This window comes from Salvia hispanica, unplaced genomic scaffold, assembly GCF_023119035.1.
Source record: "Salvia hispanica cultivar TCC Black 2014 unplaced genomic scaffold, UniMelb_Shisp_WGS_1.0 HiC_scaffold_32, whole genome shotgun sequence".
Lineage (NCBI taxonomy): Eukaryota > Viridiplantae > Streptophyta > Magnoliopsida > Lamiales > Lamiaceae > Salvia > Salvia hispanica.
This window is the reverse complement of record NW_025952047.1, coordinates 11,801-72,824: the sequence shown is the minus strand read 5'-3', so window position 1 is coordinate 72,824 and position 61,024 is coordinate 11,801. Positions and strand designations below refer to the sequence as shown.

The window sequence follows — 61,024 nt, the reverse complement described above, 5'->3', positions numbered from 1 at the left end:
TACCTTAAAGTGAACGACGCCCACAACCGGTCTACTAAAACAAAGACTTAGACTTTGTTAAGTTACTTATACATTTAAACATGTTAATAAACATCCATTAAATGTAAAACATAACAACATTATAACAAAAATAATCTGTTTATTCCTTTGGAAAATAAAATAAGAGTTTCAACAGTATTCAATCACTCGAAAGGTGATTTCTAGTATACAAACTCTAACAATCTCCCACTTATACTCAAAACAGCTTTCGAGTATACAAAAAAATGTGCACTACGTCTAGTCTCCCACTTATACTGAAAGCGAGTTGAGGTCTCGAGCGAGTCGAACTCCCATCCTTTCTACATGGCGCTCGAACGGTTTTACCGCCAATGCCTTAGTAAAAGGATCTGCCAGGTTGTTCTCTGACGCAATCTTGACCACTTGTATGTCTCCTCTCTGCACTATATCTCTGATGATATGATATTTCCTTTCAATGTGTTTGCTCGCTTTGTGAGCTCTTGGTTCCTTCGAATTAGCCACAGCACCAGAATTGTCACAATAAATGGTAATGCTCTTGGGCAGATTCGTAACCACACCTAAGTCCATAAGGAAGTTCTTGAGCCATACAGCCTCTTTTGCAGCCTCCGAAGCGGCCACATATTCGGCTTCCATGGTAGAGTCCACAATGCATTTCTGCTTTACACTCTTCCAAATCACAGCTCCACCTCCTAAGGTGAACACATAACCTGAAGTAGATTTTCTCGAGTCTTGATCAGCTTGAAAGTCTGAATCAGTATACCCTATAGGACATAGCTCGCCTGCTTTGTAAACTAGAACATAGTCCTTAGTCCGTTTAAGGTACTTGAGTATGTTCTTTACTGCAGTCCAATGCCCTTGGCCAAGGTTTGATTGATATCTTGCTACCATGCCAACAGCAAAGCAAATATCAGGTCTTGTACAAAGCATAGCATACATGAGGCTACCAACTGCCGAAGCATATGGTATCCTTCTCATCTCAGCTATCTCAGTTGTCGTCTTAGGCGACATCTCTTGAGATAAATGAATGCCATGTCTAAAAGGCAAGAAACCTTTCTTGGCATCTTGCATGCTAAATCGGCTAAGTACAGTGTCGATGTAGGGTTCTTGGGATAAGCACAACATCCTTTTCTCACGATCCCTAAGGACCTTGATACCTAGGATGTGTCCCGCATCTCCCATATCCTTCATCTCGAACTGGTTTGATAACCAAGTTCGTACTGATGACAACATCTTTTTATTGTTTCCAATTAGAAGAATGTCATCTACATATAAAACTAAGAACACCACATTCCCTTTTTCTACCTTCTTGTACACGCAGCTCTCGTTAGGGCATTTATCGAATCCAAACTTATGAACAGTTTGATCGGAGCACTGATTCCATGATCTAGATGCTTGCTTGAGGCCATAAATGGCTCTCTTAAGCTTCCAAACCATGTGCTCTTTGCCCTTAACGGCATAACCCTCGGGTTGTTCCATGTAGATGGTCTCCTCAAGACTACCGTTCAAGAACGCAGTCTTAACGTCCATCTGCCACACATCCCAATCCATGTAAGCTGCTATAGACAAAAGAATCCGGATCGATTTGAGCATGGCCACTGGGGAGAAGGACTCATCGTAATCGACACCTTCCTTTTGGGTGTACTCCTTAGCCACTAGTCTTGCTTTAAAGACTTTAACTCGTCCATCGGGTCCACGTTTACGCTTATATATCCACTTGCTCCCAATGGCAGTACAACCTTCGGGTAGGATGGACAAATCGTAGACGTCTTTGTCTATCATAGATTGTAGTTCCGAGTCCATTGCTTTTACCCATTCGCAATGATCGGCATCCGCCTGCGCCTCTGCAAAGTTCCAGGGGTCTAGTACATTGCTATCCGAGGAGTGATCCATAGATTCTCCCAAACCAATGTACCTTTTGGGCTCATGAGAGACCCTCCCACTGCGGCGCGACACTACAACATTAGGTGTATGAGTTGAAGGTTCGGGAATAGGTTGTACGTTTGGTACTTGTTCTTGGTTAATGGAACTTGTGACTGAAGTGAGCTCTTCAAGAGCTACCTCACTGCTGGGTTTATGATTCATAACAAAGTCTTCCTCTAAGAATGTCGCGTGAGTACTCACAATGACTTTCTTGTCTCGGAGACTATAGAATTCGTAAGCTTTCGAACCTTTGGGGTACCCTATAAACAAACATACCTCTGTCCTTGAGCCCAGCTTAGTTGGATCCTTTTCCAAAACATGAGTTGGACACCCCCATATCTTAAGATGCTCTAGATTGGGCTGCGCCCATTCCACAACTCATATGGAGTAGCAGGAACATATTTTGACGGTAAATTATCTAATATATGCCTCGCAGAAAGCAAGGCATATCCCCAAAAAGAAATATGAAGTCGTGCATAACTCATCATCGATCGGACCATGTTTAATAAGGTCCTATTCCTTCTTTCAGCTATGCCATTCTGCTGGGGTGTGCCCGGCGCAGTCCGTTTGAGATTCCATTCCCTCTACCGATAAGTGGTCCAAAAACTCGACACTTAGGTATTCGCCTCCGCGATCAGATCGCAGGCTTTTGATACGTTTTCCATGATGCGTCTCCGCATAAGCCTTAAACTCTTTGAACTTGTCAAAAGATTAAAACTTAAAGCGCATCAAATAAACATATCCAACTTTCGAGTAATCATCAATAAAAGTGATGAAATAACGAAAGCCGCCTCTTGCCTCGGTTGACATTAGTCCACACACATCAGTATGAACGAGTTCTAGTGCTTCCTTGGCCCTATTACCTTTCACCCTAAAAGGTCTCTTAGTCATCTTGCCTTCCAAGCAGGATTCACACGTAGAAAAAGTCTCTGTGTCTAGACCTCTTAAGAGGTCTTGGTCCACAAGAGTTTGAATCCTTCTTTGGTTGGCATGACCAAGTCTTAGGTGCCATAAGTACGTTTCGTTCATTGAACTTGAAGGTTGTTTTCTTTTCTTTGAAACTTTCGATGCATTATTGAGTTCTAATTTGCGATTATTAAATTGTGTAGATATGATTGTGTACAGATTGTTTTCCATGATACCACGACAAATATAAGAACCATCTTTCTTAATAACACAACTGTCATTGAAAGAAATCGAATATCCATCAAAAACCAATTTAGAAACTGAAATTAAATTTCTTCTAAAAGAAGGTATCAACAAAACATTCTTCAAAACCAAAAATCTATCACTACTAAAACGCAAATCAACGTCTCCCACTGCAACGGCCGCCACTTTAGTAGCGTCGCCCAGCTGGACTTCAATCTCACCATCATATAGCCGTCTTGTCACCTGCATTAAGTCAGGATCAAAACAAATATGATCAGTTGCTCCAGTGTCAATAACCCAAGTATGAGATGAAGTCGAAGCTAAACAAGATTCAACAACAAAAGCTTGGTGCATACCTGTAGCCTTGCCCTTTTTAGGGCAGTCTGGCTTCCAATGCCCCTTCTCTCCACGCTTGAAACACTTTCCGGTTTGCTTCTTTCCCGACCTCCTCTTTTTCTTTCCCTTAGCCTCCTTAGGTGCGATCTGGTTTGTCACTTTCTTCTTTCCTGCGCCAGGCCTAGGGCCAGAGGAACGATGTGACGTACTAACCATCGCAGCCTTAGCTTGGTTCATGAGATCCTCTGCTGACTGAAGTTCAGTCAACAGCTCAGCCAAGGTGTAATTCCTTTTGTTCATCTCAAAGTTGAGCTTGAACTGCTGGAAGCTAGGGGGCAGACTCTGAAGGATGATAGTAACTTGGGACTCGGCATCAATGACGCCTCCCAAAACCTCAATTTGATTGAGGTGGCTCATCATCTCAAGGACATGGTCCCTTACAGACGAGCCTTCCTTCATAGTCTTGCACATGATACTCCGAAAGGCCTGAGACTTAGCCGTTTGATTCTGAGTACCAAAGAGATTTGTGAGATTTTCCATGATCTCGGTGGCAGTTGCCATGGCGGCATGCTGATGTCTAAGCACGGTTGACATGGAGGCCAACATATAACACTTAGCCATCTCATTCGCCTTATGCCACCGTCTATGGGAATCCCGCACTGCCTGCGCGGCGTTAGCCGCCGGCACACGTGGTCGAGGTGTTGTGAGCACAAACTTGTACTCATCAGCAGTGAGAACGATGTCCAAATTTTGTTTCCATTCTATGTAATTTTGGCCCTCGAGTTTGTTTTCCTTAAGTATTGCAGAAAGAGGATTGAGTGACATGTTGACGATTTAGTTTGCACTGCAAAACAGAATATTTACTATTTGTTATAAACTTATGTGATCAAATTGAGTAGATTAACCATAAAACTTTTCAAATTCTCACAACTGTAAAATTAAAATTTTGTACCCTCAAGCAGAGGTCAATACGCATTAAAATTTTAAAATTTTTACTGGTCACAACACCGACGAATAGTCCAGAGACCGCAGCACGGCATGGCCGCCAAATGTTGCCTAAGCACGACCATCAGATTTAGCATTACAGAATCTCGTTTCTACAACACACTCCCATAACAATGCTCATGCGTTGATAACAAGACCAAGCTATCTCCTAAATTCTGTTTGAACTTCTGAAACTTGTAATTTCTTAGGATTATTGTCCCCACAGCATGGGTGGCGATAATATTGGAAATCACTTTCTAGTTCACACTATTTATATTTGAGAAGTCCACCTATATGAACTCGCTATTTCTTAGGATTATTGTCCCCACAGCATGGGTGGCGATAAGATTCAGAAATTAGCTTCATAAGTTGCAGACCAATCGATTGAGACCATATACAAACTTAGTTCGTAATTATCGATTAGATATTTTAGTTATGGTTTTTCATTAATTATCCTTAGCTTTAGTGCAGATTAAAGGCCTAATTAAATTCTGTTGGTATTAAATTGACTGGATAATTAAATCTTTTATCAATCTCTTTATATCTTATTAAAGGATAATATATTAATTACTAAAGTTTAGATAAACTTAAATTAATTCCTTATCAAGATTAGGAAGAGAATAATATATTATTATTTAATGATATCCTACATATCTATCCTTATTAGGATTCTAGATATATATAATATAATTTAGGAAACTATTTAATTATTCTCATCTATATCATCTAGGATATAAAATATTCATAGATATAGAAAATAATCAAAATATTCCTAAAATCTAGAGAAATCTTCCCAAAATATTTTATTTCAATTAAATAATAATATTTTAATGATATCTTTTAATTTAGGAATTAAATAATCATTAAAATTATATTTCATCGTTATCCCGTCGCACGAGGTTTGCACGTACGACGAACGTCGAAATATTCCGAAGACAATCCGCCGGGACGGCGATTTCGCCGCCCAGCCTGCTCCGGCAGCCCGCGCGACGCGCGGCTGCTTCCAGTTCTCCCACTACGGCGCTTAACGCGCCGCCTATCTCCCTCTGTCGCCGTCGCCGATCGCGCGGCATGCACCGCGCTCCCCCGGCGTCGATTCTCCTCCGACGGCGCTGCATCCCAAGCCAGCGTCGATCGCGCAAGGCGGCGAAGCTCTCGGCTTAGCGTCGCTCATCCCGGATTCCGATTAGGGTTAGGCTAGGGTTAGGGTTTTAACGCGGCGGAGAGACAGCCGCTGCTCTCGGACGAGCAGCGAGCTCCGCCCCTCACCGCCGCCGTCGATCGCCGTTCGAACTTGGAGAGACCTGCGCGGTCTCGCCGGCGGCGCGGACGAGCCCTCGCTCGTTTTCGCGTCGCCGGGTGATCACGCCCTAGCTCCCACTCGATTGGTGCCCGTGCTCGGAGACTGCCGGAGCTGGTGGTCATGCCGGCGGCACACACGAGGCCTCTCTCGTTCGTGTGTCTCCGGTCGATCACCCTCCAATCTCCCACTCGCTCGACAACCCTGTTTTGGATCGCATGTCGCGCGAGCGCCGACGAATCGCACGTCTCGTGCGTTCCAATAATTTGAGTTCTTTGTTTCGATAGTTCTTGAGTTCATCATGCATAAAATATAACAACTAAAAACAAGAACATGCTTCGAACACAAATACGCATGCATACATGAATTTCTACGGTTTAGCCATTATACCTTGATGATTCTCCAAAGAATCGAAGATGGTTCGCGACTTCTCCACGTGAAGACTTTTAGTACAAAACCACAAATCTTCTGTCTGGTTCCCGGACTGTAAACTGATATCAGGGTGGGCTGATCTCACCAGATTACTAGGACTTAAATAAAGAAGACAGGAGAAATCCTTTTGCGAATTGGTGAAGAATTCGAAAAACTCCTCAGCTGGTGAGGGGAGGAATTTTCGAAAATTTGAGGGAAAAATAAGTGTTGTTTTTGTCTCCTTTATTCTCCTATTTATAATAAGTCACATATTGGGCCCAGACAGGTATCTATGGAAGGCTTTGGATATGGGCTCCTCCAATTAGCTTTTTACTAATTAAATTAAACCTAATTTAATATAAGCTTAAAATTGGAATATTACGAGCAGCCACTACAGAAGTAATACTGCACTCCCCATCCAAATCCGAAATTACAAGTACTTCGGGTTTCCAAAAATTAATATTTATTTCCCGCACTTAAGATAGAAACATCCATTAATTAATTATTGTCTGTTATGGACTTAATTAATTAATATCTTATTTATTCCAAGAGAGGACTCAGCAAGAAAATCTTATTTATTATTCATAGAGTAATTAAACTCCAACTAGCTAGGTTCCGAATAATAAAACCTTATTTCAAGCTTCTCTTGAGTATGTCATCAAACGAGACTCACCTCGCGCACGATTCAATATAATAGCAATCCTAGCACCGCTAGATATTAATCACCACTACCCAATATACCAGGCTTATTGGGTTGCGAAAAACCCGCACCATTTGGTAAGTCAAAGTAGTGCATAATCAATACCATATGCTCAATTCTAACGTACATTGATTAATAAATAATATACGAGACCTTTTCTTTCAGTAGATAGCATAAAGACTGTCTCGCTGTTAGATCCTTCCAGTGCTATACCACACCAACGTCATCTTATTTCAGTAAGGCTTAGAAATAATCGGACTGACATTGCAACCTTTCACGATAGGTAGTCTAAGCCTATCTAGGTTGTGAAATTATACTTTTTCTTTGTTTAGAACTGACCGTGTTACCTTAAAGTGAACGACGCCCACAACCGGTCTACTAAAACAAAGACTTAGACTTTGTTAAGTTACTTATACATTTAAACATGTTAATAAACATCCATTAAATGTAAAACATAACAACATTATAACAAAAATAATTTGTTTATTCCTTTGGAAAATAAAATAAGAGTTTCAACAGTATTCAATCACTCGAAAGGTGATTTCTAGTATACAAACTCTAACACAGAAAACCAAAATGATGCCTCAATAATGCCATCAACATATTCCTTATCATCGTCCAACAATCCTAAAGCAAAACAGGCATCTCGGAATGTATCATACTGAACAACATTCACCCAAATCCTAATGACTTCATACGATGTAGCTCCTCTAACAATGTTCAATAAACATCTCAAATAATAGATATCACTAGAACCAGGAGGAACATAAAACAACCTCCCAATGGAGAAACGTTGCTTTCTAGGTTGCCAATGATATGTTTTCCAAACAAATTTGGTAGGAAATTCACCATAAGTGAGATCACGACCCTCGGAATAAATCTTATTTGCATCCATCCAACCCAAAAACTTACTCTAATGAATTGTATTCTGGTTCAAAACATTATCCAATCGGTCTCTCTCATCAAATAAAATGCTCTGCTCATTAGGAAGGTGAAAACTTAGTCTTTCAACAGACGGATCCTTATACTGAACCTCAAATCCCAAAATTCTCTAAGCAGATTCACATGACGAAATATATCTGCAATCATAGTACAAACTAATTTCATCCTGTACTTTATTAGAAACCATTTGGGCCAGACTGGAAAAAAGATGTAGTCACGCGATCATGACCTTTATTTATGTACTTAAACAAATACTTGATGGATCGCGATTGATTGCACCACTCGACATTTACGTGGCCACCATATTTCATAAGTAGTGCACGATTGTGTGGAACAATGTATCTATTATCCAAGGGAACCCCATCTTTCATAATAACATGACCACTGTCTCTACGTCCGTAAACAGGATAACCTTCATCATCAAACGTTGTAGCAACTACAAATTTTTTCGGAAAGTATTTTGAACATCTTCCATTCCGCATGCAAGGAGAAGATTTTCGAACAACACCACATGGACCATGCACCATATAATTTTGCACATTCTTAAAATAGCCCGGATCAGATACTGGATCATGAATCTTAGCAGAAATAATCTTATCAATACGTTGGGCCCGAGGTTGTTTATCCTCATTGCTTAAAAAAAGCAAAATGTGTGAATGAGGCAAACCACGCTTCTGAAACTCAATTGTATACACCACTGCAAAAAATTTACACAAAACATTTATCAAAATACTAAACTATAAACTTAAAATATAGACCTAAAAAATATTCAATAAATGTTATCAAACATGCTTTCATATCTCTGAAATTTTTTTGGTTTTAAGATCTCTAACAAAACTATCCAACTTTACTTTAAAAATCTTACACACAATATCAGGACGATCATCTGATTTTAAGCCCCTGGCTGAAAGAAATCTAACAATCTCTGGCCACTTTGGATTACTCGTAAAGGTGATAAACAAAGATGGGTAACCAACCCATCTACATATGGCCATGACATCTTGGTAATTCTGGATCATATATCTTGCACCACCTACAAAACTGGATGGCAAAATGATTCGTTTGCCATGCATAGAACCATCTGTATCACCTCGAAGTACAGCCTCTGCCAAACCACTATACATTTCAGCACGCAATTTTTTCTGCTGTGTTCTGACAAACAATAAGCGTCCAGTCTCAACCATGGTATAAGCATCAACAACAAATTGTTGGAATAATCGCCGACCGTACAAAATAACAGAACACTCATCCAGCCTATCATGCAATCGGTATGAAAAAAAACTCTTTTGGGCTAACTCTCTTTCTATTGCCCGAAGAAGTGCCAGATCCTGATAAACCAATCTTTTCACTATATTGATCCTCGCCGTAAGCAAAAAGCAAAGGATAATGTAGTGCAAGATAAGAAGGATGCAATTCATCAATACGCTGCAATCGACCAGATCTATTTTCAACAATAATATCCCTATCACCCAAGGCTTCATCAAAATCACCAACCACAAGAACAGCAATCTCAGAAACAGTAGGTAGGTTATAAGTCATACCATCCCTACCTCTCTTGCCAAGCAACCTTAAACTCACATTCAGGAGATTTTCTTGATTAAGTTTTTCCTTTACCATTCGGAATGTTTTGACTAAAACATTTTCTTCATCCAACATTTTTTGCAGATCAAACACTATTTCCGTATGAAGATTATTGACCACACTATTCCCCCTGAAAAATTATATTCAAATCAAAACAAATTTTAAAAAATTTAAACAATATAATCTATACAAATTAGGTCCCAAAAAAATTAACAATGCATCACCGACTTTATTCTATTGTTTATCTCATTTTCCGTATCATAAATGTACAGCTGAGCAAACTTCGGGTCGCAGCCAACTTCTGGCAGTAAACTACCCATTAAATGGTAATTTTGCCCATGCAAACGAAATACAGGTGGAGAATTACCAGTATTCACGCTATTATCAACCTTACCACCCAATGACGTAAATCCAAACATCGAATTATATGACCGAATATTTTTCAAATAGTGAGAACTCTTTGAGTTATTAGAGAACATCAAAAGAGACAACACTTGAGGCGGAGGTAACATATTAGGAATCTTGATGTTCCCATTCATACAACAACCTGAATATCTTGGATTATGCACATTACTTGGTTTGCCAATACGTTCCTCAAACCCAAAAAAAGCACCACAAACACCATCATCAATGTCTCAATATTCTACAAAATAAAAAATCTTCTTTTAATAAAATAGAAATATATTAAAAATTAGAACTAAAGAGAATTTAAAAATAATTTTCAAAAATAAACCATCAGCGATAAATATTAAATATTTTTTTTCAGGAGTTACAAATTTAATACCTCCGTCATGATTTACAACAGACAAACAAATGATACTTTCAGATCCCGTGAGCAAAGAAGCTTGATCAACCTCAATACCACTCATAGCTATAGAACTTTGAATAGATTCACCAACATTGGCTACAAATAATGAGAGCAAAAAAAATGATTAGCTACGTTATAACAACGTAGTGTAAATAATTAAATTTATGATGGACTAAACTAACATAATATTTTAAAAAATAAAGAAAAAGACTAATTTCCACAAATATAATAAGACAACTAAAATATAGAACCCTGTAGATAACAAATAATACCATTCAATAATGGCAAAAAATTCGTAAATAAATGTTAAAATATTGAAAAAATAATTTTACAATTTTAATCCTGATAATGATACGAATAACACTAAGGACCCGTTTGATAAGCTAGTAATGTCTAGATATAGATATTTATATGGACATTCCAAGTGTTTGATATCATATTTAAGTTACCATCTCGGCCCTTGTTTTATCTCCATGGCCCATCCGAGCCCGCAGATTTGCCCTCAAAATATAGTGATATGTATCTCACAAATTTGGTTGGATAGCATATCTCCCTCATTTTGTTTACCTAGAAAAGAAAAAATTTCTCTTTCGTACCCTTGCGTCAATATTCAACCTATACTCCAAGAAATTTTACGTCAATTCTTCCTCCAAGTAAAATCTGTATCAACTCTTCCTCCAAGTAATTCTGTGTCAAAATAATGAACAAGCAAATCCAAAATCAATTGCCAAAATTTCCATTCGGTGCTCATTCATCACCAAATCTTTCTCTCTTTTTTTTATAATAGTGAAATTCTCTGTAACTTATTCAATTTGTTGCCTTCTTGTGATGATATTATTTTTATAATAGTGAAATTATCTGTGAGTTATTTTGGAACAATTTTTTTCTCATGGGTTTTTGAAGAGTTCTGTTTGTGGTTTATAAACCCAATTGTGTTGTGTTTAAGAGTTTCTCACAAGTGAAGTGAACTCATTATCTTCCTCCCACAGTTGTGTTGTGCACTACTCTATTTCTTTGTGCAAATATTAAGCATTACTTATTCAATAATTTTGTTATCTCGTTTGTTTTTGTATTCACCAACAATCTATTGTGCGTAATTCAGGAATATGATGATTGCCATTTAAAAACTTATCATAGTAAATTTTTGTAATTTTGTATAGATCTACCTTATATGTTTGAGAAGTTAAATCATTTAAAAGAGAATTTCTGTCCAATATATAGGCGGATTATGGAAATAAGATTTAATTAGGTCAATGCTCACATGCGAGGACAATTTAGAAAATAATTGAATTTAACTAGGAAAAATTTGTCCTTGCATATTTATTTCTGATTTCATAACTTTCCTATCAAACAAAGTGGGCTTATTAGAAAAAAATTAAATAGGATATCAAACGTGTGTTATTAAAATCATATCTTTCCCTAACTTGGTCCTAAATCTTGGTCACTAACTAATCTAGGCATATCTATAGTTGGACAAAATTGATGTCCAAATAATTCAAAAAAAAAAAAAACTTAGGCAACCGATTGCAACACAACACATTTCAAAAATCTTTATCCCAATCTAAATTAAATAACAACCCAATTATTAATAGAGAAAAGCCCAAAACAAATAAAAAGGCCTGAGTAAAGGCCAAATGTGATTCCTAACATTTGGCTATTTTATCAATTTGATCCTTAATATTATCATTTTGATTATTTAGTCCCTCACAAATAAACTCAGACCCGAATCGGTCCTCACTTAACAAAACCGTCAAAAAATAGACGGTGATTGCAATTTGACTATATTAAATTATTAATGGTAATTAATTATACCTAATTATAATTCTTAATTCCTATTAAATTACAAATTATTTATTTCATTTTGCAACTGATACTATCTTTTTTTTTCCAATTTTGCTAATAGGAAAAGAATTATAATTAGGTATAATTAATTACCATTAGTAATTAAATATAGTCAAATTGCGGTCATTGTCTATTTTTTGACGGTTCTGTTAAGTGAGGACCGATTCGAGTCCGAGTTTATTTGTGATGGACCAAATAATCAAAAAGATAATGTTAAGGACCAAATTGATAAAACGACCATATGTTAGAGACCACGTTTGGCCTTTACTCTAAAAACCCTTAGATAGTAGATTTCTCTACACGTTCTCACAAGTTAGACAAAATTTATGCAGCAATTACGCAGATTAGATTCCAATTTTGAACGGTATTGAGGTTTCTGAGGAAGAAAAGAAGAAGGGTGATGTGGTTTTAGCTCAATCTTAGCTGAAACTCACAATATCACCGATCGGCACCGATCAAACAATGCGCAACAGATCAACTTCACACGAAATAGAACTCACAATAACGATGATAGGAATAGAAGAGGATTTTGATTGAATATAAGAAGTAACAATACAATGGAAAAGAGAATTGAACGAGAGAACTGCTTCGGATCTACGATCCTTGGCCTATGACAATCACACAAATAACATGCCTAGAAAGGTGATGACCCGATCCTTTTATAGTTGCCAACGTGTTTCTCGCCACCTCACGCGTCCATGCTATTCACGTGCACTTAGCCACCTCATCATAACCGCCTTGCCAGCTCATTCCAACCGTCTGCCACCTCACACCACCAACCGCCTTGCCAGCTCATCACCACCAACGGCCTTATTCCATCCTTGCCTCGTTTATTAAGTACTCAACTTCTTACTCTTACGTTGCATGCCGTGTTAGCTTTGGTATACTGAAAAGCATGTTTCGAGCAAGTTTCGCTCGAATAGAATCTTGCTTGTATACGTAAAACTCTACAATTCACTTTTAACCCGATTCAGTATTATTCGAGCAGTTTCGCACGAATAGAATCAGTATCTTTGCAAGTGTAAATGTGGATCTCAAATGGCTAGACAATGACAATGGGTTATGCCCAAAGAGAATTATCTTCTCGCTATCGTTGTGCCAGGATTTATTCGATCATATTGTCTATTAGAACTTACATAAATTAGAATGTATGTATTATGATTGTCAAGACAGCCTTCTATAAATAGAAGTCTTGAGGAAATCATCTACTAGAACATTCTAATGGATATGTAATTAAGGGCAAGAAACGCATGATTGGAAGCTAATATAGACCTTCGTGGTCTTAGGCTAGCATCTAAATTGGTTTAAGAGAAACTAAATACATTCTTAGCATCTAAGTCCTTTTAAGATTGCTAGAAAGAATGTTGAGATTCTCTTAGGAATTCTATATCCACACATTGCTTGGAACATTTTAGCATTAGAAATTCCATGAAAAGGTTTATACCTTTTCAAGATGGAATTGTCTTGCCTCTAGTCAAGTGTCGTTTGACGCTTGGTGAGATCAAGGATAATGAGACTAGTTACGGAGATAGTTGTCTCATGTATGCTATAATGTGTACTAAGTTTGATATTAGTTGTGCTTATGCATGAAAAGTATATATCATATTAACCATGGCAAAGGACTTTGATTGAGGTAAAGAGTATACCATAGTGCTTGAGAAAGACTAATTGCTATATTCTAGTTTACCAGTCATTCATGTAATGTCCTTGGGGTTACACTGACTTAGTTTTATGACTAATCAGTGATCGAGTAAGTCATCCTCTGAAAATGTGTTTACCTTAGGAGTATCTTCCTAATAGCTTTAATCGTAAGTTTGAGTATGCCTATGAGTATTACGTTTGGTTGTGATTACTCTAGTGAAGGCTAACTCAAGGGACACACGAGCTAATAAAGCTAAGCAATCAAATAGAGAGATGAAATTAATTAAAAGATCAAGTACTCAGCAAAGACATTATGGTGGAAAAGATATGATCAGAGAACAACCAAGCAGATTATTCACATAAAATGCCTTTGTGGCAGCATGTTCAAACATGATGTGAAATGAATGGTGGTTCGATGTATCTAGTACCAATACCTGCTTTGTGTATAAGTGGGAGAGTTTTTGGCAGTGGGTATACTTGAAAGCATGTTTTGAGTATAAGTGGGAGATTGGTAGGTTTGGTATACTGAAAAGCATGTTTCGAGCAAGTTTCGCTCGAATAGAATCTTGCTTGTATACGTAAAACTCTACAATTCACTTTTAACCCGATTCCGTATTATTCGAGCAGTTTCGCACGAATAGAATCAGTATATTATTACATTGTGTTTGCTTGTGCATTTATAAGATGTTTTATAAACATTTAAATGTATAAGAAGCAAACAAAGTCTAAGTCTTTTGCTTAGTAGACTGGTTGTGGGCGTCGTCCATTTTAAGGTAACACAGTCGGTTCTATGCAATGCTTTGCAAAAGAAAAAGAAGAATTTCACAACCCAGATAGGCTTAGATTACCTATCGTGAAAGGTTGCAATGTCAGTCCGATTATTTCTAAGCCTTATTGAAATAAGATGACGTTGGTGTGGTATAGCACTGAATGGATCTAACAGCAAGACGTGTCTTTATGCTATCTACTGAAATACTAAGTTTTGATAAATACTATTTCTTAATCTACATACGTTAGAATTGAGCATACGGTATTGATTATGCACTACTTTGACTTACCAAATGGTGCGGGTTTTTTGCAACCCAATAATCCTGATATATTGGGTAGTGGTGATTCATATCTAGCGGTGCTAGGATTGCTATTATGTTGAATCGTGCGCGAGGTGAGTCTCGTTTGATAATGTCCCCAAGAGGAGCTTGAACAAGGTTTTATTATTCGGAAAACTGGCCAGTTGGAGTTTTATTACTCTATGAATAATAAATAAGTGTTTTTGCTAAGTCCACTCTTGGAATTAATAAGATTTTAATTAATTAAGTCCATACCAGACATTAATTAATTAATGAATATTTATATCTTAAGCGCGGAAAATAAATAATATAAATAATGGAAACCCGGATTACTTGTAATTTTGGATTTGGATGGGGAGTGCAATATTACTTCAGTAGTGGCTGCTCGTAATATTCCAATATAAGCTTTTATTAAATTGTGGGTTCAATTTAATTAGTAAAAAGCTAATTGGGCGAGCCCATATCCAAAACCTTCCATAGATCCCTGTCTGGGCCCAAAAGGAACTTGCACCACACCGCATGCAAAGAAAGCTGCAGGTTATAGCTTCCTCAGATTCCTCATCTAGCTGTTCCTCCATACCTTCCTCTATACCCTCTGTTTCACCACCCTTCATGTGCATCACATACGATCTACGTTTGCTACAATGATGATTCGGAGTGAACTTCTCCTTACACCAGAAACACTCTCCCTTAGCCCTCTTTTCATCCATCTCTTCAGGAGTAAGATTATGATGATTCCTAGCTCCCCCGAACCTATTGTTATCTCTATTTCCACCAGAGTTTCCACCTCCACTCGGTTTATAGTTAGTGGAAGTCACCACCAACGGTTTAGAATTAGAGTAATAGCTGCTAGAATTCTGATTATTACTATAAACCCTAAACCCTAAACCCTAAACCCTAGAATTCTGATTATTACTATAATTCCCTTTAGAATTGCCTCCTAGAGCCTTAACTGTTATCTCTTGCAACTTAGCTAGCGAAAAAGCTTCAGCTAAGCATTTCGGTTTAAACATGCGTACAGGCATTTGAAGCTCATCAAGTAATCCAGATAGAAAGAAGCTAAGCGCTTGATCCTCACGAATTCCAGTTCTAGGATAAATTTCATCAAATTGATCCATATAAGATTGGAGAGTACCTGTTTGTTTCAGATTTCGAAGATCAGCTAGTGGATCTTCGTATGCGTGCGCTCCAAACCTCGCTCCTAGCGCCGCAGCATAGCAATTCCAATCCGCATACGCCGCATCTCCTTGTAGGCTAGCAAAACCACGGTGCCATTGCAATGCTTTCCCTTCGAAGTGAATAGCAGCTACTCGCACCCGATCCTTGATCGGTACCTTCGCCACTTCAAAGAAGAACTCCGATCTCATTACCCAGCCTTCAAAGCCTTCTTCGTCGAATTTAGGAAATTCGTATCGTGTTGATCTCCCTAAATCCTCCTTCGCTTCACCTGGATCCACCACCTTCGATTTTCCACTACCTTCTCCTACTTCCTTTTTCAGCGTATTTTGCTGATTTTGTATGTTGATCGCAGCAATAGCTTGCATAATTCCTTCCAATTGTTAGAAAATAAAAAATATATTAGCTTGGAGATCAAGAAATGTATTAGCTTGGAGGAGAAGAAACATATTAGCTTAGAGGCTAAGAAATACATTAGCTTGGTGCCCAAGAATACTTGGAGCACAAGTTTTGTAATACCCTATATAAGGGTGCCATATTATTGAAGAAATCAATCAAGCCATACACAAATATTCTAGTCTATGCCATTTAACATAGCATCAGAGCCAACGATTCTGAGAGCTCAGAAACCAAATCATCATCGTTCATAAACCTTTCCCGAACCTTTCAGCCAAAACTTTAAAAAAAAAAAAAAACCATCTCAGATCCGGAAAAAGAAATCACCGGCGGCCATAACACATCCGAAGCAGATGAGTTTGCACGCCTCTTTTCAAATTTTATGCGCAACAGCTTTGCGAATAACCAACCCCAACCAAACCAATTGATTGAAGCCAACAAACCAGAAAACACCACACCATACAGAGTTGATTCTCATCCTCTGATAGTAGGGATGAAACTCAACGGAGAAAATTATCCGGTATGGTCGGTCCTTATGAGAAACTCCATCAGTGGACGCGGGATGATATCCCACATCACCGGAGTTCCACCCCCACCGGCGAGGACAGATCCGATGTTTGCACAGTGGCAGCAAGCCGATCACTGTGTATTCACTTGGTTAGTCCAAAACCTCGAGACAAAGCTGATCAGCCGAGTCACGCAACAGCCGACGGCGAAGCACATATGGGATAGCTTAGCCGTGACATACGCAAGTGGCGGAGATGCAATCCAAATCTACGATTTGTATCGTAGAGCGAGCACCCTGAAACAAGGAAACGACACATTAGAGGATGTGTGGAATTCTCTAAATGAGATATGGACTGCAGTTGATCTCAAAAAGCCGAATAGGATGGAGTATCCGCCAGACATTGATCGACACAATGAAGACACCCAAAACATGAGGTTATACCAATTCCTCACTACCATAAGTGAGAAATATGAACATACAAAGATGGAGATTTTGAAGACAAAACCACTTCCCTCGCCCAATCAGGCATACAACATGGTGAAACGGGAAGACATTCGAACCAGCGTCCTTCGCGCCTCGGAGGATAAAACACAGGGAGATGGAATTGGAGTAGGGTTGTTCACGGCGAGAGACCGAGGGAGGCCAAACTCCAACTCCTCACGCGGCGGCGGCGGATGGAACCAGAGGCGATACAACGAACGACAAACAGAGGAGGATAAATCAAAACTCGTCTGTTCGAATTGTGGAAAGAAAAAGCACACCTGGTAGGATACTCGGAGTGGTGGGAGTCCAAACAAAAACCGTCGAATCGCCCTCCATGGAGTAAAGGAGGACACGCCGCAGCGGCCGTCGGAGGAGAAGGGCCTGCAGTGGTCGCCACTGTCGAGGGCAACCGCGAAATCCCGGCTACTTACGCCCGAGGCAACGAGCCACCGGCTGTCGGAGGAACTAAGGTGGCCGGAGCCGCCCAATTTGCAGCCGGCGCCGTCAAGATGGGAGAAGAAGGGGAGAATACGAAGGCGGCGGGAGGTAACAGTGGGCTTGGGTTAGGGTTTCATCCCTTTATACCCAGCCCCACAACTTCCCTAAATGCCATTTTTTACCCCATTTTAATAATATTCCACAATCTACCCCTAAATTGTCTAGAAACTATAGGGAAACCCGGAAAATCTTAGAAAATTCAACAAATGCCCCAATTGAGTGCAAAAATCATTTTCAAGTCTTGGAAAATTTCAGGACTACATGTGTTGCATCTGCAGAGTTCGAAAAAAATGATAGGTGGATTTTTGATTGCGGGGCAACTGATACCATGACGTACGATGAATCGGATATAATTGAACCACATAAACCACACCTGTCGCATATCGAAACTGCTAGTGGGGAATTTACTCTGGTTAAGGGGGCAGGGACTGTAAAAATTTCTCCCACGTTAGAATTATCGAACTGTTTGCATGTTCCCTCACTATCTCACAAGCTTCTGTCAATTAGTCATGTGACCCGAGAATTGAATTGCACGTTACTAATGCAACCCAATTTTTGCCTATTATAGGATATCAGGACCGGAGAGATTATTGGGTGTGGCACTGAAAACAACGAGCTATACTACGTGGATGAGATAGCTCAAAAGGGGATGCCATGCTGACTCACGGGACTGCTGATAGGGAAGCTTGGCTTTGGCACCGACGCTTAGGACATCCATCCACGGGTTATTTACAAATGTTATTTCCTAATATTGTTTTAAAATCTAGCATGTACTGTGAGACTTGTGTTTTTCCTAAGAACCATCGGAACACTTATCATTTGAGTAATTCTCGTACTGAAACTTTATTTGCCTTAGTACATTCTGATGTATGGGGGCCCGCACCAGTAACTGGGGGGCAAGGTTTTAAATATTTTCTCCTATTCGTTGATGACTGTACTCCTATGACGTGGGTGTACTTTATGAAACAAAAATCTGAAGTCTTCGAACACTTTATCCATTTTTATAATCTTGTCCAAACCCAAATTCAGAAACCCATTCAAATCCTTCGTTCAGATAATGGGGGGGGGGGGGGGAATTTGTCAACTCAAAAATGAAGCAGTTTGCCTTAGAAAAAGGAATGATACACCAAACAACTTGTGCTCATACCCCCGAACAGAACGGAGTAGCTGAAAGGAAAAACTTCATCCTACTAGAAATGACCCGAGCCATCCTCATCGAGTCACAAGTACCAAAAAAATTCTAGCCAGAAGCCCTTGCCACTTCCGCTTACCTTTTGAATAGATTACCCACTCACATACTAAAATTCCAAACACCCTTCGATGCCCTAGCCCTGCATACCAATGTTCCACAACACCTATCCTTAGAACCTCGCGTCTTTGGTTGTTCAGTCTTTGTTCATATACCAAAACATGAGCGAACAAAATTATCCCCGTGTGCCATTAAATGTGTCTTTGTAGGCTATGGAGTGAACCAAAAGGGGTACCGTTGTTTTGATCCAAAGTCTAATCGCATGTATACCACGATGAATTGTGACTTCCTTGAGTCTGAGTATTTCTATACCCAACTTAGCGGTCAGGGGAGAGTGAAAATGATATTAGGAGTAATATTAGTGACCCACTAAGCTGGGTGTCAATGCCAAGTGTATCAAAAGCGGACCTACCAGAAGAAGCAGTACGCAGTTCCGCTGAACAAGTCTCTGATGTAGTGCAGTCCGAAGCTACAAGTGACACATCTCCTAATATCCCTCCGCTTCTGATATCTGATGTAAGTGCTCCTTCCCCTGTGGATATAGTTATGGTACCTAACTCAAATGATGAAAGTCAGGAAACCAGTCCTAAAGAAGAAGGATGTGAAACGGCAGTTGAGATAGAAGGAATCGATCCCGATACTGGGGGATATATATTGCCTTCAAGGATGAATCGAGGGGTCCCACCCAAAAGATACACTCCGGAGAGAATCAACCGAAAAGCCCGATATTCTGTCGTAAACTTAGTGAAAGGCCATCTAACAAAAATGGCTCAGGCTTTTGAGGAAGCACTATAATGAAGAAGAGATTCCACACACAGCAGATGAGGCCATGAAACACAAGCATTGGAAGGAAGCTATGAAAAAGGAGATTGATGCGCTGGTTCGAAACCAAACATGGGAAAAGTGTGTGCTACCCGAAGGGAAGAAGCTAGTTGGGTGTAGATGGTCTTCACTCTCAAACGAAGACCAGATGGATCAATTGAGCGGTACAAGGCTCGACTCGTGGAAAAAGGATATACTCAAACATATGGAGTTGACTACTCAGAGACATTCTCCCTAGTAGCCAAGATGGATACTTTTGGGGTACTTCTATCGATTGCAGCCAACCGAGACTGGCCATTATATCAGTTTGACGTTACAAATGCATTCCTTCATGGTGAACTGAAGAAGGAAATATACATGGAGGCACCGCCTGGTTTCTCAGGTGACTTCAAGACGGGAGAAGGATGTAGATTGAAGAAAACTGTGTACGGACTAAAGCAATCTCCGAGAGTCTGGTTCGGAATTTTTCCGATGCAATGAAAAGTTATGGGTATAGGCAGAGTAATTCAAATCACACCTTGTTTTTGAAGAAAATTGAAGAGAAACCTACTTGCCTAATAGTGTACGTCGATGACATGATTATTACAGGAGATGATGAGGAGGAAATCAAGCAGTTGAAGGAGAATCTCTTCAAAGAATTTGAGATGAAAGACTTGGGTGACTTGAAATATTTTTGGGAATAGAGGTTCTTCGATCTCCACGAGGGATATTTCTGAGGCAAAAGAAGTGTATTTTGGACATCCTAGCATAGACAGGACTACTCGAGTGTAAGCCAGCTGATACACCAATCATGTTGAATCATGGGTTGCAAATACGAGATGGAGTTGAGCCGGGAGACCGTGGGCGATACCAACGCCTAGTTGGGAAACTTATCTACCTTTCTCATACTAGACCTGATATTGCCTACGCCGTAGGAGTCGTAAGTCAATTATGCATCAACCTCAGGCAGAACATTTGGAAGCTGCGCTGCGAATAGTCCGATATTTGAAGGGAACAGTTGGACATGGAGTAGTGTTCAAGAAGAATGGAAATCTAGAAGTCCATGGATACACTGATGCTGACTGGGCAGGCAATCCAGTGGACAGAAGATCGACCTCGGGATATTTCACATTCGTTGGGGGAAACCTGGTGACATGGAAAAGCAAGAAAAGAGTGGTTGCGCTGTCAAGTGCAGAAGCAGAATTTAGAGGGATTAAAAGTGGGTTGACTGAGATTTTGTGGTTGAAAAAATTATTGACAGAGATTGATTTCCCTCCCGGAAAATGCCAACTATATTGTGATAACAAGGCGGCAATAAGTATCTCAGAAAATCCAGTACAACACGACAGAACAAAAGCATGTGGAGGTAGATAGACACTTCATCAAGGAGAAGATTGAGACTGGCATTGTCGAGTTGCCATTTGTATGGTCTGAAGATCAGTTGGCCGATATATTGACAAAAGCTGTTAACTCAAGAAGCTTTTAAGATGTTCTCGGCAAATTGAGTATCGGCGACCCCACTACTCAATTTGAGGGGGAGTGTTAGAAAATAGATAATATATTAGCTTGGAGATCAAGAAATGTATTAGCTTGGAGGAGAAGAAACATATTAGCTTAGAGGCTAAGAAATACATTAGCTTGGTGCCCAAGAATACTTGGAGCACAAGTTTTGTAATACCCTATATAAGGGTGTCATATTATTGAAGAAATCAATCAAGCCATATACAAATATTCTAGTCTATGCCATTTAACACCAATTTCCCTTCTAACTTCCCATCCTGCCTCCTCGCGAACTGATCCATCATTTCATGCATCCGTTTCTCCATCGCCTCCATCATCGACTTCCTCTCCGACTCCGCACCTCGCGTCGCCGAATTCATGTCCGGAGATCGAAAGCTCTGAATACCACTTGATGTGGTTTTAGCTCAATCTTAGCTGAAACTCACAATCTCACCGATCGGCACCGATCAAACAATGCGCAATAGATCAAATTCACACAAAATAGAACTCACAATAACGAATGATAGGAATAGAAGAGGATTTTGATTGAATATAAGAAGTAACAATACAATGGGAAAGAGAATTGAACGAGAGAACTGCTTTGGATCTACGATCCTTGGCCTATGACAATCACACAAATAACATGCCTAGAAAGGTGATGACCCGATCCTTTTATAGTTTCCAACGTGTGTCTCGCCACCTCACGCGTCCATGCTATTCACGTGCACTTAGCCACCTCATCATAACCGCCTTGCCAGCTCATTCCAACCGTCTGCCACCTCACACCACCAACCGCCTTGCCAGCTCATCACCACCAACGGCCTTATTCCATCCTTGCCTCGTTTATTAAGTACTCAACTTCCTACTCTTACGTTGCATGCCGCACCGAACCCTCCACGGCCGTCATAGTCGTGAATTTCTTATGGATCTTTTTTCCAGCTATCATGCTGATTTTGGTCTTAAATTTGTCTGGCTTAACAATTTCTGCCCTCATCTGCATGACTAAACACTTGCTACTGTCATATTTGTCCACTGGGTCATGACATTCTCATGGCTACAATGCTTAATGGAGCAGCAATTATGGATGGAGCATTACTGTTGATAGCTGCCAATGAAAGTTGTCCTCAACCTCGACATCAGAACATTTAGCTGCTGTGGAAATCATGCGTCTCCAACATATTTCCCACCTTTGGTCATTTTTTTCTCTATTCTAGTTGCATGTACATCTTTCTGTAACAGCGCATATGCACTGATTTACCCTAGTTGCATAACATTGTTTTCTCCTGTATCTTAAGTGAACAGTTTCTATATGCAACCTAGTCATCTATGGTGCTAATGTAATGGAGCCATTGCATTGTACTTGCAGGGTGTGTTGAAAGTAAATCAGTTTATTGAGGTCCGTCCTGGTATTGTTGTCAAAGATGAGAACGATAACATCAGGTGTACACCTATATACTCCAGGATAGTATCCTAGTATGCTGAGCAGAATGAATTGCAATTTGCTGTTCCTGGAGGCCTTATTGGAGTTTGAACAACAATGGACCCCTCACTTACTCGTGCTGATAGGTTGGTCGGCCAGGTTCTTGGAGAAGTTGGTTTACCTGAAGTGTATGTGGAGCTAGAGGTAAGGGCATCTCCTGGTAGAAGTTGTCCTTGGGTTCATATTTAGTGCTAGTGATTTTTTCTGTTATGGGATGATTTGGTAAAGGTTCTAAAACTAATCTGTTCAAACCCCAAGTTAATTTCTTTCTGCTGAGGCGGCTGCTGGGTGTCAGGACAAAGGACACAGAGAGGCAGGGTAAGGTGACAAAGCTGACAAAGGGAGAGATGCTAATGTTGAACATAGGATCTATGTAGACTGGAGCTCGTGTTGTTGCTGTCAAGAATGTGTTTGCAAAGCTGCAGCTCACTTCACCTGTGTGCACCAGTAAAGGAGAAAAAATTGCTTTGAGCAGAAGAATTGATAGGCATTGGCGTCTGGTTGGCTGGGGTCAAATTCAAGCTGGTATCACTCTTGATGTTCCGCCCTGCCCCATCTAAAATGTCACCAGTAAGCAAGGTATTGGGATGTGGGAGGGCTGACAATTGCTGGGAACAATTTTTGTTCATCGTAGGAGAAAAGATTGCCTATTGTCTTGGATACTTTTGTTGTGATGATTTTCATTACTTTTTGGAGTTCATATTGTTATCTCAGCTGTTTTCTATGCATTATAGGTGCTCAGTTACTAACTACTAAATCAATGCGTTTTTAAGCAAATCCTCTTCAATGGGGCGAGTTAATTCATCTTATTATGATACGTTGGCTCACATTTTGCTTCAAGACTTTGATTATTCATTTTGTTCCATCTTAATTGTTTATAGATGTATCGCACTATTTCTGAGAACACAAGATTAATTTGTTCTTGAACTCGAGCAATCTTCTATACGTGAAATAACATAGTCGATACATACTAGAAAATCATGATTACATTTACAATCCAGCCAATGTCGAGTAATCTCTCCTCTTGCCGACTTCCACTGCGTCTTTTATCACCATCTACCAAATCTCTGGACTCTCCGCTGTCGTAGTTCCTCAAGCGAAATGGATTCACTTGTGGGTGTGGGTGCAAATCCATCGCCATTACTTTCTGTCCCACACATCTCGCAGACACTTGACAAGCTTGGGTATGTACATGCTCCACAACTCCATACACCCGGTGTCTCGCCTCCTTGGAGAGTTCCCCTTCTAAACACACGGCCAGATGAAGGCCGCAAGCACATACTGTTGAGAAATCTTAACGGCCAACCTAACAGATGGGTGACACCCCTCATTATCTTCACACACGGGTTAACACCGGATCGTGCCCCCTTGAGGTATACATAGGTGATTCCAGCAAGAATTCCTCCAAGATGACCCAGAAATGAGACTCCAGGTACTAACATTTGAATGAGAACAAGTTCTGCCCATGCAGCATAACGTGCAGGGACAATGAGTCCGTGCACATATGTATAGCTGTCCGACTGAGAGTAGAGAACAACTTTCATGGCAAAAAGCACACCAGAGAATCCCACGGCATATTCATTGTAGTAGGGTCTGTCATAGTGAAGGAGCAAAAGAAATTTGGCTAGCAGTAACGTAGACATACCAAGTAGAGCTGGGGTCAAATTCATTGATGCAAATTCCACACTACCCATTGCACTCTCCAACTGTATTCCCTTCCACAGTAGGGATAACATATTGTATATACAACATGCGGTTCACCTGTGTGGTACAATGCAGATAAAATAAGGCGCTTCAAATCCTTGTTCTGCTCAAACCAATTCAATAACCAAATTAGAAATCTACGTGCCCTATACTTTGAATTCTAAGCAAAACATACATCTGAAGTAAGTATTCTCTTTAAGATGAAATTTGAGTGGGACAGTAAGGCATAAATAATTGTTAAAATAGTCAAAACAGATAAATCATTTATAAGCTGGAATGCTGGATACGCCAGTGTCCATTCCCGAATCATCTCTGTTCATGATCGTAACCACCTTCAAAAAAAGGGTATTTCTCTCTGTTTCCATTTTCTCATTTCTGAAGCACATTTCACTCTTAATCTGAATCAAGCTTGGTTTTCAGCGTTAACATGAACGCAACGACGATGGTCAAATTTCTGGGCCAGTTAATTTTGTCAGCAAAATTGCAAATGATCATCGTCTCCAGCCACGAAACCCTAATCATGGCTTCAAGAGACCGAGGCCGAGAACTCCCCTCACAGTAAACAGGTCAAAGCTCTCGATTCCTTACAAATCAGAAATGTGCAATCTGTTACAAATGGGCAAGTATTACTACGGCGAAAACTGCCATTTTGCTCACAATCTGCGTCAAATCAGAGGGTTGGAGCCATTTAGTAAGAGAAGTCGTTTATTTTCTGGTGAAAGGGGTTGCAACTATCATCCTCATCAGAGTGTTGGGAGAGATGAGGGTGGCTTGAACAGAGTGAGTGCTAGAGGCGGAGGAGAATCGATTGAGTGCAGACGTTTGAGTCGGAGAGAAGGATACAAGACGAAGCTTTGTGCCAGGTGGGAGGAGAGGTTTGGCAGCTGCCCTTATGGGGACAAATGTAACTTTGCTCATGGGAAAGAAGGTGGGTTGTTTAATCAGTTCTTGTCTCCAGCCTCCTTATGTAACCATTTCCTTACTTGAATCTATATGTTTTTCTTAGTTGGAGAAGTTGAATGGCTGCATATGCTAACACATTCATTACTTTGATGGACATAACTTCAACTGCCTGGTTACTATGCAGAGCTGAAAAGGAGGCCTGATTCCAGGTCGATGCTTGATTCACCACCCACCTTTGCAGGATCGTGTAAGATGGGAATCGAGACTGCTAAGGAGGAAGACGGATTCCATATCATGAAGTGGAACATTGAAAAGATCATTGAAAAGACGGATTCCAGGTCGATGCTTGATTCACCACCCACCTTTGCAGGATCGTGTAAGAAAGACGGATTCCATATCATGAAGTGGAACATTAAAAAGATCAGTGAAGTCTATGCCGATTGGGTGGTCCCATTGAGTGCAGTTGGGAGATAGCTGCATGCCTGCACACATCCCTTGTTAATGTGCCATGTTAAAAATAGAAAAAGCCTCATTTTGTTAGCCCAGATACTTGAAGCAAAATGTTTGTCGCAGCCTTGTCTAATAGATGCCTTTTACTTTCAGTTTTTGTAGTAGCTCTTGTAATTCTGATAGCATTTTGCAATGGGAGAAATGCATTGCATTTTGCAGAGTTTAAACATATGTTGGAGATTTACAAATAGATAATAATCAGTTCGCAAACAAAATTATAAGCACGAGCAAGCAACCTGGTCCCAGCCTCTAAGTGAGATAGTATCAGCATCAGCAGCAAACCAGCCTTCCATTCTGCAGAGGTACCACAGTAACACCTTATGATCAACTCCTTCCAACCTACAAATGCACCAACCTCTTAACAAATGTCACAATATCAGAATCAAATATAAGGTTCCAAGATTTGATGAATGCAGTACCTTAGGTCCAGCCTCCTGTCAAAAACAATTGAGATTGCACGTTGGATAGACATGTCTTCTCTGAATTCCTGTCTGATAACATCAGTCTGAAAAAAAGAAAATTTATACCAAATAAGAAATCAGAACAACCAATATCTAGGGAAAAGGCTCTCTGTGGTATGGGAATGTAAAAAAAATTGAAGCGGTTAGAGAAAAGAAGGACGTTACGTGCCTCTTTCAAGATGGCCTCAAATGTTTCACCAACCTTTGCGACCAAGTCTTGAGGGACTTGATTACCATCCATGTCATAGAGAGCATAGCTGATAGAACAAATGGAAACCAATTACTATATCATTAAGGTAAATAATACAAGAAAGATGTTCAAATGGTCCAAATCATAGAACATTAACAGTAATTGAATCAACATGCAAAATAAATACAAACAATCAATGGCTTCAAAAGGCATACAGTAAAGTCTTTATTGAATCAAAGAACAAGAGTCGCATAACGCTGAAATAAGAAAAACTTATGATTGAGCGTTACTCCTTTCCAAGTTCTCAAATAACAAAGGAAGGAGATTAAACAAGAAATGTACGAATATATTCTTGAATGGCCACACTGCAGTTGCAAGGGGCAAAAGGGTACCTTTCTAAATTGTGGTCATACAAAACTGAGTTGTCCCCACTTGTCCAGTAAAGGGGTAGTCCCAATCTCCCAATGAGCGAAGCCAATGGGTTCTCATTGCCAACACCACGTAGCCTAAAGAAGAGTGCAGACAATAGTTAGCAAATGTAGCATACAATAACTGAAACACGAAGATGCTGTAGGAGAAAAGATTAATTACCATGATTAACCACTTTGTTCAGGACCCAAATCCACGGTTGTGAACACAGTAGCCGAAGGTCTGCATAAAGTGTACACATATACCTGAAACGAGGCATCATGAAGAGTCCGTGCAGCTGTAATTCCAGCAAAACCAGCACCTATGACGATAACTGATGGAGAGTTTGTGGATTTCCTCTCCAAGCTTGAATCGCAAAGATCTACAAAGTAAAATTCACTCAAGTTAACACTTTTAAAAGAGTACAGATATCTAAATAGATTGAATTGTTTCAGTTCCTATACAAGACTGCATGTCTCAAGACTCAACGCTAACAAGTGGCTCGAATAACTTATGTTCCATTCATATCCAATACTGGGTCTATTGCACCATCAAAGGTAATTAGCTTGATTTGATGAGATAAAATTGTATATTTTCCTTTAAATTTTAATCAGAGATGAAACCTAAAGCTCGATGATTTTGGCCTTCCGTTTCTTTGATTCCCGACATGAAGAATCTCCTGCCTTCAACCTTTCTGAGCCAGCTTCAGAATCTGATTTGTGATTCCTGTCTTTTTCGCCATCACTGCAATCTTCGTCTTCTGATCCACTGCTGCTCTCCTCCAGACGAGCTGGTGGCTGATAACCGGCCATTGCAGACTCGGCTGCAGCAACTGCCTCCGGGGTGTGAAGATCAGCAATACCCAACATCAGATCCTGTCAACAAGAATAAATAACCATAAAGTCTCAAACTTTAACACAGTAGTACTATTTACCAATTACCATCTCGATGTATTTAGACTCATCTCCGCTGATCACTTCAATGTCATAGTTATCGGGGCGTTCCTGCATTTAGTAGGAACCACAGTCAGATATCGTGTTTGAGAAACTAACAATCAAATACTATAAAAGGTAGAAACTAGAAAGGGAAGCAAGATCATTCCTTTGCATCCTCCATCAGTTTCTTGTTCGATTCTGATAAAACTCCTAAGAAGTCTTTCACCTTTCCCAGAACTGCAAGTAGCAAGAGACTTTCCCCCATTACTATCGAACCAGATTTCACCCAAGGACACACAAGTTCAGTTATTGAAACCACATGCTGCACAATTAGCATACAAAACATATACAAAGAGTAGTCAAGAATGTAATCATCTAATGGTAGAACCACTTAAGAAACAAGAACCCCGACCAGATAACTGCTATGACAAATCAAACCTCATACGATACGACACGTTTATACATGCAAAAAAATGCTGGTTTCCAGCACCCGGTGAACATAATAGACCCCTCGTCTCAAAACTAACAACTTCAGCAAATCACTTCATCACATGCAATTGGTTGGATCAACAGCCTCTTCCTTTCAAATCTATACATCTCCAAGCATAAAAGCGTTGCCGGTTTTTCAGCCCCACATGTTATAATAGGTACCTTACCTCAAGGCTCAAACAGATCAAATTCATCATCATATGCAACTGATTTGGATTAATTGCCTATTACATGAAGTCTACATATCCAGCAATGCCACTCTTTTGCAGCACCAGGATCACACAACTAACGGTGGAGCATTAAACTAACAATCTGAGGATAAGTTGTCAAGAAACTTAAGATCAAACCTAAAGCAGTTACCATAACCCTAAACAGCTTGTCTAAGTTCTTGTGTTCGGTATAATCAGAGTAAAAACATGACTCAACCTATCCTACCAAAACATGAGCTTGCTTTATTAAACAATGTTAAAAATCCACAACAGAAGCAAAGACACCATTTTTGCAATGAGATTTTCTACAAGCATCACAGTAGACCAACAACCTGAAGTAAATTATTGATTAAAGACATCAATTAACTTATTTTCCCAAAACATGAGCTTGATTTCTGAATGTTAAAAGTCCACAACTAAAGCAAAGGCAGCAATTTTGCAATGATATTTTCTACTACAATTTTGGGCAATACACCAACAATCTGAAGTGAATTATTGATTAAAAAACAAGAGAGCCGATAATTTTGAAGAAAACACAAAGGGCTTATCATTCAATACATTGGCTCTTGGGCAGAGGTACCATGGTGGGCTTCTGACGAGAAGCATCAGAAGGAGTAAAGGTGGGATCTTTCTTGCATACAAAGAGTGATTCTGCAAAATTGGCGCACGCAAATCTTGGCTGAGCATTAAGAAGAGGGCAAAACAAGAAAGCTGAAGAGAGAGAAAGGAGTATAAATAGAGACATGGATTCTGGTACCTAAGTTTGAGGTGGAAGAGACGCCGCCTCGCTTGGCCTCCAGCTCCAAGAGGTCTTTATTACTACTGTGTTCCGCCATTGAAACTGTGCAGAGGAGAGAAAGAGAGGGAGAGTAGGCGATGGAGAGACCGAGAGAGAAAGTGGGTAGATATTATTTGGGCTTTATGCTATTCGTTTAACATAATATGGGCTAATAATGTTCTTCTACTATTGGGCTTAACATTGCTATTTTTTAAATTAAAATAAGTTGTACATAAAATTTCTTGATGTGGAAATCTTGAACTTTTGGATCAATTTTGTAGGAGCATGTGAGATTGGTGTAAATCTTGAGATTAGGGATGGCCATTCGACTTTTCTCTTCGTTGTTTTTTTTCTCAAATTGGATCGAACCGAAAAATTATTTTTTAAAGATTTAAAGCATAATCAAATAAAATAATAAATAGTTTATATTATAGTTTATTTTATCTATATTATATATAAAAAATATACTCCCTCCGTTTCACCATAGTTGAGTCATTTTACCATTTCGGGAAGTTTCTTCATAGTTGAGTCGTTTCCAAATATAGTAATTATTTTCTCTTTCTCACGTTACTCTCTCCTACTTTTTTCTCTCTACTTTATTCACTTTCTACTTTATTCTCTCCACCTTTTTCTCTCTCATACTTATTTTATCTATTTATTCAACACACTCAACGTCCCTTCTTAAACTCCGTGCCGAAAAGTTCCGCCTCAACTATGGTGAAACGGAGGGAGTATTAAATTTCACGATCTTTATATATCAAATTTTCCAAATGTTAAAATTGAACCAAACCGAAATAAAAATTTAATTTTTGAGTATTTTGCTCACCTCTACTCCCATTGTTGATGAACGAAACACAAATCGAAAAAGAAAACGCCCCGAAGGGCTTATGATTTCCAGGCTCTACACACCACAGCCTATAGCCCTTCACGCTTGGCTGATACCCCAACATAACACACCTTTGTGCCCTTGCATCAAGCTTAGATTGCTTCAGATGTGCATAGGCCTTACAGCCAAAAATTCTGAGATGGGAATAATCACCAAATTCCCCATACCATCTGAAATTTGGAGTATCACCTCCAATGCTGGAAGATGGGCACATATTCATTAACTTTACTACTGTAGAAGCAGCTTCAGCCCAAAATTTCTTCTCCATTCCAGATGCCAGCAACATAGACCTCACCCTCTCAAGGATTGTCCTATTAGCTCTCTCTGCAACTCCATTCTGTTGAGGATTTAGAGGCACAGTCCTATGCCTTTTAATTCCCTTCTCAAGATAGAAATTTTCAAATTCATTTGATAGAAATTCTAGGCCATTGTCTGTTCTTAAGCGTTTCAAACAATCCCTCTTTTCAGTTTCCATCATTTTGCACCAATCTCTGAATTTCCCAAAGGCCTCACTCTTCTCCTTCAACACATACAACCAAATTTTTCTAGAATAGTCATCTATTATGCTCATGTAATATCTCCCTCCCCCCACAGAATTTACAGGAGCAGGACCCCAAAGGTCACTGTGAGCATAATCTAAAGGAGCTGATGAAGTATGCTTACCTTTGGGATAAGATAGTTTCTTAGATTTTTCCAAAATACACCCTCACAGGTTTGATCATTCTTCTTTCCATCACTGCTGATCACCTTCCTTTTCACCAGTTGATCAATACTCCCGAAGGCAGGATGGCCTAGCCTCTGATGCCAGCACTTTACTGATTCAGCTTTTATAGAGTTTAGTTCACCATGTTTGACCACAGTGGCATCCAAGTAATACAGACTACCCTTCCTCTCAGCTTGCAATATCATTTCTCCACCTAGCCCTACAACCATCACACCCTTTGAGGAGCAGAAGGAATACCCTTTTTCTTTCAAGTGCACCAAGTGAAATCAAGTTTCTTTTGACTTCAGGGATATATCTCACTTCAGTAAGAATTTTGATTGATCTATCAGAAAGCCTCAGCCTAATATTTCCAATCCCATCAACTTTACACACCTGATTATTTCCAGAACCACCGAGCCCTCTGCCTCAGTAATAGAATCAAACCAACAGATCTTTGAACATATATGGAAGCTGCATCATGAGTCAAGAATCCAGGAGCTCTCTTCTACCTCCTCCATTATGTTAAGAGCATGAGCATTCTCCACTTCTTGCACACAATCAGAGGTTTGCTTATTTGTAGCAGCTTCTTCTTCCACGCGAAGCAGTCTCGTTTCAAATGCCCTGGCTTCTTGCACCAGTGGCAGGATCTTGTCTCCTTTTGATCCTTAGAACTAGGCTTAGTAGAGTCCTTCTTGCCTCCTTTTTTGGACTTGAATTTCTTGATATTCAGATTCTTGCCCTTTCACATCTTGATGTCTGCCCATACCCTTCTGCAGTTCTTTTGCCATCAAAGCTGAGTGAACTTCAGCCAGAGTTATTGGCTTATCTCTCCCATATAGTATAGCATCTTGCATCTGGTCATATGACTTCGGCTAGGCATTCAACACAAGAATCGCCTTGTCTTCAACGCTCATCTTAACATCCACAACCTCTAGGTCATCTACTGATTTTGTGAAATCGTCGTATTTTTCCATAATCGACTTATCCTCCATAAAGCAATAGGAATACAGCCTTCTCTTATGGTAAAGTCGATTAGCTAAAGACTTAACCCAGATTTAATTCATCCAGTTTCTTGAGAATTCCACCTGCGGTGGTTTCATCTTGCACTTCCCGCAATACTTTATCCCCAAGACAGAGGATCACCGCACTATGCGCCTTCATCGACACCTCTTCCTATCGTTGCTTCGCTTTCTCATCGAGCGGTGTTTTCCCCTTCTCCTCTGGATCTTTGGCCTGTAACGCACTCGCTAATCCTTGCTGGATCAATAGAGCTTTCATCTTCATCTTCCAGAGCCCATAGTCATTCTTGCCATTGAATTTCTCTGCTTCAAATCGCGAAGCCATTCTCGACCAATCTCCGAACTTCTCCGAACAAAACACTTCCCGCAGACGGTGCCACTTGGTGGCGAGAACGTCCGGAATCGATTGAGCAACAAGTGTAAAACAAGAACAAGAATTGAATTGGAACGGAAGAGGAATCTTGAATATATTCTGTGAATCAAAACTTGAGTACCAGTACAAATTGAATTAGAGAATTGGGGATTAAAACCCTTACTCTTCGACTAAGTAAGAAAAGGCAAAACAAAAAAGGAAAAACAAACGGTCCAGATTCAATCTATCTATCTGAAACTGATCTCACGGCTGACATTAAAAGTTCACATCTGAACTAAAAACGTGCTCCAGCTTGAGCAACTTTCCCTCTCATGACTGACCTCAGCAGCCAACCATCTTCACATGGACAAAGTGATCGGAAGAGAGCGATATCTCTCAATTGCCCTATTTGGATGCCATTGTGACAGAGACATTTCGGCTCCACCCGGTGGGCACGATGTTAGCCCCCCATAATGCGATGCAAGACTGTAACGTTGCAGGCTACGACATATCAAAGGGGACGACTATCTTTGTCAACGTGTGCATGGAGCATAGGCAGGGACCCTGGGGTGTGGGACTCCCCTGATGAGTTCCTGCCTGAGAGGTTTCTAGGAAAGGAAACAAATGCGCGGGGGAGCAACTTTGCATTGCTCCCATTTGGCTCGGGTAGGCGGGTATGTCGGACTTAAGGTCGTTCGCATGATGCTGACTAATTTGTTGCATGGATTTAACCTAAAATTTGTCGATGACATGAGGCCAGAAGATGTGTTTCTCGAAGAGTGCATGGATTTAACCTAAAATTTCCCTACTCATGGAACCTACTCTGCCATCACGTCTTTACGAATTACTATATGTTATTTCTCGATGAGTGTATTAAATGGTCTAGTTGGTGGAATGGACAAGTTGACAATTAATTTATAAAATTTAATATGCGCTAGCTATTTTTGTAGTATATTTCATGAGTTAAAATGCTTGATATACTTTGTAGTATATTTCATGAGTTAAAATGCTTGATATACGTCTTACATCCTTCGGTCTTCATTAATTGGCACCGTTTTATTTTACTCAAGTTTTAAAAAATGTAGTGAAAAGTGGATGAAAAAAATTAGTGGAACGTGAATCCTAATTTTATATATTAATTTTATAATAACATGTGAGTGGAATGTACAGTCCATAACCAAAAGTAGTAAAAAAATGGGTGTCAATTAATTAAAGACGAAAGAAAAAGAAAACTAAAATCAATTAACGAGGGATGGAAGGAGTATTTAATATTATTATGTGTGTATACCACATTTCTTTTAAGTACATATATTTTGAATGGTTAAAAACAAGTACTAGTATAATATGTTATGTGAATTATTAAAAATTATGGGATTAATTGATGTATCCTAAAACAAATACTACCCCGTCTCACAGTATGAGTCATATTTGATGTGCACAAGTTTTAAGAAATGTAAAGAATAGTGAATTGAAAAAGTTAGTGTAATATGAGATCCATTTTTTTACATTGGTTTTACATTAGAGTGTGAGTGAGATGAATAGTGGAATGTGAGACATACCTACCATTTACAGTAAAAGTGAAATATGACAAAATGTGACTCTTATTGTGAGACGAACCGAAATGACAAAATGTGACTCTTATTATAGGACGCAGGGAGCAAATCCTACATTACATGGGACGTCGGGAGTAAATCCTACTCCGTATATTATATGGGAAATAAAACTATAAATAAATACATTAAATTCATTTTACGAAAGCTCAATTTCGATGGTCAATAAATTTATGGGCCATATTCGGCCTATAGTTTTGGGCATAAAATGCAGCTTTAGTGGCCCAAAATACAAAATGAACCTAAACAAATACTACCTCCATCCCACATAATTTTACCAAGTATTCCATTTTAATCCGTCCCACATAATTTTACCCATTTCACTTTTAGCATTTTTGGTAGTGGGCCTACATTCCACTAACTCATTCCTACTCACATTTTATTATAAAACCAATACTTTAAAACTAGGACCCAAATCCCACCAACTTTTTCAACTCACTTTCTATTATATTTCTTAAAACCCGTGCCAAGTCAAACTGTGTAAAATTATGTGGGACGGAGGGAGTATACACTATTTTTCTTTGTCTATAAGTAGGGGTGGTTCGGTAAGATATATCGTACCGTGAGTGTTATACCGCATACCGTACCGAAAGTTACGATGTAACAAAACACCATACTGATATCATACCGAATTTTTCGGTATACGAAAATTCGATAAGGTATTTTTTAATACCGTCACAATACCGTATTTTCGGTATACTGAACTGTGATACGACATACCGTTATACCTGTTATACTAGAAAAAAAAATTATTATACCCAAAATATTTTAAAAAAACAATTCTAGTGTTTAACTACCTCAAAAAGTCCAACATAATTAAACTTCATCACAATCAAATCTTGTTCATACAGTCATTCCTAAAGTTAGTATAAATATGTATATCGGTATACCGAAGCGTCGGTATATATCGACGATTCGATGTGCCTATATATACCGGTATACCGAAGATCCGTTATACCGCGGTATAGGAACTCTAATACTGTTACCGTACCGAATCTTTCGATACGGTTTCAAACCATACCGAAAATTGGTATTTTTGGTATTTATTCAATACATTAAATCTGGTATTTCGGTATAATTTCCCGTCCCTGGGTTTTATCATATGCATCATTTCTCAAAGGGAAAAAAACCAAAGAATTTAGAACCAAACTAAGTTTGAAATAGATGGAATAATCAAATATAAGAACTAGAATAACTATCCCAACTCTTTCGATATAAGAATGACAAATAATAGATCATTACTCATTACTTAAGGTGAACATCAGATTTCATTACTCATTACTTAAGGTGAACATCAGATTCTCAATGCTAAGATCTGCTACAGATGGATTAATGTATCCATTGTTGTACCCTGAGATTTGTTTTATGCAGCTAAAGGTTTACATAAACCAAACATTTGTAAACAACATCCACGAAGCATTTTCTTTGCAGAGAGACACGAATAAATGCCCAAGATGCTACCAAAATTCTACTAACATTTTACCATTTCAGCACAAAAATTAAAAATTCAAACTTGTAAAACAACAAATTCCGTGATTTAGTCACACATCCAAACCATTGCAATTATACGATGCAAAACATATTTGTTCGGATGGCATCAACGCCAATGATCACTACAAGAAAAACAGGCATTCCCGAGCACCAAGTGCTCGGAAATATAAGGCAAAATGCTCGGAAAATCGAGATATACCGAGCACTTTCCTAGCACCGCGAGTGCTCGGCTTTCGCTTCGTCGGAATTTTTATACGAGCACCTTAGAGTGCTCGGACATCCGAGCACCCGATTGTGCTCGAAAAATGCCGAGCACATTTGTAGGTGCTCGAAATATTCCGAGCACTTACGTGATTTTCAGATTTTGGAACATGGCGAGCACATACTCAGGTGCTCGGAATTTCCAAGCACCAATTTGTGGTCGAAAATTTCCGAGCACCGGTATGTGCTTGCAATTTTCCGAGCACTTAGGGGGAATGGAATATTTCCGAGCACTTTGGGGCAATGGAATAGTTCCAAGCACCTTGGTGCTCGGATATCTGGTTTATAAAAGTATTCTATTTTTTTTTAATTATTAATAAATTATATTTCAATTTATTGTATTTTCCTAAATCAGGAGTAATAATTAAATATGTAAAATAAACCAACTCAAAATGATATTATATTGAATTAAATTAAATTGGTTTACAGTCATTTGAATTTGAAATGCAAAAAATTTATGAATTTGAATACAAAGCATGATCTCGGGGACGTGGACGAGCACCAGAAAGAGGTATCATGTGTAAGACATGGAAGCTGGAAAGTACAACTTACAATAAAGATATCACACCATGGATGGAAGCATACTGCAACATCAAAGAGAATAGCATTACACTCAGGTAAATTCAATTGAATAAATAGTAAAACTCACTGATTATGGAACTTATCAGAGATGCAGCAGTCTCTCATGATCATTGTTTTCAAGAATAAGGCGCACACTCAACAACCAAATAATAGTATACCTCCACTATAGTTAACTAAGTTTCTCACACATAGCAAAATTAAAAGTTGTATAAGCTACAAGAATACATCTTAACATATATTTTCATGCCCAAACTAAGAAACAATGTTTAAATCCCCTAAATGCTTCATGTAAAACTGAACTGATTGAGTGTATTCTATAGGGTGAATTTGTGGATGCAGTGAAATGTTGTGAGGAAAATAATGAATGAAACTGATTAATAACTTTTTTCAGAAAGAGGATAGACTCACTTACCGACCCTAATCAAGTGGAGGTAGAGGAAACTCCCAACCCTTATGCCACAGAACTGCACTTGTAAATTTACAGAGCATCACAAAAATTCACTATTTCATTTATTCAAGCAATAAAAACTTCAATATCTTTATCATCTCAATGTTTTCCTTAATCTAACATATGTCATTGCTCAAAGTTTGCAAGAAAAGCTATGAGTCACAGTTAGTCACATTTGTTTATTCACACGATCACATCACAAAACTCAAAAATGTTTTCCTTAATCAAGCATACATGTTCATTGCTCAAAGAATGCAAGGAAATCTATATGAGTCACAGTTAGTTACATTTGTTTATTACCAATAGAGACGTTTGGAGCATTTATTTAGTCCATTCACATGATCAGATCACAAAACTCAACACTATACGAACATATTGCTTAGACAAATGAACCTAAGTAGCTGCCTCAATAGGAATACATTACACAGGCAAAAAAAATTACAACTAATAGGAATACATTACACAGAGGCAAAAAATTCAAACAATTGATCTTAAGCGATGACAGAAATTGAAAACTTCGAATGACCTCGACCTCGACCTCGACTCCACCAGCTTAACAATTTAATTTACAATTAATATACTCTCAATCAATCCATAGAATGACATCATAATCAATCAATCAAAGGAAAAATCAACGCGATCGAAACAGACTATGGTCTAATTGAATAAACTACCGAAAATTGACTCTTTGAGCGGAAGCAACCTGAATATCGGACCGAACGAAGAAGACTCCGTCGAGAGGAAACGTGATGACGTTGTTGAGAGTCTTCTTCTCTACATCGATCACCTGCAACACGTTTCCGGCGGCGGTTCCGAAAACCTGTGTGATTTTATGATGAATAGATGCTCCTTCTCGGTGGGAGTGGCGGGAAGGAAATGCAGGGTTTCTCAATCTCAATTTGCTGCATTGCTTTAGAAATATCTTTATTAACCCAAACTAAGAGTATATATCCAAGCAATTTTAAGGTGCTAGGCTTTATGCGAGCACATTTTAAGTAATGCTTGGATATATATGTAGAAATATGATTTAATATATAAATTTATTTAAAACTAAATCGTCTATATACGAGCACATTTAAGATGCTCGGCCTTTTTCCGAGCACACTCCCTGTGCTCGCCAAACGCCATTTCGAGACATTTTTTATTTTTAATTTTAATAAATTTTCTATCTTTAATGCCTCCATTCTTTTTGTACTTGTAGTTTTTAAAATCATATTTTGTACTACAATTTTATTCTATGTTACATATATCCGAGTTACGTGCTTCGGAGTTTTCCGACCACTAGTAATGGTACTCGGTATTTTCCAAGCACGAGTAAGTTTGCTCGGTATTTTATATACATGATTTATAATTGTTGGTATAGTTGATACGATTGTGTTCGATACAAAGATCAACTTTGTCAGTTAAACTAAATATTCTCACAAAAACTCGAACCAAATAATTGGTTTATAATCAGTATTAGCCATGTGGGCCCACGATCGAGGAGTTTCGCGGTGCTATTGCACGACATTTCAGAAGTGCGACTTTTTTTATGATTTTGATACATTTTCCATATTTAAGTACATCTATTCTTTTTAGACTTGTAGTTTTTTAAATCATGTTTATATTTTAATCTATGTCACATAATTCCGAGCACAAGTATTAGTGCTCGGTATTTACCGACCACAAGTAACGGTACTCGGTATTTTCCGAGCACGAGTAAGAGTGCTCGCCATTTCCAAGCACACGTATGGTGGTCGGAATTATTGCTTAAAAATATTTATATTATATATTTAAAATAAATTTTAAACATATATTTTTTTAACGAAATATTTTTTTAACGAAACATATCTGTGTTTAATATTTCCATTCTTCTTCTATACTTGTAGTTTTTGAAATAGTATTGTCATTTTATTCTATGTTACACATTTCCGAGCACAATTAAATGTGCTTGCTTTTTGCCAAGCACAAGTGGAAGTGCTCGGTATATTCCGAGCACAATTAAAGGTGGTCGGCATTTTCCGAGCACAAGTAGAGCTGCTCGCTGGTTTTTTAGACGATTTAATAGATGATACGATTGCGTTCGATACCACGACCAATATTTTTTTAACGAAACTAATCGTTCTCACAAAAACTTGTATCAAATAATTGGTTTATAATCCGTATCAACCGTTCAGACCGGCCATGAGCGGGTGGTTTCGTTGCGCTATTGCACGCTCTTTCAGGCATGGCGTTTTTTTAATAATAATTTTAATATCTCCATTCTTCTTCTATACTTGTAGTTTTTGAAATAGTATTGTCATTGTATTCTATGTTACACATTTCCGAGCACACTAAAATGTGCTTGCTTTTTGCCGAGCACAAGTAGAAGTGCTCGGTATATTCCGAGCACAAGTAAAGGTGGTCGGCGATTTCCGAGCACAAGTAAAAGCTATTAGTTGGTTTTCTGAGCATAAGTAAATATGCTCGGTAGTTTTGCGAGCAAAGGTAAAATTGCTCGCAATATTCCGAGCAAAGGTAAAAGTGCTCGGCAGTTTCCGAGCATAAGTAAGGTGCTTGGGACTTGTTGGTCGGTAAACAGTGGTTTTTTTGTAGTGGATTTAGCCTTTTGTCCTTTGAATGGTTACCGAATATCAAGTTTTTTTTATAAAAAGAACGGATCGAAAAAAAACTATAACAACATCCCAACTCTTCCACTGTTAGATCTACTTGCACACCTGCAAAAGAAACAAGAAAATAAGAAATTTTAAATATAAAGGAAGTATATTTTAAATCACATGACAAGAAAATTTTAGATATTTTAATAACCTATTTTAAATCTTGAATTTTCCCCGCCAAGAAGCCATAAAACACACCCTTATGAAGTATACTATTCATCCACGGCAAGTTTAACTGCTTTGAAACAACATCATACAATAGATACAAATGCGTTTAAAATGCCTAAATTTTTAATACGCTTAGTAAATCTATTAAGAAGCCTTTACAAAAGTACCTAATTCAGAAGCAAGAAGCCTTTAAAGAATTACCTAATTCACAATGAAGAAACCTTCAAAGAAATTAACTAATTTAGAGTGGATTTGCCGGCTGAGGGATTAGATCGCACTGCAAGTCATTCTTCATCACTGATTCAAGTATATCCTGGCGATCTGTGAGAACTTGCACGTGAAGATCCAACCCTTCAGTAGCAAGAAGGTCAATGTCCGCTTGCTCTGTCATAAAAATCGTCTCTCCCTCCAAATTTTTCAACACACAACCAGACGTTTTTCCAAATCTTTTTGCTTCTTCCGCTCCTGTAGCCGAATCTCGTCTAGAATCTCGTTCCACGCTAGACGCTCTTGGAGTTTTGCAGTTGAGTTTGCGAGCCTCTTCATCTCTCGACTGCATCAATCTTCGCATCGACTCGAATAAGAGCTTCCAACAAGTCCATGACGGCAAGTAGGGTGAAATTCAGAGATGCAAAGAAATTGAAAGATGCAAAATTGTGTTTTTGGGTTTGTTGGAAGAGGGGAAAAATTCAGACATGGATATTTGCTAAATAGACAATACACACATTACAAACTCATTATACACAAAGTACACACTGCACACAAAATACACACAATCAACACTCTACACAAAATACACACTGCACATAATATACGCACACTACGCACGTTGCATACACTATAAACAAAATACACATTGTTCACGCACTATACCAAAAAAAAAACACTTTACACATTGTATATTCTACACACACGCTATGTATAAAATAAACACACTACATGCACTATACACAAAATTAGGGGTGGTTTGGTACGGTATATCGTACCGTGAGTGTCATGCCGTATACCATACCGTGTTTACAGATTTGGATTTGAAAACTGAAAAAACTAAACTTGTGAAACTTAACATCTACAATATATTTACAATAGGCATATATATAGACCACATTTGTATTTGTTCTAAAGTTTTGCATCCTAGTTTTTCTCTACTAGAATTTTCTACTCATTTCTTATATATTCTATTTATTTCTATATAATTCTATTATAAATTATATGCAAATTTTAATTACAAAAATTAGGTAATTGTTTATTGAAACACATTTTGTACAGTAAAATACTTAAATAAGAAGAAGATGAATAACCGTTCAGTTGATAAAACATTTATTCTCAATCCAATAGGTTAGCACAACTTAGGTCATCACGATTCACGAGAATAAATAGGGAATCTTTATTAATATTTTTTTCAAAATAAAAATAAAAATTGTCGATTAAGTAGGTTTAAGATGATTTTCTCAATCTCATATACAATTGTACTTTCGCAAGTTACAATTTGTATATTTAATACTCCTAATAATTTTTTATTAAATAGATATATGAATATAGCTATAATTATGTACTCCCTTCATGCCAAGATAAGTGAGCACAAACTTTTCGGCATGAGATTTAAGAAAATGAGGTTTATGTTAAGTAGAGATACCAAAAAAGTGAATAAAGTAGAGAGAAAAAGTAAGAGAGAGGATACCAAAAAAGGAAATGACGCACTTATCTTGGGACGTCCCAAAAAAGAATGTGAGTCACTTATCTTGGGACGAAGGGAGTGTAAAAATAAAATTATACTCCATCGTTCCGTAGTAATGGATGCGTTTTTTTTCGGCACGGAGATTAAGAAAAATTATTTTAGGTGAGTTAAGTAAAGAGAGAATAAAGTGGAAAATTAAAAAAGGTAGAGAGATGAAGAGAGAGAGAAAAGTAGGAGTGGAAAAATGTGTTGACTTTTACTAAAAAGGAAAATGAGTCAATGACTCTATTACTATAAAACGTACCAAAATAACTCTATTACTATAGAACGGAGAGAGTAATATAGTAAAATTAATCACAACTAATAACTATAATCTCAATCTAGAGTAATATAAGTAATATATTAATATAGTAAAATTAATCACAGCTAATAACTGTAATCTCAATCTAGAGTAATATTAGTAAATATTAAAACCAATTATGCGATTAGTGTAATATTTAAAATAATATTAAAACAACAAAAACACATATATTGATTAAAAAAATTTTATATATAAAAAGAACATTCTTATTTAAAGATACATGGTAAAATTTAATGTCAACACCATCAATATGAAATTATTAATATACAATTTATAATGTTCAAAATATGGAATCTGATACTCTCGGATTTTGCACTATTTTAAAGCCGTTATTTAGTCCGTTTTTTATGTCAAAGTCACTCTACACGTCCATTATTTGCATATTTTGTCTATTTTGGTATTTTGACGTGTTTTGTGAGAAATGTGCATAATTGAGCCGAAAAGGGGAGCCAAAACGCAAAATCTGGAAATCTGGAGTCAGACGGCGACCGGCGACCGCCGCGGATGTGTGCGGCAACCGCTGGCGTCTGGCGGGCAAATTAATGCAGCAGTCCGCCTCGGAAAAATACGCTTGGAAGAGAAGTCTAGCCCGGCGACCGCCGGAAGTCGTGGGCGGTCCGCCGCCGGAGAAACAGACTCACTGGACTCCAACGCGGTGACAGCCGGCCAAGGTGCGGCGGCCCGCCGGAGAAACGCAGTGAATCCGAGATGTCCTAGATTTGCTCCAAGATTTACCATATTTTGAAGATCTTTTCCTTCTACAACAAGGATTGGCTTTCCCCTATAAATAAGACCCCAAGCTTCATCAAAAAAGGAGAGAGAGCTTCTACTTGCAAAATAAATCATAGAGATCAAGAGCTAGAATACCTCACTTGTGCAAGGAGTTGGAGAAGAATTTCAAGAACATCAAGAACGAAAATGATCAACCTACGGGTTTTATTTGCTTTAGTTTTACGTTCAAATTGTCTTCCCTTCAATCTATGTGTTTAGCTTATTCCATTATGTGTAACTAAACTCATAGGATTATAGGGATGTGTTAGTAACTACTTTGGTTATACAATTTCATTTTCTGTTTAATATTCGTTTGTTTTTATTTTGTTTCTTCCCTAAGTAATTTTGATGCTGCATGATTGAGTGACACAATCTTGTATGATTTAATATAGCTTGCTTCATAAGTTCTAGCGAGTTAGATTCACTTAGTAGACGTTACTGTTATCTTCCCTTAAAACGGCACTGTTAATTGAGAGTGGGGACTTTTCAAGGGTCTTAGGAGCTATTCGGAGTTACGTGTTAGGATTGACAACCCTAATCTTGTAATCAACATTTGCATTGCATGAGCATAAACTAGGTGACTCGTCCTATCAAAGTAATAACTGTGCTAGGGTATTGTAGTTTGGAATTTGTATAACCATAACTGTGAACGCACATCCCTGGGATTCCCTTATCTCTATCGATTGTCTCTGTGTTTTACTCGCATTTAGTTGTTAATTGCCTTCTATTGTTTTCTGTTTTCAAAGTTATCCAAAACCTTCTGTTCTTCCAAATAGTAATTGAGTCTTAGTAGAGGATAGACACTTTGTGTTTGCTTTCCCCATGTTCGATATCTCAGTACTGACCTTTGACTATACTATATATACTCTGTATACTTGCAGGTTTATTTAGTGCTAAAAAATAGTGCATCAGAACCCTTTATCATAAATAAAATAAAATAATAAACTCTCCAATAAATAAAAAATAAGTATAACCTACCTTCATATTTTATCAATATCAAAAATCTAATTTATTAAATTAAGCAAATAAATTCATCACATTAATCCAAGTCATCCAATAAATGCGTAAGAATTTGCTATATCACATAAAAAAAATTTATGTGAACTCTTCACTTATATAATTGGCTCAACTAATTAAAAAGTATATGATTAACAAACAATTTATTAGATAGTCAATTCTTATTGAGTATAAACAAGTGATTAGTTCAATTCTAATGTCTCCTCTTGGTTTTACTTTGGATATTGTTTGTGGGATTTATGGTTGCAAGAAAGATGGCGCCAAACACCAGAAATGTGGCTGCTATTTTTCTTTCTTCTGAAGTATTCCTTTCGTTCTATAGTAATAGAGTCATTTTGTCATTTTAGTACGTTCCATAATAATAGAGTCATTTCCCTTTTTAGTAAAAGTCAACACATTTTTTCAAACTTACTTTATTCTCTTTTACTTTTTTCTTTCTTCATCTCTCTTCCTTTATCATTTTTCACTTTATTCTCTCTTTACTTAACTCGCCTAACATAATTTTCTTAATCTTCGTACCAAAAAGAAACGTTTTCGTTACTATAGAACGGAGGGAGTACTATAAAAATGTGTAGATGGTAGTTTGATGTCCCAACACAAGGATTATCATCGTCATTTCTATATTAACCACATGTGGGTAAATTGCCAACATTTTTCTACCAAACAACCTGTAATATGGTTTCATGATTATACTCCCTCCGTTTCCTCATAGTTGAGGCAGAACTTTTCGGTACGGAATCTAAAAAAGGGATGTTGGGTGTGTTAAATAAATAGATAAAAAAGTAAGAAAGAGGAAAAGGTAGAGAGAATAAAGTACTCCCTCCGTCTCACTTTAGGAGTCCCGGTTGAGTTCGGCACGGGTATTAAGAAATATAAAGGAAATTTGGTGAAAAAAGATAGTGGGATGTGGGTCCTATTTTTATATATTAGTTTTATAATAAAATGTGAGTGGGAAAAGGTGAGTGGAATGTGGGACCTATTACCAATAATGGAATATTCCAATCGGGACTCCTAAAATGGGACACCCAAAAGTAGTAAACCGGGACTCCTAAAGTGGGACGGAGAGAGTATAAAGTGAATAAAGTAGAGAGAAAAAGTAAGAGAGAGTAAAGTAAGAAAGAGAAAAAAGTTACTATATATGGAAATGACTCAACTATGAGGGAACTTCCCGAAATGGAAAAATGACTCAACTATGAAGGAACGGAGGGAGTACAAAATACCACTCCCTTCGTCCCTGAAGATTTGTCACTTATTTCCATTTTTGTCTGTCCCTAAAAATTTGTCACCTTTCACTTTTACCATTTTTGGTAGTAGACCTCACATTCCACTAATTCATCTCACTCACATTTTATTATAAAACTAATATATAAAAGTAGGATCCACATGCCACTAACTTTTTCAACACACTTTGTATTACTACCTCCGTCCCCCAAAATTCGATACACTTTGACTCGGCACGGGTTTTAAGAAATGTAATGGAAAGTGAGTTGAAAAAGTTGGTGGGATGTGGGTCCTACTTTTAAAGTATTAGTTTTATAATAAAATGTGAGTAGGAATGAGTTAGTGGAATATGGGGTCCACTACCAAAAATGGTAAAAGTGAAGTGTATCAAATTTTCAGGGGTGGACCGAAATGGTAATATGTATCAAAATTTGGGGGATAGAGGTAGTAAATTTTTTAAAACTCGTGTCGGATCAAATGGTTACGAATTTTGGAGGACGGAGATAATACTACCAAACGCAACAAAATACTTTCCGCCAACATGTGAAAAACTTTCTAATTTTTAAAACCCATGAAAAGATTTTCAATGAACCAAGAGAAAAGAAAGCATAAATAAATTCCCTAAACTACATAGATCTGAGAAGAACACAGAACAACTTCACCAAAACCTTAAAACATTCAAAGCCAAGTCAAAAAGAGCTCCAAACAGAGTTGGGATCTACCATGGCAAGCTTTTGCAGCAAAAACATAAGAAAAAATCCCATGTTCCAAAAGCCAAGAATCTTAAACAGAAAAACACAACATTCTCAGCAACAAAAAGCAATATCAAGATTTCCCACAAACCTAAGCTAGAGAGAGAAGATTTTGCAAGGTTTCAGCTTTTCTCTGAGAAAGGTGAAGGTGAAGTGATGTTAAAATAACAAGGCCCAGATAAAAGTCAGAGGAGAAAACATTAATAACAAAGCAAGAGAGCCATTTCCCCACACACAAATATACAAATATACTCTCTCCGTCTCTCTCCACTATGGAATTTCTACTAACCAAGAGTAAAGGAGCCACCTTTTACCATGAGTCCATGACCAAGGAGAAAGAGACAGAGATGAAACGATTAGAATATGGAGAGAGGGGGGCAGCAAATAAGAATGAGATCTTTAGAGCATCCGCAGTGCGGGTCGTCGCCGTCTCCATCACGTCTCGGAGAGACGAGACGGCATCGAGACGGCGATGCGGCCTCCCGTCTCGTCTCCATCTCGTCGCCTATCTCTTCCGGGAGAGGCGTCGCGCGAGCTGTCTCGCCATGCGCCTTGGACACGTGGCGCTCTCCCGTTGGTGCGTGACGCTCACTCGCTGTGGTTTATATCGTTGAAATTGATTTCTTTTTTGTTTTTTTTTTAATTCAGGAAAAATTCAAAAAATAAAATAAAAATTAGTATTTTTTTTCTCCCAAAAATACTAGCCATTTTTCCCCAATATTTTGATTTTTTTTTCTATTTTTTTAAGCCCCCAATCACTTCTATAAATATTAGGATTTCAATTACCCCCTCCGTCCCAGATAATTTAACCTAGTATTTCATTTCGGGTTGTCCCACATAATTTGTCCCATTTCATTTTTACTATTTTTGGTAGTGGACCCTAGAGGTCCCCAAAAAACCGAACCGGCCCGGCTGAACCGGCCCGGAACTGTCACCGGCGGTTCGGAAACCTGAACCGGAACCGGGACAAGGTTTAACGGTTCGGAACCGGGACAAGGTTCGGCGGTTCCAACGGGCCGGTTCAGGTCTTCAAAACATGACGAACCGTAACCGGTGGTTCGAAACCGCCGGTTCGCCAGAAACCAGCGGTTCAAAACCGGCAGTTTGCCGGTTCCGATAGGGTATAGGGTAGGGCCTAGGGTTGCAGGAACCAGTATGAAACCGGAACAAAAACCGGCAGTTTTCGCTGGAAACCGCCGGTTCCGGCAGCTTTTTCAGTTGGCAGGCCGCGCAGGCGTAGGGGTGCAGGCCTACCCTGCAGAAAACGGTCACAAAACCGGCGGTTTACCGGCTGAAAATCGGCGGTTCTAGCGGTAAACCGGCCAATTTCAAATTCAAATTCAATTGTTTTTTAAGAAATTAAATCTGATTTTTTCTCCTATAAATACCCCCTCTCCCCTTCACTTCTACTCACCCTATTATTGTGTTAACAATGATTTCTCTTCTCAATCTCACAATTTCTCTCATCTCTATCTCCATTTTCTCTAATTTGCTCAAGTTGTTTACTATAATATTTGTGCAAATTGTTTTTATAATTTACTTCAATTGTCTATCATAATATCATATACGTCCCTCACTACTCTAGTTAGTATACTAGTATACTCTCTACTTTTCAATTTGCAAAATGTCTTTATCTCGTCGTGGTGGTGACGGGGGCAAGGGAATTGCCCAAGACCAAGATCAAAGTGGTCGTCGGAAATCAAAGCGCCCTACTTGTCATGAGGTTATGGATGAGGTTTTCCGACAAGCCGCTTTGCGTTTTCAAGTAAGTTGTTCGAATATTAATTTTACAAATTCTTTTAAATTCACAACTATATATAATATATAAATATATTCTTGTTTTTGGTACTATAAATTAATTATACCGTTTGTATATAATATTTGTAGGCGAAGAAGATCATAGGATCGCCATGCTACTTAACCATTCCGGTGGCAAAGGTTACGAGTCTTATCACTCTTATGGCGGCGGCGTGAATTTATCATCCGATGACAACGATGGTGGAACTGAAGGTGAAGGATCTGAACAATATCCTCCGACGAGCGCCGGACTAGTTGGTGAAAATGATGAAGCGCTTTCTCCTTCTCCTCCTCCTCAAACTCAAACAGGGCGGGGTAAGACTAAGAAGACGTTGAAATCAGATATTTTTGTTAAACATTATAAAAAGTCCCGGTAGTAGTTCCAAACCCTAACGATCCAAACTCTCAAGAAGAGACCAATGAATTTATCGCATATTCTAACTATTGCGAAAAATTCTACCCCTTTAGTCCCGGTGGGGGCTATGGTACTCTCAATCGTCATTTAAAGACAAAGCATCCGATCGAATATGGGACTGCCAAATCCCAAACCCAACTAAACTTCCTGGTCGGTGCGTCTGATACAACAGGTACACCTCTTTTTAAATATGATCATAAATTTGCTCAAGATGCTATGGTTAGATGGGTTGCAATGAAGCATCTGCCTTTCAATTTTTTTGATGACAAAAAATATGAAGTCACTATGAAAACCGCTTTTAATGTCGCTGCTAAAAGAATACCCGCAACTTCACATCAAAGATCTAACAACAAACAATTTTTTGATAAACAAAGAGAAGTAACACGTTTTTTGTCCACCTTGGGACACAAAGTAAACATTTGCTTTGATGTGTGGACTGATGTTTATCAAAGAAATTCTTATATGGGCATTACATGTCATTTTTTGGACAATAGTTGGACGTTGGACAAGCGTTTGATTGGTTTTAGACAATTTCCTAAACCACACACCGCACCCTCAATTGCTGCTTTAATTATTCAAGTTTTGAATGATATAAATTGTGCAATAAGGTCTTTTATGTTGGTTTTGATAATGCAACCGCTAACACTGCAAGTATTGCCAACTTAATTGCGGCTTGTGCCCCGTTTATAAATGGTAAGTATTTTCATCAAAGATGCATTTGTCATATTTTAAATTTATGTGTACAAGATGCTCTTTCTTTGTGGAAAAAGCATGTTGATCCTATTAGAACTGCCGTAAATTTGATCCATTGGAAGCCTCATATTGGTAAAGCTTGGAAGAAGTATTGTCATCAAAAGAAAATAAGGTACACAAATTTTTCAATTGATGTGTCTACTAGATGGAACTCCACATATGATTGTTGGAACTCTACTTTTGAGCATATAGATTTTTTGATTGATTTTTTTAGGACTTATCCCGTTCCTGATTTATATCTATCGCATGCATGTTGAGATCAAAGCATGAGTTTGTTTAAATTGTTCAAAGGTTTCAAAAATGCGACTGTTGAGTTAACGGGTTTTTATTATTGCACATCTGTTCGTGTTTTAGAGCATTGCATGTATATATCACTTGGTTTTAAGACGGCTATGAAAAATTCTGCCGCAAATCCTGATTTGATGTGTGTTTTATATTATATGATTGACAAATGGCTTAAGTATTTCAATGAGATTCGAACGGTGTTTTTGATTGCAAAGGTTTTGGATCCGAAATAGAAATTAGTCGGTACCTTGAGGATTTTAGAATTTTATTACAACAATTTGAGTTCTATTGATCTTCAACCACTTCGGTCTTTGCAATCGGACACCAATGAGGACTACAACATAAATTTGTCCGAAACATTCCAAATAAACCTCCCCAATCTCTCCGTCATCAACCATGCATTTGAGTTTGAGTTGCGAACTCTCTTTGTCGAATACGAAGCCAAGTACAACAATACCCACCAAGTGAGACAACGACCCACCCCTCAACAACCACAGAATTTTGGGTTCTTTCAAGTTGATGACCCCGACGCACAATCCCAATTGGCCGACCTATATTTTGACAGTTCGTCGGCAAGGACGGTAAGTGAGTTAGATTTATATTTTGTCTCACGCTTTTCTTTGAATGAAGATGAAGGTCCCACTCCCAACCAAATCGGCGTCCTCGATTGGTGGGGAACACATGCGAAAGATTTTCTCATACTTGCATCAATGCCCAAGGAGATTTTTTCAATTCCGGCTTCCACTGTCGTCGTCGAGTCCGCTTTTAGTATTGGAGGCAACGTCTTGGACGATAGAAGAAGTAGATTATCCGGCCATAATATGGAAGCCACCATGACGATTGGTGTCCGGCTGACATTAGAGACCAGGAGCTAGATTGGAACACCCAAGTACAAACCGACCAAGACTACTACCCCAATGAAGAAGAACAACAACAACAACAACAAGAATGAGGTGGAGTGGGAGGTCAACCTCCGATTGCCGAATAGATAAGTAAGGTAAGAGAACTACGTGGACTTTGATTCCATAATGTAATTGAGCATTAAGGATACGTAGGCAACCCAACTTAAATTTGGGCTCAAGTCTTTTTCCTTTATTTCTTTTTTTTTTCAATTGTTTCAACATTAAAATATACAAATACAATTATACAATTGTATTTGTATATATTCTAATCGGTGAAGAAGACTTCTCTATAAGACTAAATTTGGGGACTTTTGACAATTCTACTATAATTGTTGATGGTTAAATTAAACTCAACAATTAAGGTTGAATTGCTGAATGTAACGACCCAAAATTAGATTTGTAGAATTTAGTATTCCAATAAAAGAAATGCTTGGTTTATGATTAAGCAGCATATATAATTAAATAAATATAGAACCTACTTAGATCATGGTAGGTACGATAAAAATAATAAATTAGTACTTTCTCTGTCTCATTGAAGATGACTCACTTTCCTCCCAATCAAGATGATTCATTACTTAAAATGGAAATATCTTTATCACTACTTTATTCTCTCACTACTTTATTCCTTATCTCTTACTTTACTCTCTCCATTTAACACACAAAATAAAATTACATAAAATTCCGTGCCGTCCAAAGAAGGAATCATCTTTCTTTGAGACGGAGGGAGTACTAAACTACATCTTACCTAGAATGTGGTGAAATTTTCTTATATAGAAGTGGAATTTTGCTTTTAAGTTTACGGAAAATTACAAAATATAGATGTTTACTACATAAGTAAATTAAAATTAGTATACTATTTGTCTATATATTGACCACTCAACAAAATAGTATATATATGAAGAAATAAATGTAAACTAATCATGTGTACCGTTCCATAAAGGACAAAGAGTTAGTAAATTAAAAATAAATAAATGTAAATATCTTATACTAGCCGACATACTATTTAAAATATTTAATCATTTGTGGAAACATTCTAGAACAATAAAGAATAAACTACTCAAGCATATATATAGATATGCATATCTTTTGAGAGGGGGGAGGAAGATTCATCACCGATATTCTCTCTCTTTTAGCTAAAGACGTTTGGTCTCCCTCTCCAAATGTCAGTATAATTCTTAGGCCATATTTCAGGGAGAATTTGCTAAGAGATCGTGTAATTGGAAGCAAATCGCAAGTGGAAGAACATCATCCACCGATTCGTCAATATCTAATCTAGGCTGCTTCGCCAGTGCCCAAAAATCAATAATGTATCGCATTAATGCACAATACTAACTGTATAGTGTACAAAAGTAAGCAAATAATGCACCAATGAATATTATATTCTATCAACCATTGACCTTTTATAAAACCGATGCATTTAAAGTAAAACAAAAAACATAATGTACACCACACCATACAATAATTTACACCACTCCATACAATAATTTACACCACTCCATACAATAATGTACAAATGGCAACAAATAATGCAAATATGAATACAAATTTAACTCAATTTTAAGGCATTTTATCAAACCGACTGATGTAGATTCAAACCAAAAAGTAATGCCCACCACTACCTACAATAATGTACACATTTCATCAAATAATGCACAAATGAATATAAAGGCAAATGCAAGACAAACCAAAAATCAACCCAGATACGATTTCATCTACCAAATCGCTCAATACACAATTGGAAACCAGTCATTCACTACAAACTTCAATAATGGACAGAACCCTATAAAAATGAACACGATTTTACGGTTTCCGAAAATCTCGACCAAAACAAGTGTGGAAAAACGTGATATTGTTTAGGAGAAAACATTAAATCGACGATTAGGTGGTGTGTCGGTGGTGAAAATAGGCGATTAACAATTGGTATTGCGAAAAATTGAATCATTAAATGTGTCGACCAAATGTGTGAAAAAATCGTCACTGTTTTAATGACGAAAATTGACGATTAGAAGTGTCTCTTACCAAAAATCGGAACTTTTGAAACCCGTCTTGTTGTCGACTGTAAATCTATCATCGCGCGGCTAAGGAATCACATTAAAACTATGAATCGTCGACCGGCGGTGCTTTTCACGGTGAAAAATCGGCGGGAGTGGTGGTGTCTCTTCAATTTGAGTAGCGGCTAGGGTTTTTCTTAGTTTGAATTGGGGGAGACGATTGGGGAATCGTGGGCTGATGGGAAGAGACGTTTGGAGTGAGAGAGAGAGTGAGCATATGGAAGGATTGCTTAAATCTCGCTCCTGCCGTTTTAATTCATGGCTGTTTTACAATTTTACCCATATAATGCACAGAATGAACCTAATAATGCAACACGGGATAATTTTGTGAGGCTTCATCTAGTCCGTCCATCATACTAATCTAATGGATGTGATTAAGAAGGAAATAGTATCTAAAGGGGTAAAAGGAGTTTAATGCTCCCCTATATATATATATATATATATATATATATCCATTGTACTCTCAGCATCATTTGAAATCTTCTACACTATTGATATTTTCTACGATCCTTGTTCTGATGCTGAGATTTCTTTTGTAGATGCCTGATCACTACTATGCACCGATGCGCGACCGTTACGCAAAGAATAAGATTTTTCCCGTCGAGACCTACCAGGATTTCGAATGGGATGGAAAGACTTTTCTCTTGACCTTCGTCACCGAGTTCTACGACCGCTGGATGGATGCATACGCGTATGGTGGGGCTACCCATCATGCGGGGATCTCGAAACTGATCCACAGCCTACCGAGTCCTTGGAGCGAGTGGACTGCCCAAGCTGCGTTACCATATACGTGGTTCAGTCCGCCGGATGATACGCTCGGATTTTGCACTATTTTAAGGTCATTATTTGGTCCGTTCTTAATATCAAAATCGCTCTACATGTCTATTATTTGCATATTTTATACATTTTGGTATTTTGACGTGTTTTGTGAGAAATGTGCATATTTGAGTCGAAAAGGGGAGTAAAAACGCATAGTCTGGAAATCTGGAGTCAGACGGCGACCGGCGACCGCCGCGAAGTTGTACGGCGACCGCCGGAGCACGGCGGACAGAGCCATGTAGCGGTCCGCCTCGGAAATCTACGCTAGGAGAAGAGTCTCGACCGGCGACCGCCGGAGTACATGTGGCGGTCCGCCACCGAAGGGTCAGAGTCTCTGGACTCCAACACGGCGACCGCCGGCCAAGGTGCGGCGGCCCGCCGGAGAAAGGCGGCGAATCCGACCAGCTCTAGATTTGATCCAAGATTTACCAAATTTTGAAGATCTTTTCCTTCTATGACGAGGAATACTTCTCCCCTATAAATAGGACCTCAAGCTTCATTAAAAGAGAACACATTAATTCATCAAGAGAGATTCATCAAGATACATACAGAGAGAGTTACTGCTTGCAACATTCACAGAGATCAAAAGCCAGAGTACTTCGATTGTGCAAGGAGTTGGAGAAGGACTTCAAGAACATCAAGAACGACAAGGATTCAACCTAAGGGTTTTATTTGCTTTAGTTTTATGTTCAAATTGTTTTCCTTTCAATCTATGTTTTTAGTTTATTCAATTATGTGTAACTAAACTCATAGGATTCTAGGGATGTGTTAGTAGCAACTTTGGTTATACAATTCCGTTTTCTATTTAATATCCGTTTTGTTTTTACTTTGTTTCTTCCCTAAGTTAATCATGATGCTTCGTAATTGAGTGACACAATTATGTATGATTTAATATAACTTGCTTCATAACTGTGACAGAGTTCTAGCGAGTTAGATCCACTTAGTAGACACTACAGTTAGCTTCCTTTAAAACGGCACTGTTAATTGAGAGTGAGGACTTTTCAAGGGTCTTAGGAGCTTTTTGGAGTTACGTGTTAGGATTGACAACCCTAATGTTAGTAATCAACGTTTGTATCGCATGAGCATAAGCTAGGCGACTCGTCCTTTCAAAGTATGAACTGTGCTAGGGTATTGTAGTTTGGAATTTGTATAACCATAAAAGTGAAAGCACATCCCTGGAATTCCCTTATCTCTATATTTTACCTCTGTGATTTGCTTGCGTTTCGTTATTTACCGCTTTAATATTTTCTGTTTTCAAAAACTTTCAAAAATTCTTGTTTCTCCAAATAGTAATTGAGTTCTAGTAGGAGATAGACACTTGTGTAACATCTTCCCCGTGTTCGATATCCGGTACTGACCTTTTGCTATACTATACCTACTCTGTATACTTGCAGGTAATTATAGTGCAAATAAATAGTGCATCACCGGAGTATACGCCTCGAGGTGATATGATCGGTCTGATCGGAGTACTACTTCCAGCCATGGCGATGGCGAGGGACGGACCGCCGCTTGGTCCCCCGCCGCACAAGTATTCACCGAATCAAGCTCGTCGATGGAGATATCGCCGTGATAGGGAGCCACACGTGGATCGCGTTCCTACCAAGCCCAGGCTTAGGACTCATACGTCTAACCCGTTGGCTATCCAGGGGAATGTGGAGGACATGCGTGCGATAACTCCGCCGCCCCCGGATGTTGGCGAATCTAGCGGGAATGAGGGGCCTTACGAGGAAGGACCTGCTTTGGAGATGGACGAGGACGAGGACCCCGAGGAGGATGTGAACGATATCGACTAGGAGTGATAGTCGTAGAATGCGTTGTTTGATTTCCCCATGTTTTTGAATACTTTGCTTGACATTTTGCCGTACCATTTTACTTCTGCTTTTTGAAATTCCGTTGATACTAAGTCCTCGTTGAGGCAACGTTTTTGTTATGGGGAAAGTTTTTTTTATTTATTTTCTCCGATCTCACTACCTTATGATGCAACGTATCTTCATATTGTCTTCCATGCCGTTGTGAAAATTTCCTATCACTAAGTTTTCACGCCATCACATCATCGCACCACTATCTTGGAAATACCTTATTGCGTCCTATATTTGCCACTTGAATTTCAAAACTGCTTCTTAATTTCAACTACCTTGACGTTATGAAATATTGATCTTTTGATGACCGTAGGATGCAACCGATTTTTGCAAAAGATGATTTGACGCTACTTCTTACGATCCGTCAAAGTGACGAACTTTTGATATCTTGTGATTGGCCATATACTCTCAAACAATTGTCCCATGAACCTTATTATTCGACTATACCATGTAATTGTTGTTGGAACCTTGTGAATAACCCGTGTATTGATAAATCAGAATGCCGCCGAGACGCAATAACCGTCAGCCAACACCTCAGCCCACGAGCGAGGATAGTGTATCGCAACCCATGCCGCCGCCGCCTCCGCCACCTCCGGTGAATCGTAAGATAGTGAAGCTGTTCTTGGAACAGAAACCACCCATGTTCGATGGACTTGGAGAGCCGGACAAGGCTGAATCGTGGATCCGCGCAATAGAGCGTATCTTCTCAATCTTGGGTTGCAACGACCGGGAAAGGATGAGCTGCGTTACTCACCAACTAACTGACGCAGCCGACTTTTGGTGGGATACTAGAGTAAAGACCTTGCGGCGAGAACAAGTGAAAGCAATGACGTGGGAAGCATTCAAGGCGAAGCTCTACAACAAGTACGTGCCTAAGAGCTACCGGAAAGCGAAGGCATCCGAGTTCTTCAATTTGACCCAAGGACGCATGACCGTGACCGAGTACGATCGTGCGCTCAATAGCATGACTCGATATGCACCCGATCAGGTGGACACCGACGCGAAGCTGTCCGACAAGTTCCGAGAGGAACTAAGGCATGAGATTGGAATGTCATTGGCTAGTAGAGGGAGACTTCCCTACGCCGAAGCATTGGCACTTGCGTTGGATATAGAGGCTGCAATGCCTAAAGAGAGAGCCAAGGAGAACACTACACTATCTCTGCCGCCATCGCATAACTCCCGGGAGAAGAGGAAATGGGAGGACTCTAGGACTTCCTATGACGGAAAACGGTATCAGGAAAGTCGACATCGACCCCATTATGGAGGAAGGCAACGTACGTTCACCCCGAGAAGAGACTACGGATCCAAAGCGCCGCAGTGCAATGTGTGCACTAAGTACCATTTCGGTGAATGTCGACAACCGAACGTCCTCAAATGCTACAATTGCGGAGGAAATGGCCACTACTTAAGGGAGTGCCCGAGTAGGACAAGAGGATCGGGATCGAGGCGAAATGATTCGGGATTCCGCCAGCCAGCAAGGGGATCGCAGAACGAACCACGAGGAAATCGTGACCCATCGTCGCGACAGCAACAACCTCCCCACCAAAGACTTCCTCCTCCAGCAAGAGCGTACGCGTTGGAGCAAAAGAAACCGAATAATGAGGAAGGTGAACGTGAGAAGAAGAATCTGACAGGTATGGGCGAAATTCTCAACACCCCTGTTGTTGTGTTGTTTGATACGGGCGCGTCGCACTCGTTTATATCTGATTTATGTGTGCGCACTTTGGGCTTACCTGTTAGAGTAACTGAACATAAAATGATAGTGTCTTCACCAGTGGCTGGGACAGTAGAATTATCTCGAACGTGCTCGAACGTAGAAATCGTTTTAGGAGAACTTAAGCTAGTTGCTCGCGACCTACGAATTTTACCGATGAGGGATACCGACGTAATCCTAGGAATGGATTGGTTGGCCGCAAATTTCACAACGATTCGATGCAAGGAGAGACAAATATCGCTACAAGCGCCGGGAAGGGAACCTATCGTGTATCATGGTATCTCGATGAACCGACGAACCGCGATAATTTCCGCGCTACAAGCTACCGCGATGATAAAGAAGGGACGACCTGCCTATCTCGTTTATCTTCACGGCGATGAGAAGGATGAAAGAAAAGTAGAAGACGTCGCCGTTGTGCGAGAATTTCCGGATGTTTTCCCCGAAGAGTTACCTGGACCGCCGCCAGATCGACAATTAGAGTTTACGATCGATCTCGAGCTGGGAGCTACACCGGTATCTAAAGCACCATATCGGATGGCGGCAAAGGAGTTGGGAGAACTCAAGATACAGTTACAGGAACTCATGGACCTAGGCTTTATCAGACCTAGCGCATCACCATGGGGCGCACCGGTACTTTTCGTGAAGAAGAAGAAGGATGGATCGATGAGGATGTGCATCGACTATAGAGAATTGAACAAGTTGACGCTTAAGAACAAGTATCCACTGCCAAGAATCGATGACCTGTTTGATCAACTCGTGGAGCAGGAGTATTTTCAAAGATGGACTTGAGGTCCGGATATCACCAGTTGAGAGTTCGAAGGGAGGACATACCGAAGACTGCGTTCCGTACGAGATATGGACACTACGAGTTCATAGTGATGCCTTTCGGACTAACGAATGCCCCAGCGGTGTTCATGGATTTGATGAATCGGGTATTCCACCCGTACTTGGACAAGTTCATCTTAGTGTTTATCGATGACGTTCTAGTCTACTCAAAGAACGAGAAGGAGCATGAGGAGCATCTACGAATCGCTCTAGAAACCTTGCGGAATGAGAAGTTATACGCGAAATTCAGCAAGTGTGAATTTTGGCTAAAGGAAGTGAATTTCCTTGGACATATCGTATCGGCAGAAGGGATCAGAGTGGACCCCGCCAAAGTAGAAGCCGTGCAACAGTGGAAGTCGCCATCAACACCAAGCGTGATTCGGAGTTTCCTAGGCTTAGCGGGATACTACCGAAGGTTTATAGAAGGGTTCTCCAAGATAGCGAGACCCATGACCCAACAGCTTAAGAAGGGAGTCAAGGTGAATTGGACCCCGGAGTGTGAAGCAAGTTTTCAACTCTTAAAGGAGAAGTTGACTACCGCGCCGGTGTTAGCCGTGCCAGAATCTGGAGTGAACTACGTAGTCTACACCAATGCGTCGAAGGTGGGACTAGGATGTGTATTGATGCAGAACAACAAGGTGATTGCATACGCATCACGGCAATTGAGACCACACGAATTGAACTACCCAACACACGATTTAGAGTTAGCAGCAGTAGTACATGCCCTAAAGATTTGGAGGCATCATCTCTATGGAGTTCGATGTGAAATCTTTACGGACCACAAGAGCTTGAAATATTTCTTCGAGCAGAAGGACTTGAATATGCAACAACGAAGATGGCTCGAATTGGTAAAAGACTACGATTGTGGCATCAACTACCACCCCGACAAGGCAAACGTAGTGGCAGATGCTTTGAGCCGTAAAGACAATTCGCAACTAGCTTTCCTAACGGAAGAGGAAAGTTTGATACGAGAGTTTAGTAAAATGCGATTGGAAGTGATAAGGGCACCCGAAACGGTGGAAGGACGAATTGCCACCTTAACAGTTGAACCAGACTTGAAGACAAGAATCGTTGCAACACAACGAATGGATGCGAAACTCGAGGAGATTCGAGTGGAGGTGAGAACGGGCAAATCAGAAAAATTTAATGAGGAGTCCGACAATGCACTCGTCTTCGAAGGGAGACTATGCGTACCCGACAACGAAGAACTCAAGAACGAGATCATGAGTGAAGCTCATGAAACTCCATACACTGCTCACCCTGGAAGCACGAAAATGTACCAAGATTTGAAGAAGTCCTTTTGGTGGACTGGCATGAAGAGAGATATTGCGACATTCGTGGAGCGTTGCCTAGCCTGCCAACAGGTGAAGACCTTACATCAACGGCCGTACGGAAAGCTACAACCGTTGAAAATACCCGAGTGGAAATGGAAGCACATTACTATGGATTTCGTGACAGCGTTGCCAAAGACCCTCAAAGGGAACACTACCATTTGGGTGATTGTAGACCGACTCACCAAATGTGCGCATTCCTATAACTCACGGATCGGATAGATTAGCTCGGATCTACATACGGGAAATAGTATGATTGCATGGAGTCCAAGTGACGATTACGTCTGATCGTGACCCGAAGTTCACGTCAAAATTTTGGATTAGTCTACAGCGCGAGCTTGGAACACGATTGAACTTTAGTACAGCGTTTCACCCGCAGTCCGATGGGCAATCTGAGAGGACGATACAAACTCTCGAGGATATGCTAAGAGTTGTGGTGCTCGACCGCGGTGGAAGTTGGGAGACCGCATTATGAGCATAAGCTAGGTGACTCGTCCTTTCAAAGTATTAACTGTGCTAGGGTATTGTAGTTTGGAATTTGTATAACCATAAAAGTGAAAGCACATCCCTGGAATTCCCTTATCTCTATACTTTTCTCTCCGTGATTTGCTTGCATTTAGTTGTTTACTGCTTTTAATATTTTCTGTTTTCAAAAATTTTCAAAAAAAAAATTCTTGTTTCTCCAGATAGTAATTGAGTTCTAGTAGGAGATAGACACTTTGTGTACGTCTTCCCCGTGTTCGATATCCGGTACTAACCTTTTGCTATACTATACCTACTCTGTATACTTGCAGGTATTTATAGTGCAAATAAAAAGTGCATCAAGTTTTTGGCGCCGTTGCCGGGGAAGACAATTCACTTTGGAGTGATATCTTCAAACGGATAATTTTACTACTTTGGATTTTTATTGCTTTCTGTTTTAATTTTTTTAGTTTAATTTGTTTTTGTTTTCGAGTCTTGCAGGTTTTGTATGCGAACGCGTTCTGGGAAGTACATCTTAGAGCCGCTTGATTTAGAACTTGAAAGAACTCGTAGAATAATAAGAAGTGAAAAAGGATCAGGAACAATGGGTGACCGAACAGATATTGAGAAGCTGCAGGAGATGGTGAAGTTGCTGATGGATGAGAGAGATGCGGAAAGAGCAGCCCGAGAAGCCATGGAAAAGAAGAACAGAGAAACATTACCTGTGATGAACATGTTCAATCATGGGAATATGATCACTTTTCCTGACGGTCCTCGTATTGATGCTAACAATTTTGAGTTACGCATGCCCCTTATCCAAAGGGTCGAGCAAACTCCTTTTGCAGGTAGGGCGACTGAAGATGCTAACCGCCATCTCTCCAAATTCGTGGAAATCGCAAACACTTTGAAATTAAATGGTGTCGACGACGATGCCATACGGGTAAGACTTTTTCCATTCTCATTGATTGATTCTGCTAAGGAGTGGTTTGAGTGTATGCCACCAGAAAAGGTCTCCACATGGAAGGACATCGTAGCTACCTTCCTCGACAAATACTACCCGCCAGGCACTATTTTGAAGCTCAAGAGTGAGATCTTTCAGTTTATACAAGGCCATGACGAGCCCCTCTATGAGGCATTTGCTCGTTTCAAAGCTCTTCTTCGAAAGTGCCCAAACCATGGTTTTTCCATAGACCATCAGGTAGGAATCCTCTATAATGGATTTAATGAAAAAATATGTGCTATGCTTGATTCAGGGGCAAATGGAGGATTTCTAAGAAAGACAGGAGAGGATGCCATGGCGGTGATCGAGGAGTTCGCCACCAACAGTCGGGGGTGGTCGAAGGAAAGGCATGCCACGAGAAGAGTAGCAGCCATAGAAGAGGCCGAAGAAAGTTCTTTTGCTAAGGAGCTAGCAGAACTTAGAGTCAGGATTGATCAAATGGACGTCTCGAGGAAGGAAGATCCAATTCCGGCAACTTCCATAGTGGCGGTCACGGCACCCGAAACTGCCGTGTCAACTGTGGAAGAAATCAACTACGTGCAAGGAGGCGGTCCCAGAAATTACAATAACAATTATCGCCCTAATCAGGGGGGCGGTAATTTCAATAATTATAATGGGAACCGTCCGCACCCAAATCTTTCTTATTCTAACAATAATTACTTGCAACCCCCTGCAGGATTTAATGTTAGCAAAGGAGGAGTGGTTGAGCCGATGAAGAAGGAAGACAAGTATGATCAAGGAATCACGAAGATTTTGGAAGTAATTACGCAAGATAGGAAGATTAATGACACCAAGATCGGAGTGGTCGAAGCAAGGATAAACAACCTCGAGCAAGGAATGAACACGATCTCGGCAGCTATAACCAACATTACCACTCAAATGGAGCAAATTCAGAAGAAGTTAGATGAGGATAGAGCAAAGGCAGCAGCAAGAGTGGATGATATTAACAAGAAGTGGGTGGCAAAGCAGAAATCTGGGGACTGCCCAGTCGCCGGCGGACCGCCGCACACCCCGCAGCGGCCCGCCACTGAGACGGCAGAGTCAACCACGCAGAAGGGGCTTGTTCGGAACAATGGAATTGTGCTCCCTTTCCAACCAAGGAGGAAGTTTAAACTCGAGGAGCAATTCAAACATTTTTTGAATATGTTTTGCAAAGTTCATACTAATATTCCCTTGGTCGAATCATTGCAGGAAATTCCAAAATATGCAAAACTTTTGAGGGAAGCGGTGATGAGAAAGAGGAAGCCGACCAAAGCCGACCTTAAGCTACCGCATCATTGTAGCGAAATCATCCAAAAAGAGAGGGCAGTAAAGCAAAGGGATCCGGGCCAGTTCATTATAAGATGCCGGATTGGAGAAGGGAAAGTTGACAAAGCACTGTGCGACTTAGGATCGTCCATCAATCTCATGCCACTGAAGTACTACGAAAAGCTCAACATCGGGCCACTCAAATCTTCAGACGTAACACTCAGGTTGGC

The 61,024-nt window shown here is 39.4% G+C and overlaps 6 protein-coding genes, 1 non-coding gene and 1 pseudogene across 7 annotated transcripts in view; 4 read left to right on the top strand and 4 right to left on the bottom strand.

The window, feature by feature from the left end:
- The first annotated feature begins 20,761 nt into the window (after positions 1–20,761).
- LOC125198892 lies at positions 20,762–23,350 on the top strand (annotated as a pseudogene).
- A 361-nt stretch (positions 23,351–23,711) lies between these two features.
- LOC125198893 (rhomboid-like protein 14, mitochondrial) lies at positions 23,712–24,956 on the bottom strand. The gene has a single exon (XM_048097140.1). It carries the CDS (start codon positions 24,524–24,526, stop codon positions 23,840–23,842), a length of 687 nt encoding a protein of 228 aa, XP_047953097.1. The 5' UTR covers positions 24,527–24,956; the 3' UTR covers positions 23,712–23,839.
- LOC125198891 (zinc finger CCCH domain-containing protein 56-like) lies at positions 24,921–25,547 on the top strand (the record flags this gene model as incomplete). Its single annotated transcript, XM_048097139.1, has 2 exons — positions 24,921–25,422; positions 25,501–25,547. Coding segments are annotated over 2 exons (549 nt in total), but the record flags the coding sequence as incomplete, so codon positions are not given.
- Positions 25,548–26,122: 575 nt separating this feature from the next.
- Positions 26,123–27,440, bottom strand: LOC125198890 (polyamine oxidase 2-like). Its single transcript, XM_048097138.1, has 7 exons — positions 27,431–27,440; positions 27,233–27,348; positions 27,106–27,110; positions 26,951–27,064; positions 26,538–26,625; positions 26,327–26,412; positions 26,123–26,246 (listed from the first exon to the last, which is right to left on the bottom strand). The coding sequence occupies exons 1-7, from the start codon at positions 27,438–27,440 to the stop codon at positions 26,123–26,125; spliced, it is 543 nt and encodes a 180-aa protein (XP_047953095.1).
- LOC125198894 lies at positions 26,997–29,505 on the bottom strand. Its single transcript, XM_048097141.1, has 7 exons — positions 29,357–29,505; positions 29,158–29,250; positions 28,068–28,138; positions 27,908–27,970; positions 27,590–27,841; positions 27,150–27,348; positions 26,997–27,064 (listed from the first exon to the last, which is right to left on the bottom strand). The coding sequence occupies exons 1-5, from the start codon at positions 29,433–29,435 to the stop codon at positions 27,590–27,592; spliced, it is 558 nt and encodes a 185-aa protein (XP_047953098.1). The 5' UTR covers positions 29,436–29,505; the 3' UTR covers positions 26,997–27,064; positions 27,150–27,348.
- A 25,277-nt stretch (positions 29,506–54,782) lies between these two features.
- LOC125198889 lies at positions 54,783–56,717 on the top strand. Its single transcript, XM_048097137.1, has one exon. It carries the CDS (start codon positions 54,783–54,785, stop codon positions 56,715–56,717), a length of 1,935 nt encoding a protein of 644 aa, XP_047953094.1.
- Positions 56,718–59,150: 2,433 nt separating this feature from the next.
- LOC125198888 overlaps positions 59,151–61,024 on the top strand; it is a 2,454-nt gene continuing 580 nt past the window's right edge. Inside the window, exon 1 of the mRNA XM_048097136.1 lies at positions 59,151–61,024. This exon is cut by the window's right edge and continues 580 nt beyond it. Within this exon, the coding sequence (XP_047953093.1) occupies positions 59,151–61,024 (1,874 nt within the window).
- LOC125198895 lies at positions 59,622–59,728 on the bottom strand. Its single transcript, XR_007172481.1, has one exon. It is a non-coding gene; the product is annotated as a small nucleolar RNA R71 (small nucleolar RNA).

What these genes read in the sequence shown, in the direction of transcription:
- LOC125198893 (XM_048097140.1), bottom strand. Translation starts at nt 24,526, where the DNA reads ATGTTATCCCTACTGTGGAAGGGAATACAGTTGGAGAGTGCAATGGGT.
- LOC125198890 (XM_048097138.1), bottom strand. An exon ending in TATGACCACAATTTAGAAAG is followed by an intron (nt 26,626 to 26,950) that starts GTACCCTTTTGC and finishes TTGTTCTATCAG; the next exon opens with CTATGCTCTCTATGACATGG. An exon ending in GACAGGAGGCTGGACCTAAG is followed by an intron (nt 26,247 to 26,326) that starts GTACTGCATTCA and finishes GTGCATTTGTAG; the next exon opens with GTTGGAAGGAGTTGATCATA.
- LOC125198894 (XM_048097141.1), bottom strand. Translation starts at nt 29,435, where the DNA reads ATGGCGGAACACAGTAGTAATAAAGACCTCTTGGAGCTGGAGGCCAAG. An exon ending in AACTGATGGAGGATGCAAAG is followed by an intron (nt 27,971 to 28,067) that starts GAATGATCTTGC and finishes TACTAAATGCAG; the next exon opens with GAACGCCCCGATAACTATGA. An exon ending in AGTCTAAATACATCGAGATG is followed by an intron (nt 27,842 to 27,907) that starts GTAATTGGTAAA and finishes TCTTGTTGACAG; the next exon opens with GATCTGATGTTGGGTATTGC.
- LOC125198889 (XM_048097137.1), top strand. Translation starts at nt 54,783, where the DNA reads ATGCCGCCGCCGCCTCCGCCACCTCCGGTGAATCGTAAGATAGTGAAG.